Source organism: Schistocerca piceifrons, chromosome 1 (assembly GCF_021461385.2).
Source record: "Schistocerca piceifrons isolate TAMUIC-IGC-003096 chromosome 1, iqSchPice1.1, whole genome shotgun sequence".
Lineage (NCBI taxonomy): Eukaryota > Metazoa > Arthropoda > Insecta > Orthoptera > Acrididae > Schistocerca > Schistocerca piceifrons.
Genome location: NC_060138.1, coordinates 859330261 through 859402349, shown reverse-complemented (window position 1 = coordinate 859402349; position 72089 = coordinate 859330261). Strand labels below are relative to the sequence as shown.

Below are 72089 nucleotides of genomic sequence, written 5' to 3'. Positions count from 1 at the left end.
GATGTAAACTTTTGAGCATGAATGTCTGGTGATACCAGAAGTGGAAGAAAATTTCATTCTCAGCATGGATTGGGTGTAAAAGTTGATGCAAGTTTTAGCTGGGATGAAAATATATTAATAATTACTGAGACCAAGAAAAATATTACTTTGAAAGCCGATCTGCATATTCTGAATTGTGGCAATAACTGTACTCATATCAAAGGTGTAGTGAGCTACAGTGAAAATCAATTCTTCGTGAACACATCTTTTATTATTAGTATTATTATTACACAGATGAATAAGACTTTAGAAAACTGGTAAATTGGAAAGTAAGTGAAGCTGTAAATTTAAAAGTCAACTAAGGGAAGTGATATGGTAAAACCAAGACGTGTTTAGTGAAAATCCTGGCAAAGTTAAAAGCTGTCAGTGTAAACTTCACCTCAATGCTCATCTACCATTTTTTAAACCACACGATATTCCATTTTCAAAAAGAAAAGAAGTGGAGAGAGAGATACAGAAAATGGAGGCAAGATGACTAATAGAATAAAAGTGCTTACAACAACTCATTAGTTGTTGTCAAATAGATATGGAGATGTCAGACTTGTACTTGATTCCAGGCAACTTAACAAACTTTTACTTAGAGAAAATGATTCCCCTGAAAACATGGACAAGCTTCTGCAAAAATTTGATTGTGTGTAGTTTATGAGTATTCTGGACTTAATTTCTGGCTTTCATTGAATTCCTCTTGAACCTGACTCTTTGTTCCTCTTGGGCTGAATGTATCGGTATCAGAATTCATTGCAGCACTGGACTTTGTTTTGGGTGATGATGTTTTTTCAAAACTAATAGTGTATGTTAATGACATATTGAGTACTGGAATATGGGAGGAACATTTTGACCTTTTGAAGGAAAGTTGTTAAAAATTGATAGAGTGGTGAATTGTAAAAATGAAACTTTGGGGTACAGAGATTGAGGTTTCTGGGACATATTAGTTTTGAAAAGAGGATTTTACCTGATAAAAACGGCCAAACTGATGCCACAGCAAATTTTCCTGTGGCTAAGACAAAAGACATTGTAAGTTTATTGTACTGAATCTTTGACTGTCAATTGTTTATGTTATTTGTTAAGGGAGAATTCAGTTTGGGATTGGACCCAGGAGTGCCAGGTTATATTTAATGAAACAAAGAACAACTTGGCCAAAAATCAACTTTTGTAAAGACCAGATATATGTCTTTACTATTTTGTGCAATGAGCGATAGTAGTAATACAGGGTTAAGTGAACATTCATTCCAAGAAAAAGCAATTGAGGGAAAAGTAGAACATAATTCAGTTGCTTTTACAAGTCATGTATTACAGGAGTATGAATAATTTTACACTGTAACAGAAAAGAAACGTCTTGTTGTCCACTTGGCATTTAATAAATTTGAAAATTACCTTTTAGGACATAAAGTAGTTGTATGTTTAGATCAAAAAGTACTAATGTACATTCATAAATACAGATTATATCATGACTTAATAACCAGATGGGTTTTATTTCTACAGCAATTTGTTAATGAAATCAGATACGTTCAGGGAAAAAGACAATGTCAGAACTGACACTTTCTAGACTACCTGTTGGAGCAAATTTTAAAAATATTTGAGGAGAAGGGGAGGCTTCAAAATTATTTACTTGATAGGAGTAAAAGATGAGTTAGATATTTTGAAATTTGTAATGATGCTTACAGAAACCAAAACCATGATGAAAATTGGAGACTAGTTAAAAGTTATTTAGCAAAGAAGGTGGGAGGAAATATTGATCAATTCTACAAAGTACACAAAGGAATTTTGTTTAGGAGAGCAAGATTGATTTAAATGATTGGAAACTATGCTGGCCTGAACAATACATTGACACATTAATAAATTACATACATGAAGGTTTTGGACACTGTGAGTCAATAAAATGTGCACAAAATAACAGTAAAACATAAATTCTTATAATATTGATAGAAAATTCAAAAAGAAATTTGCTACCTGTTGATCAGTGTCAGAGAGCAAAGAAAAATTTAGATCAAACAGCTGTTGACATTTATGGCCTGTTGCCAAAAACAAGGGGAGGGTCCAGTTATATCTTTCTTATAGCTGGTGTTTCTCCCAAATTTGTTAAATTATATCCATTAAACAAGGCAACAAGCAAATCTATCATTTCCAGAATGACAAAGGATTTCATGAATGTTGGTATACTGCAAGCTATTCAGTCTGACACTGAGTCACAATTTACTTCTAAATCAAGGAAAACCTTGGTAGAAGATGCAAAAATAAAACAAAATTTGAATTCAATTTACCATCTTCCAAGTAACCCAGCTGCAAGATGTATGAGGGAAATAGGAAGGCTTTGCAGAACTTACTGTTATAACACTGTATATCATACATGGATATGCGCCACAACACCAGACCACTGGCGTGTTCCACTCAAATATTCCAACAATAGCATCCACATGGGTCAGCCACTAGAGGCTGCTTGCAACCTGTGCAGATGGCACAGCATCTGCACACTTCTACCAGAGCTCTCCTCTCTATAATGTCAGAGCAACAGGCACCCATCCTCAGATTGTTACTGCTTCTTGTTGCATTGTTTCTATGTTTGTTGTTTACTTGACTCTGGATGAATAAATTCTTGTGTTTTGTGTCTAGCATTATGACACGTAATGTGGCAAAAACCATGGTAACTGAAGTGTTGAAATCATGTTTAACAAAGAAACCCTGCTTATTTCATTTATGAAATTTTTAATACCCAGGCTGGCGATTCATGACACTTCAGGAAAAGGAAGTAGTTGTTAGAGACCATGAAATAGTAAGGTGAACTAAGGAAAAGGAAGCATGATGCAAAACATAAAATAGCTTAGTTTGAAATAGAGGATATGGATTTGGTTAAAACACAGGAAAGATCTAAGCTAATGATCTCAGAGTTAAATAATGTTTTTGACATTTACATAAGACCTTTTGAAGCTAGAAAATCTACATCCCAATGCATGGAAATTTTTTTGGCTTTGTAATTTTCTGGAATTAAAACATTACAAATGTGATCCTTAGAGCAAAAGTTTAATACTGTTTACAATGTCTTTCATTTCAAACTTTTCTAAGAATTTGAAAATCATACTGTCTGTAATTGAAAATTAGAAACCTTTTACTTATAACACATATACAAGGGATGTTCAATAAGTGATGCAACACATTTTTCTCACCACCAGTTTCAGTTGAAAAAGTGCAGCATTTGTTGTGGGACACAGTTGAATATTCTCACTTCAGCCCCTATAATTTCATGGTGTTCTGACAGCTGGTGGCACTGTACATAGCCTTAAAAATGGCTTCTGTAATGGAGGCGCATTCCAATCAGAAAGTCGTCATTGAGTGTCTTTTGGCACAAAACCAGAGTATCACAGATGTTCATAGGCGCTTGCAGAATGTCTAGGGAGACCTGGCAGTGAACAAAAGCAAGGTGAGTCATTAGGTGAGCTGTCTGTCATCATTGCAACAGTCATGTAAATCTGTCCAATCTCCTGTGTGCCGACAGCTGTGACTCCTGAAACGTTGGAACGTGCAGACACTCTTATTCAAGGTGACTGACAGATTGCAATCAGACACTTCACTACCCAACTGGACATCTCTATTGGTAGTACTCATCCACCAGTTGGGGCACTCAAGGATGTGTGTGCCCAGCTTGGCTCTTAACAGAAGACCATAAAGGATAACACAGGACCATCTGTGAGGAATTGCTTGTGCATTACAAGGCTGATTGTCACAATTTTTTGTTGAACGTCTTCACTTCAAACCACCCTGCAGCCCGAATCCTGCTCCTTCTGACTTCCATCTGTTTGACCCAATGAAAGTTGTACTCCAAATGATGGGTAGGTTATTGATGCAGCAAGATGCTGGCTACAACATTGACCAGTAGAATGGTACCATATGGGCATATAGGCCCTCCTAGTAAAGTGGCGTAAAGCTGTCACGTTGAATGGAGAGTATATTGAAAAATAGGGTTTTGTAGTCAAAAGAGTGAGAAATAATATGGAGTATTGGAATCCTAAATAAAATTAACTTGCTTTCAGAAAAAAAAGTGTTGCATTACTTATTGCATGCTCCTCCTATGTAGATGCTCCGTTGTATACCTATGTTATCATGTACTCTTACAATGAAAACAACATTCCGATCAGAACTATGGTATTGAAGCAAAATTACATCTGAACAAAACTAAAGCCAACATTTGACTGTGTGGGAACTAAATTTACCACTGCAAATCACAAATATTTTCTTATTTTTACTGTCATATGAAATCCTCAAGTCTCATTTGTTAAAATTCGTGGACATAAAAAATGTAATTCAGATGCATAGAGAAGCATTCAGAGGGAGAGATTTCTGCACATCATATTTTTTCTTACTGTATTAATATGTTCCAAAGTCTTATTTGTCTGAATTCTTGGGAACATATTTGCAAATAAGCCCTCAGTGATCACAATAACTTTTGAGACATGGGTATGACAAACCCTGGGCCTGATGCTCTTGAAGTTTTGCTTCAAAGATTTCAAACTCCATACTGCAAAATTTTCTCTGACTCATCTATTCATCTTTTACAAAATATCTTTTACTGTCAACCTATCTTCTTCTATGTTGTATAAAGAATTACGTGGTAGTTATGTTGATATCATAGGTTATAATGTTAATCTCTCAGTGGTATGCAAAAAGATTTTAACGTGCAAATGACAGAACTCAGAACAGCCAGGTATGTCTAGGGAGATAATATTTAATTACATTCATATTGAGACACTCTTGAAAGATGAAATCATATCTACTGTAATATAAAACTGTTTTGCTATATATGAAGTTACCAAAAGAATCTTTATGCTTTCTTCAAACATAATATCTTTATGATAAATTTTTTTAACATGGTTTTATTATGCTGTATGATTGCTGTCTTGAAATAACAGATGAACATCTATGAATTACTGATATACAATTGCAATGTAATGTACTTCTTGGTTAAAAGTAGATACTGTGTTGTCAGGTGTGGGGTATATTAATTGTGTGTAGAGTATCATTCACTTAAGGGTAATAATATGCTGTTTAGGGCAATATGGAGATATTTGATGTTGTGATGTATTTTGAGGTTTATGTCATGTTATATTGAGAGCTACAGTAAATATTCTGAGAAATATATAATGTGATGTCATAGAGATTATTTTACGCCAGGTTGAGGGTGTGTTTCTGACTTCCTGATGTTTATTGTAAAATATATATTAATCATATTTACTATTAAAAACAGTCTTGATCACAATTTATTTAGTATGGTGACTGGTTTCGACCACTACTGAGGTCATCTTCAGACCTACAAGTTGTATACAAAGCTTTAATTAGAGGGCTACATAAATTTAAGGAAATACATAAAGTTATAAAGCTATAAAACGATGAATTACCAATAAGCAAGAACCTCCTCCTGCTAGAGAATCACTACTGGAGAAACCAGTGCACTTCTTACTATATATAATGGAGGCTCTGCCCACTTTTTGACGGTATGATCTCATTACTAACCAATGAGTTATAAGTCGAATAACAATGTAAAATTTCTTAGTTAAAAGGACATTGTCAAGAAACAAAAATAAACACACACTAAATTTAGCTTATCTAACAGCTATTGTCAATTAAGAAGCGTTAAAAACATTTAAACATGTAGGATAAATGAACTTCATTTTGACAGAACATGAGTTGCCCTCTCAAGGCGTGTTAGTGAGCCATTTGGAACCACTGGTTGCCATGGTGAAGTTGGAAGCCGTTCCAAAGATGAGACAGCAATCTTCTTTCCACTGAAGTTATTGTAAAGTCGATAGGCAAACTAGTGGTTGCCATGATGAAGATAAACACCAGTGCAAAGATGTGGCAGCAGGCTTCTTTCTAATGAAGTTGTTGTGAAAGTGGAATGGCATAGACTGTCACGTCAAACGATGTACTATTGAGCAGCAACATGTCTTTATTGAAATGATTTTCAGTGTGTAGGCTGCAATAATCTTTAGCTGACATGCTGCACAGATACGATATGAAGTAGTTGTGCATATTTATGAAGTTCGTATGTTGATGGCTTTTTTTTTTTTTTAATTACATGTGACAATTTTTTTTTTTTAAATTACATGTGACCATTTTTAAAAAGGCATTGCTATTACTTAAGTTGCATGCCAGTCTTATAAACAAATAAAAATAATGAAAATGGAAGGAATTTAAAATTATAATACTATGAGCCGTGGTGTCAAAAATAAAAGGACGTGAATTAGCAATATGCAGTCTAAAACCATATAAGCAAACATTCTAAAACAGATAGTCATAAAATAACATTTGGTGAAATAAAATTACAAAGTAAAGATAAAATATTTCCTAAACGTCTTAATAATTTATAAAAGGTAGGACAGAAGAGTGAGCATTCTAAAGCAGATCATCGAAAAGCTCAAAGAAATGTTTGTCTTTGAATTGAAGTTGTTCGTTTAAAACAGATAACGGATTACTTTTGTGAAGTGAAAAGATTTCAATTTCTTCTAAAGTATTTAGCAGTAGTCCTTTTGGCACAGTATGTAATATTTTCAAATTGTTAGAGATGCAACCCTCAGAATGATTGTATCCATCATGATGTTGACCAACTATTGATGTGGTACGTGCAGTACCAGTAGTATGTTCTTTAAAACGTGTTAGAAAGTTACGGCCAGTTTGGCCAATATACTGTTTCTCAGTCATTACATAGTATTTTGTAAACGCCTGACTTTGCGCTGGCATTTATCTTCACCATGGCAACCATTAGTTTGCCTATCGACTTTACAATAACTTCAGTGGAAAGAAGACTGCTGCCTCATCTTTGGAACAGCATCCAACTTCACCATGGCAACCAGTGGTTCCAAATGGTTCACTAACATGCCTTGAGAGGGAAACTCATGTTCTGTCAAAACGAGTTCATTTATCCTACATGTTTAAATGTTTTTAACACTTCTTGATTGACAATAGCTGTTAGATAAGCTAAATTTAGTGTGTGTATTTTATTTCTTGACAATGTCCTTTTAACCAAGAAATGTTACATTGTTATTCAACTTATAACTCACTGTTTAGTAATGACATCATACCATCAAAAGTGGGCGGAGCTCCCATTATATACAGTAAGACATGCACTGGTTTCTCCAGTAGTGATTCCCTAGCAGGAGGAGATTCTTACTCATTGGTAATTCGTTTTATAGCTTTATAACTTTATGTATTTTCTTTAATGTGTGTAGCCCTCTAATTAAAGCTTTGTATACGACTTCTAGGTCTGAAGATGACCACAGTAGTGGTCAAAACTGGTCACCGTACTAAATAAATTGTGATCAAGACTGTTTTTAATAGTAAATATTTGTAACATATTGATCACTGTCACTCCCATAATGTATTCAAAAGTAATATATTATTCCATGTTCATAATTGTATGCTGAGAGAAATGCCTAAGGTGAGTTAGTGTTGTTGCTGAAGTAAAGTTTTGATTTAAGATTATGTTCATGTGTTACTGAAACATTTGGCAATAGTGTGACATATTTGTGGTATGTAGTTTGTGGTTGAACTGATGTTAGAGATGATTTAGTGATATAATGATTAAAATAACTAGAATGATAGAGATGAAACGATGATTATGGTAATTAACAGATTACAAATAATTAAGACAGAAGTATAAATTTTGGGGACTGTCTGACGCTGCAGTGTGTTGTTTAGAGGGGACATGTGGAGTTATTGTACTTAAGACAATTGTTATATCATTTCCTATCCATATAAGGAATGCAAAACAAGAAACAATGATACTGTTGTGTTGCGTTTCCAATGAGGTTGACATCCACACAATACTGCAAAAAGTTAGTAAGAAGGAATAAAAATTTCTTGCAAAAATAAGAAAGACTGTTGTTTTTATGCACCAGAACTAAGAACAATAAGTTTCTCATCTCTTTTTCAAACTGTACAAAAAATTAACAAGGTTATTTGTGAAGCCAAAAACCTGTATAACTGGCAATTTATATTTTACTCCAGGAATAAATATACAACCTTATGGGGAGTTACAATGATAAAACATGGTGTGCTGCCATCTATAATTTACCAAATAATGGCATTCTGTAAGTTTAAAATGTAAGCACCACAAATTAAGAAATAACTTCAAGCCTAGAGGAAGTACCAGACTAATGCTGAAACCTGTCTTGTGGGGGGGGGACACATTGTTTTTCACAGAAGATATATGTAAAATTCTGCTAAAGCTGTCAATATATTTGAAACAAAACATGTTATTCAATGCTACTGACCAATTTTGCCTGCTTATTTATCTTCAAGTGAACATTTTCATATTTTCATACAAATATAGCATTAAGAAATCTTACATAAATGCATAATTCAGCTTAAAGTGCACATTTATATACCAAGATTCACAATGAAGTAGGCCCGTACCTGGTATGAAGCTTTTCAGTGTGGTTTTTGGGATGCCAATTTTCTTGGCATGCCAGTTGTGTATAATCTCATGTTCGTTTCTTTATTATGGCATAATGCCATGTGTGCCAGAAGATGAAAAAGCGCACCTGAAACTCAGTGAACAGTTGAAACTAGCCAATAATGTGGAATGAAACACTCCATTTCAAATAAATTGGCTACCACTGTGGAAAAGATTAATAAGAGCCAAGCATTCTTTAGCAAACTGACAAAAATAACCCCATTGTTCTGCAAGATGATTAATGCTTGATGGTCAATAATGTGGAAATAAAAATCAGAAAACAAACTACGTTTTAACTCACTTGATAGATCCCAGCCACAAAAATCCATTTTGCTTTCATTTGACGTGAGAGCTGTACAAGGGGGTGGGGCAGGTCGAAAAGTTTCTAGTCTAACAAATAAAGAATGATAGAAATTTCATAATACCAATTTATTTTTCAGTACAATACCTGTGTACACTAATACACTTGTGGGCACGCTCAGATAACTGCTGCAAACCATTCAAATAAAAGGTCATCGATTTCAAGTCCAACCAAGCATTCACAGCACCAATCACTGTATCATCATGTGCTGTGAGGGCTTTGTGCGCCAGTGCATTGTCCTGATGCTAAAGATTTTTGCGCGCCAATTTTCTTTCCCTTTTTTCTTTATCTCTTCTCTGAAACAGTGCAGGAGGGTGCAATAGTATGATGCATCGATAGTTATGCCCTTTTACAAGTAATCCACCTAGATTATCCCTTCCGCATCCAAGAAGATTGATGCCATCACCTTATCGGCTGATTCTTGCACCAGGAATTTTTTTGGGGTAGGGAATGAGGGATGTTACCATTGTTGTGACTGTTGTTTTGACTCAGGATCAAAGTGGTGAACCCAAGTTTCGTCCATTGTCACATACCTTGCAAGAAAGCTGTCTTCATCCACCTCAAATTGGTGGACGATTTCTTCACACACTGCACACGCTCCTGTCTCTGATCTGCATTCAAGTCTTTTGGAACCCCCCCTCCCCCTCCTCCCTGAGACAAAACTTTCCACTTTCCCAAAATACTGACAACAATGTCATGAGCATGCCCACAGGAGATTCCAAATGTGGTTTTGGTGTGCTGCAATGTTATTCAACGATCCTGCAAAATCATATCATGAATTGCTACCACTGTTTCATCAGGGGCAACAGTGACAGGCCTTCTGCTGCTTGGCAAATCTTCCACACTCCTTCTTCCACATTTGAAGTTGGACACCCAGTTTTTCACTGTTTCATAAGATGGAGCAGTGTCCTTAAGTGTATTCTGCATGTCTCAACAATTTCCTCGGGTGTCATTCCCTTCAAATGAAGATATTCAGTCACAGCACAGTTCTCGATTCTCTTGATATTCACCATTTTGCTTCCACTATGGTGTATAACACATCCTAGCAGCAAAGCTAATGAAGCTGAAGATGCAAGATTTAACTTGCATACCCACAAAGGGTCACCAGAAAAGTAAGTGGTGGTGTTTGTGCGAGACTTTACAGTAACTATCTCGGGCAAGATACTTTTCGACCACCCTCTTAAATGATCAGAAAACAGCGAAACAGATAAACACAGGTCATGTTGTTGTAACCCTCCCCCCCCCCCCTTGCAAACCCACAACTGAGACTGCTCTGGTCATGCGCGAATCTGGCAGCTTGGGTGCAAGAAGACATTGCTCAAACGCAAATTAAGCTCCGCAGATGTGCATGAGCTCACTGGCAAGTGCTGGAATGAACCTAATTTAAAAGTTGTGATGTCACACTTATCGAAAGCAGTTTTTTGTTATGAAGTACTGAATCCTAAGGCCTTTGACACAATTTGCTGTTGGCAGACAACTGTGTGTGCACACACACTGCCTTTTTGTAAGTGATATATTGTCTTTGCAACTTAAGTTTTATTTTTGTGTTTTTCTCTCATTTATGTTTTATTGCTGCAGCATTATTATGTAGTAGCATGCTAAAGTGAAATCCTTTGTTAGAGGATCACTTCTTACCAGTCAAAATTACAAAAATGTAACTGAAAGGTAAAACAATGAAAAAAATCCCTGGAATTCCAAATAAATTTCAGGTTTTTCCCAGATGAAAAAATTCAGCAGATTTCCTGGCTGTCCTTGGGCACATAAACCCCACTCCCTTATGAGGGCTGTCAACATTATTGTGATAAGACACAAAAAGAGATCTCTGGTAACTCAATGTCCCTTCATCCTCCGTACAACAGTCTCTCCTCCATACGTCTCGTCATTCCTCCCAATTCACATCCTCATGCCACTGTCAGCCTGGGCTACTCCAACAGCTTTCACAGCCATGAATCGCATACCTAGCCCGTGCACCTGCCACCCCCTCCCTCCCACATTCCCAGCTGGCAAAAAGGCTGTCTCCATCCAAACCTCTACCACTAGCCACCCACCCCCAACTACTCCCCCCCCCCCTCTTCCTCTATCCACCCCACCTGTCGCAAACACCACACCATCCTGTCCACCTGCTGAAATGCAGCACTGGCATTGTACATTCAGCTAGTGCATGTAGGGGCACAGGTGTATGTATGTGTGCATTTATATGCATTTTCTGTGTATTTGTTTCTAGCTCGAAAAAGGATTACTCTGAAAGCTAGAAAGTTTTTGTGTACCTGTAAGCAAGTCATCACTTCTGCTCTTTAGTGTGTGGTTTCCTTTACTCCTAAAAGGTATTTACATTTTTAATGTTTCAGTGTTACAGAAACTCTTACAATTATTATCGTTATTATTATTACTTTTTATACCATCGCCCTTAACTCTCAAGTGGCTGCTCCTACGTAGAAAGTGTGTCAACCACAAATTGTTCTTTTCCAGTTGCTAGCCTGGCTCTATACACATTATTGCTTCAGCTAACACTTTGACAAGTTGTGTTTTCATACATCCAAGAGAGCAGCAGTAACATAAAATAAACAGCGATCTAGGTGAAAAAGAATTTATGATTCAAGCAAGAAAATAACCCAAATTCCGAGCTAGCAGCACAACTCCACGAAGAGGCAGTTGTCTACAAGATAATTAGCGATCGAATAAGCAGTTGGCTGGGATCTGATGCAACTGCGATGTTGGCTCATGACTGTGGGGTAACACACAGAAAGAGAGTGATATAGCAAAAGTTTATTTTGTTACTGTTTAATTAAATACAGATACTACTATTACATGTTTACCTTGGTAACAAAGTCAGCTGCACTTGACCTGTACAATACACTGCATGCCTGCTAGTGTTATAAAAAAAGACACGACCTGAGGAGTAAAGAATACACATTCAGTCACAGAGTTTTTTTTTATTGTTTAGATACCTCTTCATAGTTTTGTAGAAATAAATACTGTCCCTGAAAAAACTTAATTCATGTTGTCATCCAAACACCCACCACGTTCTTCAAATATTTTCTAATACCATTCCATTTGCATCATGAGTGAGGCCACTGAGCAAGGCGATGCGCTGGTGGAAGCACTTAAACCGCATTCAAAAGGAAGGTGGTTCAAATCCCTGTCCAGACAACCAAATTTAGATTTTCTTAAATTCTTCAAGGTAAAATCACTAACAATATCTTTGAGAAGAACATAGTCAATTTTCTTCCCCAATACAAGCTTGTGCTATGCCTCTAATCACCTTGTCACTGTTAAACTTGAATCCTCCTTTTGGCACTCCATTCTGGGTGAAACACCCAGTTTCCTATTCATTAAAGAATTTGCTTCTTCCATTATTTTTCTGCTCAAAGAAATGAAACTGCCCATGAAATTACATAATTTTAGTGTTTTCAAGAAGCAGCTTGAAGGAAATAATTATATTTAACACTCCTGCTAAAATGATGTTACCATTTACATTAGTTTATCTTTTCTACTGAGTCTATGACTTGGAATTGAGATAGATCATGTCTTTTATGCTGGCGAGCTATTTCTTACTTACTAAATGTCACACAAGACATTACTACATTAATTTAGTGTCAAGCCTGAAGAATGTAGTGTGGATAAGCTGTGTTTCCCCAAGGAAATATATGGAGGAAGGGTGGAATGTTATAGATATTGTCACATACGGGATACTATCTCATACTGAAGAAAGAGGCATATAGTGTACTATATCTTCTGGCTGGAGACACTTTGAATTTCATATTTGTTCTACTGCACATGGACAGTAATGGAGGGAGATTAGTTAAGCTTTACTTGCCTGGGGGTGGGAAACATTTTTTCATCTCAAGAGATTAACTACCTGAGGCAGTATAACGGCTATTAGTCTGCCTGCCTCCGTATCCTGGGCTGTGCTGAAATACTGTCTTGCACAACTGCTCTATTATGTTGAAATAATCTTAATTAAGGATCTAAAATTTGCTGGGTAAATGAATGGATACAGGAGCAATAAATTTCTCATCAGTCTTATATTTTTATATATATATATAATTATCAAATATTTAAAACACTAATAAAAAACATTTAATACACTGTATTAAAATACTTTTAACTTCACAACAAGAGCAACTGCGTAGGATGACCATATGTTTTATACAGTACAACTGTAATAACAGTTACTTATTCATCAAGGAAATTTTCTACCAGCTTGTTGAAATCTTCTGCATATCGCAAGTGCACATTATGTTTCCCATCCTTGAAAACATATTTCCTGAAACAATTACTTTAAATTATTGGTGATCCTACATTATAGGCACAAATTAAAGCAAACAAGAACTAAAGCAACTTTCAATACTAAAAGCACAATCCACTTGCCAAAGATGCCAAACCACACTAAGCAAGCAAATATTTTCATGTACATTTACATATTTAGGTCTCCCTCTACACACACTGAAACACAATGCAAAATGCCTATCATGTGAATACTGTTGGAATGTGGCAATAAGCTAGTTGCAGATTCCAAGAAATAAATCTTGCTCTCCCACTCCTTGTTTGCATATACAGTACATGTTGCAAGCCACTGTGCAATCCACAGCAGTGGGTACTTTGTGATAATACTAGTCACGGTACTTCTACTTCACATATGGAGGATGAGGAAAAATGAATATTTATATTCACTGGTATGGTACATGCCATAATCTCATTTTATTCTCATGGCCCCTGCCCAAAGACAGCTGGGGCAAGTGGCCTGCCACCCAAGCAGCAAACAGAAAGGCTCCGCTCTACATGCCATCAGGCAATAGTCTGGCCAAGGGCTTGCACCACAGACTTTACCTTTTACTTTACTATGCAGATACTAACACCTGATGCATCTGTTAACTAACTGCCTGCTGTTCAAGAACTGGTGTAGTATGCAGTAAAGTATATATACACCAAAACTAAAATCTCTGCCTGTGTCCAGCCATTACTGTATTCTCAAAAATCACCACTTGGGACCAAACACAAAATTTATTTTATTTTTGATCAGGATTTGCACTAGCAGAGAAAAAAGGAAGTATTTGGTAGATGCTCATCCTAGATGAACAACCCCGAGAACTTCCAGTAGAGTATCATAAAAATACTTTGAAAGTACAAACAGGAAGAAAAGGAGCAGGCTACTGCTCTATACACTCCATCATCATCATCATCATCAGCAGCAGCAGCAGCAGTAGTATGAGTTGTCACTGTAGAGAATTTGGCCATCAGCAGGCCAAGTATGAGCTCAACACAAGCTACCACACATCACTGACAATGAGAACTTTAGTAACCCTTGACACACATGGCTAAGTTGTGAAGCCAATTCCTTTCACATTAGACAAAACTGACAAGTTTGTACATCATTATGACCCAGCTATAACAATGACAATTGAGCCAGGAATAAACTAGGGACTCACAAGATGCCAATTACTAATAAAAGATGTCACCGAACTTCTTATGGGAAAAGGGGCAATCTGAGACCTATAAACAGCTAAATTAAACTATTTAATGCTCAGGGCAACAGAGCACCAAGGAACTCCCTCAGTGTACAGTCAGGATAAATCCCCTGCAATGGCAGTTCCAACAAGCAATGGACAGAATCATGGCTGCAGATGAATTTAACTTGTTCAGAAACTCAGCTCTGTTGCTTTCACACAAAACCTATCTTACAATGGTAAAAACAATGGTTGGATACTGGGATGAATATACTTCATACATGAGATTGAGTCAGATGACAGCGATATTTCAGCAAAGGAAAACCAAGAATAGAACCACAGTGCAGTGAAATACTAGATATGAATCTTCCATTACAGGAAGGCCCCGTATAAGAAATGCACTGTGGGAAGCAGAGACGGTGATGCAAATACCCAAGTGTTTATATTGGAAAATGAAAATCCAGCAGATAAATCGAAGCCCGAAACGATATTTTCAGGAAATTTCAAGAAAACAGATACACTAAGAATAGCCATATGTGGATGTTGTAGCATTTCAAGACACAAGAAACTTCATGTGAATGTAGGAACTATAACTTGCCAAATACGTAACAAAAAGGGGCTATATGGCTCATAAATATAGAGGGAAGTGCATTGATACCATGTAGGCAAACATTGAGGAACACAATCTCAAAGACAGAGAAACTGAAAACTACAATGAGCATTATGTTCATCCATTCCCAGGCCATCTTGACACTAGTACACACAGGAAAAGCATTATTATGTGGAAATGCAGTCTATATAGTAGGGCAGCAATACTAAAATGAATTATTATTAGACAGCAGATTACAAATCAGTTTACCAAAATTTGCCCATTTCACAGTTCTCATATGCACAAATAAAACTGATTGCAGGAGCAGTAAGAGAATAATGGAAGATGCCTCAAGCATGGCAAAACAATAAATACCAAAGAGAGCAGGTCAAACCTTGCTCATAGCCCACACCTTCCATGTAATCAGATATGAGATGATTTTAGCATCTGATGGGATAATGGGATGGAACTTCTTTATACAGTGTACAGGTGTTACAACTTGTTGATCAACAAACAGAACATTTTAGCAGAGACAGTAGTAGAATGCAGCTCACATGGGACCCAAGAAAAGGGAAAAGCAGAATGTCACCAGAATAAGATAAGATGGATACAAAGTCAGATAACAGAACATCTGAAGTCTTGCTCAAAATTGGAATTCCACCATAGAGCAAAATTCTGTAAACAAAAATGGCACTGATCTGTTAGAGGAGGGATTTGGGGGTGGGGGCAGGAAGTGGAGAGAGGGGAAGGGAGGGATGGGCGAGGGCGAGAGAGAGAGAGAGAGAGGGAGAGAGGGAGAGAGGGAGAGAGGGAGAGAGGGAGAGAGGGAGAGCGGGAGAGCGGGAGAGCGGGAGAGCGGGAGAGCGGGAGAGAGGGAGAGAGGGAGAGAGGGAGAGAGGGAGAGAGGGAGAGAGGGAGAGAGGGAGAGAGGGAGAGAGGGAGAGAGGGAGAGAGGGAGAGAGGGAGAGAGGGAGAGAGGGAGAGAGGGAGAGAGGGAGAGAGGGAGAGAGGGAGAGAGGGAGAGAGGGAGAGAGGAGGGGGGGGGGGGAGATCAGCACAACTACTCAAGATAACATCTACGATTAATACAACAATCTGCAAAACAGTATGTTGAGAGATACTACAATTCAACAGACTCTGAAGGTGGTCTAATTGCCAGATTATCCCTCCGCTTTAGTGCCAGGAAAGAGGAATTCTTCTCTGGTCAGGGAGTTGGAGTTGTTCCATCAGGGGAAGGGAATAGGAACTGCGGGAGAGGAGTAAAGGGAAGACGGACAGGATAGAGGGAGGAAGTGGAAGAGGAAGGGGGTGCAACTGAAGTAAATGCAGACATTAAAGATGCCGGGTGGAGACAGTTGAATTACTGTCTGGTCTCAAAGTAGAATAGATGGTTGAGAGTTTTGAATTTCTGACTCTTCCTTTCGTTTCTATAGATCAGGCAATCCTGTGAGCAGGGAGAATGTGGGCCAGAACAGTTCACACACTTGGGCAGTGGGGTGCAAGGACTTCACACACGGATAGGACAGCCACAGGCACCACAAATAGGATTCATTTCAAATTGCAAAAACTTGTGACCATAATGGAGACACTGGAAGCAGTGCATGGGAGGTGTGATATAAAGCTTCTTATCACAATGGTAAATAATGAATTTGACTTTTTCCAGAAGAGTACCCCATCAAAAGCAAGGATGAAAGCACTGGTATCAATACAATTGTCCTTGAGACCTCTCTGGACTCAATGGGCAAAATGAACGCCATGCCACGCCAGATTAATATCGAGTTGCTCATCAGATTGAAGGATGAGATCCCTGTGGAAAATAGTGCCTTGGGTCATATTTAAGGACTGGTGGGGAGTAATGCTCACCCACATGTCTCCTAAGTGCTTGCGAGCATAAAGGGAAGTCAATTGACTGGTAGAATAGGTTTTAATCTGTAGAGAACCTGACCGCATCTTCCTTAGTGAGGTAACTTCACCAAACTTATGTTCGATATGTTCTACAAAAAAAGAACTATTTGGTAGTGGCAAGTCTCTCCCCTGACTGTCCTGGAACAAAACTAACAACAGGGAAAGGGCTTCACTCCAAGATGGTGGGCCTGGCCCTCCTCCCAGGGAGTGGTAGTGGAGGGAAGGCTGAGGAAGCAAAAGTAAGAGCAGAGAGAGAACCATACCTGTCTGAAGACATAGCCATGCAAGAGCAGCCAGAAATATGGAGCTTAGCACGCTTCAGGCACAAAGCGCTTCATGCACAGAGCGTCTGCCCTGGTATCACCCAATTTGGTCAGGGGCTGTCCCTGTGGGTATCACACAGCCATGGCAAGGGCTGCCTGGCACGGCGGTTGTTGCTGGGAGTTCTAATGCCCCAAAAAGATGAGCAACCACTCCTAGGCATACATGAGGTGGTGACAGCTCAGGTACCATAAATATCATCCATGTGTTGTAAGGGGTTTCAGTCAGATGGGTACACAACAGCCCCAACACACAGGCTGGCTACATGTGCTGGTGACCTAGCAGTTACGGAAGGGGAGGAAGGAGGTAAGGGGAGGGAGAGGAACCCAGACCGGAGATGCTAGGGAGGAAGTTCTTCCCCAGATAGTTCACACTCAGAAAAAGAATTCAGAAAAAGAGGTGAAATCCCAAGGGGGACAAAATGAAAAACAAGAAGAAGAAGAAGAAGAATGGAAACTCAAGATAAGACAGAAAAGGAACAGCTGGGTCATTCAAGGAGAGCACCTACTAGGAAGAGGGGGAGCGGCAAGAAGAGGAGCAGCTAGGATGGGAAACAGTGGATACAAGGAAAGGGAATGAAGCCTGGGAGAGAACAGAAGCTGCATTGACTCGGGGCCCTGTGTGTGCCACACACATACCCACAAAAGCTCTGTGGGCCCCTCCGGCGCATTACTGTGAGCAGCTCAATAGTATAACTCAAAAGCTAGATGATTTTTGGAAAGTTTTGTTGACAAAATTATAGAGTTAAATATTAACACTTATGAACTGACAGATTACGCCAATGCCAACAAAGTCTTTCTTTAACAGGAAGAGCAGAATGCGCTAGAAGCATTTTCGCCAGGTTTGCCAAATGAAATTTTCTGTAAAGTACAAGCGGACTTTCCAGGATCTTTAAACGATGTTGTGGTAACTGTGACTGACAGCTTTAGCAGAAAAATTGTTGGTGTCCAGAACTAGGGAAAAGAAGGTAGTTCTCAATGCAGAGACTGTGCACAATCAATGTGGTCAGCCTGGTCACATTAAGCAAAATTGTTTGTGGGAGATGTAAGCAAATTAAGGACACTCAGAATGGGAACATCAGCACAGATTTCCATAGGCAAAGGGAAGGAGCTGGCAGTAAGAGCTTGCAACCTCAATGTTAACCAACATAGGGAACATATGAGGCTCCTGCACTGCATTCCCAGTAAATGTGAGTGGAGGATACCAGTGTGTAGATCAGTGGCAGATTATTGTTTGATGAGCTATGTAGTAGGAAAGGCGTATAAATCTCTACTGGATACAGGATTACAGGTATATGTAGCAAGTTATAATGTACCTTTGTACAGAGTTTGAACCAGCATCATAGTAGACTATGTAGCGCAGGAGGGTGTAGTACTCATTCGCTCAGTTTGGCATTTATGAACTCCTGAATCGGTGGGGGATGGGGGGAAGACTTTCGGGCTTGCAAAGCATGGAAGTATTTCCTCGAGTTGGTTACAATTATAATTTCATACTCAGATTGGATTTTCTGAGCAAACAGCATGCCAAAGTCAATTTGGAAAGGTGCATGGTAGAGCTGGGCAGGACATCACTCTGTTGGGTTTTACTGCCAGAAGAACAAAATGCTGCAAGGTATGTCCCAGATGTTGGGCAGCCACCTACACTGCTCGCACTGTCTCTTAGAAATTATTTGCAGGATAAAATATCAAAAAGTAAAGAGAAGCCAGACTGGGTAGATGTAGCAGAAGATTAGCCTCTTAATACTTTCAGCACAGGAATATAGTAAAAGAAGAATGGTTAGCTTTGAGAAATGAAATAGTGAAGGCAGCAGAGGATCCAGTAGGTAAAATGATGAGGGCTAGTAGAAATCCTTTGGGGAGATACTGAATTTAATTAATGAAAGGAGAAAATATAAATATGCTATAAATGAAGGAGGTGAAAGAGAATACAAAGTCTAGATTGATAGGAAGTCCAAAATGGCTAAGCAGGAATGGTGAGAGGACAAATGCAAGGATGTAGAAACATATGCCACTAGGGGTAAGATAAATGCTGGCAACAGAAAAATTAAAGAGACTTTTGGAGGAAAGAGAACCATCTGTATGAATATCAAGAGCTCAGATGGAAAACCAGTCCTAAGCGAAGAAGGGAAAGAAGAAATGTGGTAGGAGTATAAAGAGGGTCTGTACAAGGGAGATATACTTCAGGGCACTATTATGGAAATGGAAGAGGACGTAGGTGAAGATGAGAAGGGAGATATAATACTGCGAGAAGAATACGACAATGCGCTGAAAAGACATAAGTCAAAACAAGTTCCCCAGGAGTAGACAACATTCCGTTAGACATACTGATAGCCTTGGGAGAGCCAGCCGTGACAAAACTCTTCCATATGGTGAGCAAGATATATGAAACAGACACAATACCCTCAGACTTCAGGAAGAATATAATAATCCCAATTCAAAAGAAAGCAGCTGCTGACAGGTGTGAAAATTATCGAAATATAAGTTTAATAAGTCACAGCTGCAAAATACTAACATAAACCCATTACAGAAGAAGTGAAAAACTGGTAAATGCCAACCTCAGGGAAGATCAGTTTGGATTCCGGAGAAATGTACGAACATGCGAGGCAATACCGACGCAATGACTTCTCACAGAAGATACATTAAGGAAAGGCAAACCTACATTTATAGCATTTGTAGAATTATTTATTTATTCAACCTGATCAGATTAGGGCCACCAGGCCCTCTCTTACATCGGACCAGAGTTCCACACATGCAGCATTTCACACATCAGAGTTACATCATGACAATAGTTTAAATAAGAAAATTAGATTACTCTAGTGACAATATGAATAAAGAGTGATGACTAAGACCTAATAAAGTAAATGCTAGCAGTATTTTTACAACAGTTGCTATACATACAAATTATGATAAAAGCAATAATAATAACATAAAAAAAACCAAATAATAATGATAAACATGAGAAAAATTGGCAATAGTAATGAAGATTTGTGCAGATGTAACATTGGTGTGTTAAGTAGATGTTTACTAGTATAGCGAGCTTTGGGGAAGGGAGATTTAAGGAGGGGGAAAGAGCGAAGTAATGAGGTGAAGTGCATTCATGTACAGAGGAAGGCATTACTGTTGCTTAAGTAGATATGTCATTAACTGTTTTTTGAAGCTGGACATGTTTTTAAGTTTTTTAACCAAACGAGGGAGGTTATTCCAGAGTCGGGTCCCCCCCTACTGTAAAGGACTTGGAGAAGGTGACTGAGCGATGCAGTGGAACAGAGAGGATTTTATTATGATGGGAACATGTGTTTCTGTCATGTTGTTCTGACATAAGCATTAAAGACAAGGAGAGATATGAGGGACAGTGTACATTTATAAGGCAGTAGATGAGACAGAGTGTATGGAAATCTCTGCGTTTGTTTGCACGCAGCCAGGACAATTTCGCATATACTGGTGAAATGTGATCAAAAAGTCGAGCGTCACAGATATATCAGATGCAGGCATTCATGACCAGTTCCAGACGTCGCGAATTTTCCTGAGACAGGCCTTGTAGGATAATATCGCTGTAGTCAATGATTGGGAGTATAAGCGTTTGTACTAAAGCTTTTGACGATGTTGACTGGAAAACACTCTTTCAAAACTCTGAAGGTGGCAGGGGTAAAATACAGGGAGTGAAAGGCTATTTACAGTTTGTACAGAAACCAGATGGCAGTTATAAGAGTCGAGGAGCACGAAAGGGAAACAGTGATTGAGAAGCGAGTGATACAGGGTTGTGACCTGTCGCTGATGTTATATGTTATTCAGTCTGTACACTGAGAAAGCAGCAAAAGAAACAAAAGAAAAATTTGGAGTAGGAATTCACATCCAGGGTGAAGAAATAAAAACTTTGAGGTTTGCCGATGACTGTTCCAAATTATGTTCGATACGGCTGCAGGTGATGAACTGTGAAACAAAAGAACTCCATTAAATTACATAGAATCCAAGAAATCCACAGAATATGGTTAACAGGTTTATACAAAATTTTGTTTTTCTTTTGGTTACGTAAATACTGTCTTTAAACACACAAATTCAATAAAAAGCATTTTTTCTGTTTTGTAGAAGATAACAAAAAACCCACTGATGTGCTTCGCTCAAGGCAGACCCTCTCCGAAAACAAATCTATTTATAAGCAAACATGGGCAGAAGAGCTTCACCCTCAAATGAATTTATCAAATTTGCTTTGTTATTTGGGTGCCTACTCATTGTGTTTTGATTTCATTTTGTTTAGGAACAAAAATGCCCAGAAAAGGTTACACAATAGCAGCTACAGCACTGAGGACTGTGCAGTCTCAAGAATCCAATGAAGGTTGTAAGGTGAGACTTCCTGCAGCTCGAGAACATCAGGCTTTAATTCGTTCTTTTCAAACTCCTTCCAAAAATGAGGTGTGGCATATCTGATTGAGAACATCATGAATTATCTTGATCCTCAGATCCCTTTACTCACATGGGCTTAACAAGTTACTTCTCTGCAGCACAACATCACAGTAGCACAGGTGAGTGAGCTTTTATATTCTGAATCCCACTTATTCCTAAGAATTTACCATTTTGTTTTATACAAGAAAGGTTCCCAGTGGGATTATGTCATGCCTTAATCCTAAACAAAGCACAAGGCCATACAATATTTTACAGGAATGGAAATTAGTGTTAATTGCTTTTTGCACAGCCAGCTCTCCCATACATACTCTCCCCAAACATACTACTTCAAACATTATATTCAAAGAAGTTTCATAAGCTAAAAATTCATTCCATGTGTACGAAGACTTGGGCATCACTGCAAATGCAAATCTAAGACAAAAAAAATGATGCACCATGAAGGAATTATCCAAATGGGAAAGAAATTAGTAGATGTGTTGTACATGTACAGACAAACAAACAAAATCTTTCTGGAGACGCCCCAGACAGCAGTAGGATACCAACCTGACTGTCGCCAGCCATACAGCTCAACAACAAAGAGTGATGGATGGGGGTGTCATTTCTTTTCACAGCAGGACCCCTTTAGCTGTCATCCGCAGCATCCTTACAGCACAGTGGTATGTGGATGGTATTCTACATCCTGTTTTGTTGCCCTGGTATTCTACATCCTGCTTTTGTTGCCTTTCATGACAAACCATCTTGGGCTCATATTTCTGTAAGACAATGCCCTCATGCATATGGCGAGAGTTTCTACTCCTTGTCTTCATGCTTGCCAAACCCTACCCTGGCAAACAATGTCGCCAGGTCTCTCCCTAAATGAGGGAGACCCTCCAACCAACTTGGGATTATGACGATCTAATGTGCCAACTGGACAGAATTTGGTATGATAAACACGTTATTGACTTCTCAATTTGTGAAGCCTTTTCTCTCGGATAAATCATCCTATTCTTCTGAAATTGCAATTTTTTTCCACTACACGTAGATCACATCTACTAATTTTTGTTCCATTCTGATAATTCTACTATGGTGCATGGGGATTTTTTTTGTTCTAGAATGTAAGTACCCAGGAAATGCTGAGTTTGTCAGATAGTATTTAAAAATGACTAACAATCTTCAAAACCTTTGATTCTAACAAGTATGTAAATAAGTATTTTAAGTATTTTCATATAGTTTCCCTGCTTCAAAACTCAATTTATCATATTGCAAGAACCTAACTATTCAGATTAGGATATGCAAATAATTAATATTTCTGAACTGAAATTTTGACTTAATACTTGTATATATTGCATGTAAGAGCATTAAAATCAGAGTTTAACATTTCATTAGAAAACAAAAGCTTTATATTAATCTTATGAAAGCCACCTTTTTCTCATACTCACTTGGCACCAGGTATATTGGAGACTAGAAGTGCAGGATGAAATTCAGGTACCATTGGATCCTTTGCCCCATGGATCACAAGTGTTGGGCAGCGAATCAGTGGTAACAGCCAACGACAGATGTCCCCATTTACCTGCTCACGTTGCATGCGTACCATTGCATCCACCCATGCAGCCCATAAGTCTGCAAATCCTTTTACCCCATACAGATCTTCCATGGGTTTCCGATAGCGTTCTGACATTGCACTAACATCACGGATACCTACAAAGTATTAGACAAAAATAAACATGTTCTTTGTAGCTATATATGATGATTGACACTGGATATGGTAGAACATAAGTGAAGGAGAATATTGAACTAGAAAAGTAAGTAACAGGTGCAGATGGTGGTTGTGGTTTTACTAAAAGAAAATGCACACTACCTTTGTAAATTTCAGCATCTTCAGCACTGATGAAAGCATTTGCACCCCAAACAATTAATTTGTTGACATTTTGGGGATATTTGCCGGCCATTATTAGTGCTGTGATACCTCCATCACTCCATCCCAGAAGTGAGTATTTGTTGATATTCAGTACCTTACAAAACAACAAGAAATTCAGTAATCTTGGTTATAAGTCAAGAATTTGAGTCACATTATATCTGGCATTCTTCCACATTTTATCAAGTGTTGCTTCGCATGGTATCTCATTACTCATTGTATATAAACCATGAAATACAGCACTGAGATGCTATGCATGTCTCACAAATGATACTACCGAAAGTATCTCTAACAATTCTGGCAATGAAATTTTTTAAGCTGTTCTAGATTTTTGCAGCTAGCATGCGCACTGAAGTTGACATTTTTTAAATTCTAGATAGCAATCTTAAAATGTGTAGAAAATGAAAAAATGTCAAAGTACAGTAAGAACTGAAATACCCCTTACATTTCACACTCACTGGTAAATTACAACTAATAGCAAGCAAGAAACTGAACTTTTTCATAGCGATAAAACAGAGTGTAGTGGCACAGTAGTTAAGATGCTGGTACCTAGTTTGAAAGGATGTCAATTCAAATACCCACCTGTCCATCCAGATTTAAGTTTTCTGTAGTTTTCCTACATAGCTTAAGGTAAACACTTGATAAGGACATGGTCAATTGCTTTCTCTATCCTTCCCCAATCTGTCCTTGGGCTCTGTTTTGAATAGTCTTTTTGTCAACAGTTCATTAAGCCCTAATCATCTGTCTGCCTTCCTTTATGGTGAAGTCAATATTAAAACATGGAACTGATAATAGAGAAGAGAATTCTTTTAATCCTTAGTGATAGGAAATGGCAATATGAATGCAAAGGGAAGAAGCTTGACAGTGAAGGCAGACTACCTTATGCAGAATTGAACAAAACTTATTCGTCATTATTCATTTTCACAAATGAAAGCTGTCATTTGTGAATATAATGAATAAAAGAGCAATTGCAAAGCCAAAACCAGTGTGTTGTCATTTATATAACTAATGTACTTTCTGTTGCATTTAGTTTTCAGATCAATTGTTTTTTTGATCATCATCTGACAAGGTACATTTGATTCTGGAAGATCTGCCATTGTAAATGAAACATATTCCATAGATGCATAACAATCTAAGACCTTCAAATCATGACTTGTCACTACTTCTTGAAATCTTTTGGCCACTATCCAGTGTGTTTCATAATTACACCACAAAGAGTTTTGAATCCTTTCAAATATGCCCAGATCATTTCAAAATTCTTGAGAAACACTGACAAGTCTCTGCTCCAATCCATCAATCATGTTAACTGGAGTGGCATACAATACACCTGTAACGTAGGCCCAGACACAGAAATCAATGAGGTCAGATTAGTTGATCTTAGGAGGCCACGATACAGGTCCTACTCATCAATTGATCTGTGGCCATATCAGTGTGGTAGATATCATCTTACCATAGCAGCAAAATGTGCCAATGCTCCATCATGCATGCACCACATCCTCTGGCATTGTTCCAAGGAACATCCTTGAGCAATCCTGCAAGATGATGCCACAGAAATTGAAAGTCATTCATCCATCAAGTTTGTTTGTAACACGTACGGCCCTATAAGATGATCACCTAGTACTCCTAATCACATATTCAATGAGAAATGTTGCTTGTGTACAGCAGGTTGATTGGAGTCTAAATGACTCCAATGTGATATTGTGATAACTAAAACACCCCATCAATTGAACTTTGCTTCACCTTTATAAAACTTTATCATCAAATGTAGAGTTGCCTACAGCTTGTTGTTACATCCACTGGCAGAACTTTAGTATAGGACAAAGGTCTGCTACACCAAGACACTAAATTCTGGAATGGTACGGGTACATTGCACTGTGATGAATTATTCTTCAATTACTAGTGTGGCTCATTCCATGACTTTGTGTGGCAAATTTACTTGTTGAGATTCTTGGGTAGCGTTTGACCGTTTTAAGCACCATATTTTCAAGCAAGGTGTAATTCATGAAGGCCTACCTGTTCCAGCAGGTGCAAAATTCCCAGTTTTTTGGAGACACTGATGCACCCTTGTAAATATTCAACTCTTGAAGTGCCTTCAGGCAGGGTATGCTTCTTGGTACAAGTGGGTAGGCTCCTGTGCATTGCTATTCTTGGCACATACGTAATACATATCTGCATATTCCTTGTTACTCTAATGTTCCACGTTGCCACCAACTCTCACAAGGCAACTGACACTCTGCAGACAATTGACATAAGTGGCACTCTGTGTAGAGTACCATTGTATCCAATCTGTTTACAAATCCACATTTTGAAAATGTAAACAAAGACAATACTTTGGAACAGCATGGAGAGTTTACACAGAATCCCATCGGTAATGTCTGCTAACCACAAAGTCACAATTATCTTTTAACTGGTTCAATGGCAGGCCTATGTTTACTGAGCCTTTTTTGCTTCTAGTATTGTGTACTTTCAAATATGTGCATTCACACCATTAATTATGATATATCCTATATATCATAAATTCATTGTAAACCTCCCTCAATCACACCACAACAATACAGATGAACCATTTATGGCTATACTTCACCTTTGGTGTAGAAAGGTGAAAAAAATCTTCAAATTGTATCTTGATACTCTGCCAATAAACTGCCATATTTAAGTGGACTGCCCTCCAGTTTTTACACACTTATTTAGTGCCATCAAGTGTAGTACTAAAAGTCTGTAATGCATATTTATTTCACCTTGCATTTTAACCAGAATGCACACTCAAAGCTCTTTGTAATTGAATCTGAGAATGAATAAATTTGTTTCATTACATGAAACAAACAATTCCATCTTGTAATGGCAGGCGCACATCGAGAGTCTACTGAAGTGGTTTTAAATATTTCAGATGATGCTGTAGATCCAGGAGCATTCAAAAAAGCATTACATTATGATATAATTTTGCAATGCACTTCAAGTAAAGCTACGTATTCATTTCCATCCAAGTTTTTAAGGACATCATTAATGTCACTTATAGCACAAAAATTTTGTACACGTGCAGTGCATTCAAAAGTGTGATTGTAACTGGATATTTTCTTGCATCTATGTTGTAACCGATTGCAAAATTCTCTAACACCTCAACAATTTGTCTCTATATCATTTTCACTAGATACGTCTTCAGCCTCTGACTACAGAACTTCTAGTAAAGACACAAAATTCTTTAAACGCTTTCACAAAATTGCCTCAATTATCAGTTACAATTGCACAGACTCTCTTCAGTCCCAACTGAATCCTTTGTGATTTTCATCTAGCTTAGCAGCTACACAACTGCAGACATGAGTTCCAGAAAATTTCAGACTTGTTAATATTTTGGATTGTCTATTGAGATAATCCTCAAAATAGTGGGCCAGTGGAAAAATGTTTTCTAATAAACAGGGCACCCATAGTTAAAGTTCATTTCAAAATGCTGTAGAAAGAGAGCCATTGCTCAGAATGACATCAAATTTGAACAGTATGTCACTGACATGGGAAGAAATGCCAGGGAATAAAAGGGATTAACAAAAATTTTACCAACAGATGCAGTGTAAGCATCTTAATATAAATCGGGCCAGCTAAAAGTGACAGATGAATACAATATGATGACTATGGTATGAGTTGCATATTACACCATCTGTACTGTTCAATCAGCACAACTGCACAAGATCAGCAGTTTAACAGTTGTGGCACTATTATGTAAGTCCACCTATGATGGCAAGGTCATACCACACTGGATGGGAAAAATCAGTTTTTAATTGTCCTGAGGCCAAAAACCATCTAAAAAGCACAATGACTTCAGTTTCTAACTGTTGTGAGACTGGCACAAGACAAGTTCAATACGCTGTCCACAGTCTTCTGACAAGTTGAAATCGAGAAATCGCATCTTCTGGACAGATCGGAGTGTGTCAGGGTCATGATCAGAATGCACTGTGCAATGCTTGCCTTCAATTCAGCTACATTCATAATTGGAGCACTGAAAATGTCATTTTTCAGATAACCCCACAGCCAGAAGTCACATGGATTATGATAAGATAATATGGATGGCGAGGCTATAGAGAAATGATGGCTGATAATTTTAGCACTTCTGAAATGCCTCTGCAGCAGCTGCTATACTGACTGTGCAATGTGCAGAGGAGCACCATCCTGCATAAAAGTGATCTAGCACACACATCCAGGCTGTTTACCAGTAACAGTATAGTAATAGTACCTGGAGGGCTCATCTCTTCGAAAAAATATGGCTCTACAATACCTTCAACCCGTACCACACAGTCACCTTTGCAGAGTGAAGTAGTGCCGGTTGATGTGTGTGCGTATTTTCCATAGACCATATTCTGCAATTCATGTCCTTTGAGATGGAAATGGCTTCCTCCATCCACAGAATGTTCCATGGCCACACAGTCCATTTCCGTGTGAGCAAGAAAGTCCATAGCAAATTTCTGTTTTGCTGGCAGGTCAGCAGGAAGAAACATCTAAATATGGATGATTTTGTGTGGATAGCAATGCAGGATGTTTTGCAGGGTTTTATACACTGTGCTAGCAGGTTGGTTGGTTGGTTTAACGGTGGGAGAAGGGTCCAAACTACGAGGTCATCGGTTCCTTGTTCCTAATAAAACAATGCCACAAGTGTGAGAATAAAACAGACGAAACATATAACACAAAACGGAAAGAAAGGAAAAGCCACAAGAACAAACAGAAAGCAACAAACACTAAAAGCAACAAAAGAGGACAAGAAAACAACAGAGAGACATTAGAAACAGAAGAGAGTAAAACATGAAAGCAGATTACAGTGGCTGCCCAACCACGAGAATAAAAAGGGAAAGCCAGCCACTCTGCACCACATTAAAACCTCCACCCTAAAAGCACTAGTGGAGGACACAGAGTGACAAAGGACATGCACTAAACCTACATAGACATATGAAACCCGCTCTCACGGATAAAACGTAAAACTAAAGCTGCTGTGGAGGCATTGTCGTCAAACACCGAAGAGAGGGTGCTGGGAAAGTTAAAAGCCTGCCGCAGAGCAGCTAAAAGTGGGCAGTCCAGCAAGAGGTGGACGACTGTCATTTGGGAGCCACAGCGACACTGAGGTGGGTCCTCACGACGGAGTAGGTAACCATGCGTTAGCCACATACGGACAAGGCGGAGCCAGCAGAGGACAACCGATTCCCTGAGAGAGGACTGCATGGAAGACTTCCACACATTCACAGTATCCTTAATGATACACAGTTTGTTGTGCATGCTGTTATGCCATTCTGTCTCCCAAAGCCGGAAAACCCTGAGGTGTAAGACAGAACGCAGATCAGCTTCAGAGATGCCTATCTCCAGAAGCGGTTTCCACGTCGCCTGTTTGGCCACCCTGTTGGCAAGTTTGTTGCCGGGGATTCCGACGTGTCCTGGGATCCACACAAACACCACGGAAAGGCGGGACTGTTCCAGGGCATAGATGGACTCCTGAATAGATGCTACCAGAGGGTGGCGAGGGTAGCACTGGTCAATAGCTTGTAGGCTGCTCAGTGAGTTAGTACACAGGAGAAATGACTCTCCAGGGCATGAGCTGATGTACTCAAGAGCATGAGATATGGCCACCAGCTCTGCAGTAAAAACACTTGCAGCCAACTGGCAAGGAGTGCTGCTCAATATGTCCTCCATGAACATATGCAAAGCCTGCGTGACCATCAGCTATTGAGCTGTCAGTGTAAACCACTTCAGAGTCCCGGAACACGTAAAAAATCGAGAGGAAGTGACAGCGGAGAGCGGTGCTCGCAGGCATGATCAACATTTGGGCAATTCCCCGTGCACTGCATGTTTTCACACCACCACTTGTACCCTCCTGCAATGCTGTGGTCACATCTTCGCCAGATACCATATCAACTGCTTTCCTCCCTCTGCCACATAGCACTTCAAAAGAAAATTTCATTTCGAATTTTGTAATCATTTTCTCCAGGCCATTAGCAAACAAATGAAAATGGATTTTTGTTTTTACACCCTGGAGATACTAAAAGGTATCAGATAGATTATATAATGATAAGACAGAGATTTAGGAACCAGGTTTTAAATTGTAGGACATTTCCAGGGGCAGATGTGGACTCTGACCACAATTTATTGGTTATGAACTGTAGATTAAAACTGAAGAAATTGCAAAAAGATGGGAATTTAAGGAGATGGGACCTGGATAAACTGACTAAACCAGAGGTTGTACAGAGTTTCAGGGAGAGCATAAGGGAACAATTGACAGGAATAGGGGAAAGAAATACAGTAGAAGATGAATGGGTAGCTCTGAGGGATGAAGTAGTGAGGGCAGCAGAGGATCAAATAGGTAAAAAGACGAGGGCTAGTAGAAATCCTTGGGCAACAGAAGAAATATTGAATTTAATTGATGAAAGGAGAAAATATAAAAATGCAGTAAATGAAGCAGGCAAAAAGGAATACAAACGTCTCAAAAATGAGATCGACAGGAAGTGCAAAATGGCTAAGCAGGCATGGCTAGAGGACAAATGTAAGGATGTAGAGGCTTATTTCACTAGGGGTAAGATAGATACAGCCTACAGGAAAATTAAAGAGACCTTTGGAGGAAAGAGAGTCACTTGTATGAATATCAAGAGCTCAGATGGAAACCTAGTTCTAAGCAAAGAGGGGAAAGCAGAAAGGTGGAAGCAGTATATAGAGGGTCTATACAAGGGCGATGTACTCGAGGACAATATCATGGAAATGGAAGAGGATGTAGATGAAGATGAAATGGGAGATACGATACTGTGTGAAGAGTTCGACAGAGCACTGAAAGACCTGAGTTGAAACAAGGCCCCGGGAGTAGACAACATTCCATTAGAACAACTGACGGCCTTGGGAGAGCCAGTCCTGACAAAACTCTACCATCTGGTGAGCACGATGTACGAGACAGGCGAAATACCCTCAGACTTCAAGAAGAATATAATAATTCCAATCCCAAAGAAAGCAGGTGTTGACAGATGTGAAAATTAGCAGACTATCAGTTTAATAAGTCACAGCTGCATAATACTAATGTGAATTCTTTACAGACGAATGGAAAAACTGGTAGAAGCCAACCTCGGGAAAGATCAGTTTGGATTCCGTAGAAATGTTGGAACACGTGACCCTACAACTTATCTTAGAAAATAGATTAAAAAAAGGCAAGCCTACGTTTCTAGCATTTGTAGACTTAGAGAAAGCTTTTGACAATGTTGACTGGAATACTCTCTTTCAAATTCTGAAGATGGCAGGGGTAAAATACAGGGAGCGAAAGGCTATTTACAATTTGTACAGAAACCAGATGGCAGTTATAAGAGTTGAGGGGCATGAAAGGGAAGCAGTGGTTGGGAAGGGAGTGAGACAGGGTTGTAGCCTCTCCCCGATGTTATTCAATCTGTATTTTGAGCAAGCAATAAAGGAAACAAAAGAAAAATTTGGAGTAGGTATTAAAATCCAGGGAGAAGAAATAAAAACTTTGAGGTTTGCCGATAACATTGTAATTCTGTCAGAGACAGCAATGGACTTGGAAGATCAGTTGAACGGAATGGACAGTGTCTTGAAAGGAGGATATAAGATGAACATCAACAAAAGCAAAACGAGGATAATGGAATGTAGTCGAATTAAGTCGGGTGATGCTGAGGGAATTAGATTAGGAAATGAGACACTTAAAGTAGTAAAGGAGTTTTGCTATTTGGTGAGCAAAATAACTGATGATGGTCGAAGTAGAGAGGATATAAAATGTAGACTGGCAATGGCAAGGAAAGCGTTTCTGAAGAAGAAAAATTTGTTAACATCGAGTATAGATTTAAGTGTCAGGAAGTCAACGATAAATAGTTTAGACAAAAAGAGAATAGAAGCTTTTGAAATGTGGTGCTACAGAAGAATGCTGAAGATTAGATGGGTAGATGACATAACTAATGAGGAGGTATTGAATAGGATTGGGAGAAGAGGAGCTTGTGGCACAACTTGACTAGAAGAAGGGATCGGTTGGCAGGACATGTTCTAAGGCATCGAGGGATCACCAATTTAGTATTGCAGGGCAGCGTGGAGGGTAAAAATCGTAGAGGGAGACCAAGAGATGAATACACTAAGCAGATTCAGAAGGATGTAGGCTGCAGTAGGTACTGGGAGATGAAGAAGCTTGCACAGGAGAGAGTAGCATGGAGAGCTGGATCAAACCAGTCTCAGGACTGAAGACCACAACAACAACAACAAGAAATATGTTGCACTTATCATTAGCATTTGGCTCATTATATACATCTCCCCAATTAACATTTCTTAAGCTTTCTCTGAAGTACTTTATAGATACCGGGTTGAGTGACCTCACACTTTTACTTAATGGTTTCCGAACTGTACCCTGTTAGGTTTTGTAAGTTAATCAGTTGTGCATCATGGTCTGACAATCCATTTACCATAGGGAAAGCATGTGTTTGTTTTACATCCTCTTTCTGTACATATACATTATCTGTTAGTGTGCTACAGTCTTGAGCTATACGTGTAGGGAAATTGATTATTGAATCTAAGTTATTAACATCATATAACACTTCTAGTTCACATTTCCTATCAGAATTACTTAGAAAGTTTACACTGAAATCACCATAGATTAATAACTTCTTCTTTTTGTCTGACAGACAGCATAATAGGGAGTCAAACTTTTTTACGAACAGCTCCCAGTCTCCTAATAGGGACCTGTACACTGTTGCTAATCTCAATACTACATTATCTAGCTGAAGTTCACATGCACAAACCTCAAAGTGCTGATCAACGCAAAATTTGCTTACTTCTACAGTTTTGTATTTACATCCTTGTTTTATGAAAATGGCAACTCCTCCTTTATCCATCCTAGATCTACAGGTGTAAGATGCTAAATTATACCCACTTATACTGACACTATCCATGCCCACAGTTACATGGTGTTCAGACAGAGTATATCAATCTCATTCTTATTCTTATTTTTGAGATCATCTAAAGACACTAATAGCTCATCTACTTTATTTTTTATTTCTCTGATATTTTGATGAAGTATATTGATATTGCCCTTCTATGAACTGTACGTGAAGTTTCTTTTATTCTATTTGATTGTCATCTGTCTGGACTTTGGCTTTAACCTAAAAAACTTGTCTGCCTGGACCCATTAACCACAGGGATCACCCCTTGTGTGACTGTGGACCCCCTTACAGTTGCTGCTAATAGAGAAGCTAATTTACTTTTCCCCATCCTATTCAGGTGCAGATCATGTGTAGTGTATCCCCACCTACCAACACATTTACTGGAACAACACTTATGTGAGTATTTGCCGGTGTCTGGAGAATCCTGTTAAACTCAGTGTTACCATGCCTTACAGCAGTGTTTACCCAGGGCTGATCATGGTGCTGAAAGACCTCCACAAACCCCACATTTGTGTGCTCAGTTTCTGCTCCTATTTTATCCAGGTCACTCCTAATACTGTATCTTGGATTCATAGCCAGGCTGTTTCCTGCTCCACCAACTATAATTACCTGATATCCCTTCTCAAATTCCCTGCATAACTGACCCAAGTTTTCTGTCACCTGGCTAAGGCTAGCGCTTGGTTTCACAAAACTTGTGACCTGGTACCCTGCACCTAATTTCTCCTGAAGCTGCTGGCCCACACCCCTCCCATGACTGCTGCCTATAAGCAGAATTCTTCTTTTCCTATTCTGGTTTGATCCCGATCTGTCTTTTTTCTTTAAGCTAATATTCTGCTTCAACCTACTTTCAACTACATCTGGATGAGGCTCTTCCTCCACTTCAGATAGCAAGCCAAACTGATTTACTAATTGAATTTCTGGAGTTTTTTTCAACTGTTTCCCTTTTTTGCCCTTTGCTTGCTACCTTTTCCCAGTTCCCAGCCTCTTTTTCCTCCCTTCACCTATATAATTCCAAGTTCGCATTTTCTAATTCAGCCTTAAGGCCACAAATTTTTGCCTCCTGTTCTGCGATTTTTCTGTCCTTTCTACATAACCTACACTGCCATGGAAGAGCCTCATTTTCTACCCTTGTTTCCTCGTCGCTACATACACCCCAATGAAACCATAACTTACAGTCTACACAGAACACCCCCTCTTTCAAAATTCTATGGCAACCACCACATTTGTCACACATGGTTTGATAGACAAACTTAACACAAAAGCAGAGAATAAGTTGGCACAAGACCACAGTAGTTTTGTAACCTGTAGCCTACTAATCCATAAATAAACACTAATGTAAACAAACTTTTAAACTTACTTCCAAAAGGTTTAACCACATAAATTCTGTATGACTGGCACGAATTAATTTGACTTCGAAGCGATAACTCTAGTCAAGAAGGAAAATCTACACTCACGTGAAATTTACACCTAGAAAATGTAAACAAAACTAGCGACTACCGGCCTTTTACGAAATACTTCCTTTTCAATCTAAATACGGTCAGAAAAGCGAAACCTTCAATAGATAGCGTAGAGAAGAAGTATATACACTAGTCTAAAATGTAATATTAACTAAATTAGCTCTTATTTCAATATTAATCACTTAACTTAGCGAGAGCTTTATATACACGCGTCTGCCTAGCTTCAGAGGTGATATCCACTTCCATGTGACTGTCTCATATGGTGGTGCATTGTTACTGTACACTTGCACCATTCAACATGGGTTACTGAGTTTTTCTCTTTCAGATGCAGAAAAACAATTATCATACAATATCCTACTTTAAAAATGGCTACACCATTTATTTTTGTTCCTCTAGGTTCTGCTACTGACATGCTACAGTACTGTGGCACAAGGTTTTCAGTGCATACAAGACATTTGCCTGCAAAAAAATTACATAATTTTATTTTTTCAAGTTAATTGAAACTGTACAACAACCCCCATACTTTCCACACTACAAGTGAGTGCTTCAATATCTGTAATACTAAGAAGATTAATGCAGTCAGATGTGTCCAGTTACACTTTGCACACATACACAGAGGTGCTGTGCATTAGGATGTGATTTCTTGTGATTATATATTTTCTCTAATTGTTCACAGAAGCTAATGCTGCTATATCCATGCCATTGCAATCAAATACCATCATTTGGCATGTGGCTCCTTCTGGTATGTAGCCTTACCTTGGTTCTTGTATATTTCATTCAATGTCAGTCTTTCACCACACTCTTCTTTGTGCATGCTGATAGGACTGTACATTTGCTTCACATGTGCAACACAATGCATTGTGAGATAACTAGTACATAAAATATTTGCATTCTCACTACAGTAATTTTAGACATCATCAAAAGCCTATGACCAGATGTTCTCATTGAAAGTAATTCATTATCCTAGCTGTGCCAGTCAGGTAAACTTCCTTATGCCATTTGCCAATGAAATAAGTAAACTATGTTTTGCATATATCCTTGTTTAATAATTGGTGTGTCATGCACCTGTAGTGTCAAAAAAACTAAACTACAATGCCAGGAAATCTGAAGTGGGCAGGTAAATTAAACGAAATGTCATCTCTTGTAAAAATCAGATGCCCATCTGAACTGAACTAAAGACGCACACAGTGATTGTATGAGTGTGAATTATCTCAACCAATGAGTAAATGATCTTCAAGCATACATATCTCACATTGAAACTGAGTGAAGGACAGGCACAACCAACAATTCTTTTCTAAAAAGAGGTTAATGAACTTCCTCTTGTCTTTAGGTACAGCCCTAGTGGTTACAGCCTCTGTGTCACTTATCATCACCAAAAGCATTTCCTTTGCCAGAAAACACTCCTATATATTACCTACAAACCTTTTGTTTGAGTACGTGATGGACATACGCTAATATGATCATAAATTTATCTTTTCCCTTTACCAGTTTGCTGAGGTTGCAATTTTGAGAAGTATAGGGCTCCAAACCCCTCCTCCTCACTTTCCATGTCAGTATTTACTTATGCAGAAAAGAATGCCAATGTAAATTGGATATGAAGAGAAACCTCTTTCAGAGACACAACACAATGAAAATTTTGAAATAAATACTTAGTAAACATTGTATGATGGGAATTGGCAAGTAACGAATATTTAACCGAAACAATTTCTATGATAGAAAACAATGACATACTTCCATGAGCTTGGCTGCACAAGTTGCATCCCTGAAGAAGAAATCTGGTGGGAAGTCACGTGGAGGAGGTTGGCTGTGCCCATAGCCTGGAGGATCCCATGCTATAATAGTGTATTTTGACTGGCTTAAGCCACCTTCTACTTGCGGCTTAAAATCAGTCCAAATGGAACCTGCAATGTTTTTAAGACTAATCACATTGTTACACATATAAACATCATTATACCTTAGATAAGCTCTTAGACTAGCCTCTGCCCCCTCCTTACTTATGACGTGTAGCAATCTGGTTGTAGTGTGACAATTCAATGTTAACCACTGACCACTTACAGTGGAATAAGTTTAATCACTAAATACAAGATTGATGACAAACACATTGTTACATTCTTACAATTTAATGATACCTCTTTCCCTAAAAACTTATCAATGCTGTTTATTTCATCACTGTTACTTGTTGAATGATTTTTCAACAACTGATCATCAATTGTAACTTTAAAAAGTATTTTGAGGCATAGACCAAGCAGATTTTGGAACATATTAAAAAAGTTTAAATATTTTATTTATGTGGGTCTTTGGGCCCCCACAACCTGTTACGTAGGACATCAATTTGCCTCTAGTGTTGTGATGGTGTATGTTATATCAGGTGTCAAACTCATTTCAGTTGCAAGTGACGTTTCCAGATAAGACAGACCACTTGAGCTATTCTCTTAAACATGTGGGTAATACATTACTCCAATTTTAAACAATGGAAACTCCAGGTTGGAATATCAAAAATGCACAAAAAGATAGATTTCTACTTACAGTACAAATGACACATTAAGTTGGAGAGACAGACACTATTAAAAGACATTTATACATATGCTTTTGCTAACAACCTTCATGAGAACAAGAACCCACTATTCATTCACAGAAACATGCACACCTTATGCACACAAAACTACCAACTCTGGCAGCTCAGATTCTGGTCAGAGCTGCCACAGTTGGTGCTCATGTGTGCATGAGATGTGCTTGCTTGTGCGAATGAGTGGTGTGTGTTCCTCTTTCTAGCTCTCACAAAGACTGTGGCCAAAAGATTATGTGTAAGTATCTTTTAATTGTATCTGTCTGCAACTTAACTTGTCACTTTTATGGTAAATAGCAATGCATCTTTTCCTACATTGTTTCTCCTATTTTAATTTGAAGTCAACGTGCAAGCCTAACAGTTTTACTGATTTACTTTGTACAGCATCTAGTTACTACTAGATTTAATTCCTGTGTTTCATCAGAATTAGACAGATAATCAATTCATTGCTACTTGAATTTTTCCACTGTTGCCTGATTGTACTCTATGGTGTTATCGCATGTGTTATGCAATGTCGTGTTGCCTGCATAACATACTACAGAATTAGCTTCTAAATGCAATAGTAAATAATTAATTGCAAATATCAAAACTTCCTTCAGGAAAGAGCATCTACTTTTAACAGTGATGAACTGTCTCCAGTTGTCTGAGTAATAATTTATTACAGCTGAAGATAGGTTGTGTATGCCATAAAATTTGTTTTGCAAGTAGAATGTTAGCAGGTATACAGTCACTTCACTGAATTCACAAAATACAATAGGTGCCAAATCCTTATTTCCAAATGCATTTAGGACCTGACTAGCAACTTCTGTAACAGAAACAGTTTTACTTTTACTGGTTTAGAACCCAAACTGTTTGCTGGAGAGGAGATCATGCTTTTCAAAACAGTAGATTGGCTGGTTGTACATAATAGACTAAGACTAAGGAAACTGGAACAGTAGAAACTGGTTGCATGTAAATGCTTACGCCTACCCGCACTTTGAAGATTGAGATAACTTCAGAAGTTTTGAGTGCATTAGGGAAACCCAGGAGTCAAGACATTTATGAAAAATATTAAGCAGTTGACATAAAAAGTGTTTAAGTAAATAATCTGAAAATCAATAACAGTCTACTCTTGGAGAATAGCTTTGTCATTTAGTGCAGTAGCTGGCACTGCTGCCAAAGGATATTCCAGCCATGGACATTCTTCGCACAAATGTACATAAATATCAGAGAAGATGAAAATATTCAACAGACATTATACATCCAGATACTCTGGTCAACAAGCAATAAAGATACGTGAAATATCAAGAAAACAGAAGCTGTGTATTTCAGCTGGAGAGATGGAAAATGACACAAGTTCAATGTAGACAGTACTTCAACAGACATCATAACAAACGTAAAATTTCTGCAAATGAATATTGTCAACTGAAGTCATGTGAACACATGGAGGTACTTGCAAATCAAATGTCATCAGCACATTTTGTCCTTTGATTTCTGACATCAATGTACAACTGCCAGAGACGTTTGGTTACGTACTATTCATATGCATGCAATTTTTAGCTATGGAATTATTTTGTGATGAACAGCAGCATAAAATGTCAGTTTCCAAATGCAGAAAGGAACTATCAGAATACTAACCAAAACAGTAATTGTACTCAGTATATGGATCTGCTTAAAACATTGGGACTACCAAGTACATCATGTTACCGCATTTACCAACTGTTCCCGCACTCGAAAACTAACCTTGATTATTACTGTATGATCACTTCTGTTCATAAAAATGGGACGAAATCTAAACTGGACTTACATTTATCAAGAAAGAATAAACATAAGAAACAAAATGTTCAACCAAAGAATAAAATTACACAACAAACTGCATAAAGAGGTAAAACAAGTAAATAATAACAAAACATGTCATTTCACTACGCATTTTCACATTATAATATATTGTCTTTTGGAAAACATAGCACAAAAGCTTTTTAATGGGTGATACTAACATCTTATCCTCTTTCTGACCTCAATATCTTTCTAATTATGGAGGGTTGCCGACTCAGTTTTTCAGACAATCAACTGGGCCATTACATTACACAAATTGGAATTTAATCATCATCGTCAGGTTTCTGATATCGGATTGTATGGTTTTGACAAATGAATCAACAGTGTAGCATGTAAAAGGCAACTGCAAACTATCTGTTCTATCTTCATCATACTAGACCTATAAGTATGTAAATACCCACATACCTACATAAATTACAGTCCCATTAGTAGTAGTAGTAGTAGTAGTAGTAGAAACTGCTGCTGGAATAAACCCAAATAAATCTGAAACATCTATGCAGAAAAAGTGTTTTGCACAAGTATTTGTGATGGTATTAAACTAAATGCTTGTATGCATCAACAACCACTACAAATCTAATGACTGTCTATGGAGAAAACTAACATGAAAAAAGGGAATCTCCTGGCAGAGTAAAACTGTGTGCTGGATCGGTATTCGAACATGCGATCTTTGTCTTCACAGGCAAGTCCTCAATTGACTGAGCTATCCAAGCACGACTAAGAACCCACCCTAATAGCTTTACTTCTGCTAGTATCTAACCTGAAACCTATCAGTGATGAAGGACCCAGTTTTGAAAGTGAACTTCATTCTGAAAATAAAACAATTATGTCAGCAGAAGGGGAGGGGGGGGGGGGTGTAGTATATTGTGAAAGACAACATTGACTTTGATGTGATTCTCGCATATGAATGCTGGGGGATAGTAAATGTAATGATAATGGTTTCAGTGCCGTCTGCCAAAAGATAGTTTAGTGGCATAGCTACCAGAGTGCCGCCTGTGACTACCTTTTATTAGGGAATGCTCACAGCCAGGAGGCTCACTGTAGTGCAAATATGTGGAGCAAGCAGGCAACAATAGTATGGAGACACATTTGTGCTTCCTACAGCGAAATGAGCGAGTTTGAAAGGGGTCGAACTGTGGCTTACCGAGTGGCTGGATGGTCCTTTCCGAGAATTGCCACACAAGTTGGACATTCTGCATCAGTCATGCAATGATGCTGGTATCAGTGGTCAAGTTAGCATTCTCACATCTGAAGACAAGAATATGGGCAACTATGTGGTCCAGATACCCACAAGGATCGTCGTAAGGTCAGGGGTGGAAGATTGTACAGATCCGACGGCACAGATATTAGGGTTTGCGAGATGAGATGTGTCAACACAAACTGTTGTGATTATTAGGAGTGGGACTATGGGCTCACACACACTTAGAGCCTGTCTTCCACTCATGTCACAGCTTGGACATGCATGGCTCAACTGGTGCCAGCAGAGAATCATTTGGAAGATGGAATGGCACACTGCGACCTTCAGTGACGAAAGCACATTCCGCCTGTATGCAAGTGATGCTCGTTTGCATTTACAATGTAGACCGGTAAGCGATGTCTCGCAGAATGCGTTCTTCCAAGACACACTGCCCCCACCCTAGGCCTTATGATCTGGGGTGCAATAAGGTACAACTCTCATTAACCATTGGTGTTTCTGGAAAGAATGCGAACAAGCACTTATTATGTGCAGAATGTCATTGGATCCATTCTTTTGCCGTTCATGTAACAGGAAAGTGATGTGTTGTTCCAATAGAAAAAAGCTCACCCACATACTGCCCGTGAAACTCTATGTGCTCTGTGACCTTCGGACTTGTCTCCAATCAAGAACATGTGGGATATGATTGGACAAGAAGTGACTCGTGCAACCAATCATCCAACAACTGTAACAGAACTATGTGAAGAGGTCGCACAGCATAATTTATCTTAGGACAGTATATGCTCTCTGTGCAATTGAATGGATGCCAGAGTAAGCATTTGCACTGCCACCTGTGGAGGCTACACCACGTACTAATATGGGTGTTTCAGGACGGATCAACACCTGGTACCTCAGAAGCAGTCGTTCTACTTATCTGTAAATGTAATCATTTCTCGTACTTCACATATACTGTTGCAACAATAAACCATGAGTGAATGGAAACCTCTGAAAGGATGTACTAATTTTTTTCCGGCAGGGTATAAACAACATGAAAGTAATGTCATACGACAATCCAATATCAATAGGCTCAGTTGAAAGCAACTGCCCAGTAGAGATAGAACTAGACAGCAGGTCAACAAGGTGCTTCATTTCTCTGTTTCTGTGTTTTGTAGATCAACTATCTGACACACACAGATAGTAACAGTATCAAAAACATATGAAGAGAATTACCCTCAAACTAAAGACACAAACTAAATGGAAAGAGGAGCAATTAAAAATCAAATGCATTTAGTAATATGTGTAATACCTCTATGTCACTCTCCGGTCTAGTGTAGCAGGGGATACAACCCGTCGGCTTTGTACAATGACGTCACAAGTCGCCAGAGAGCAGTTTACCATTTTCGCTTTTGCTGTTATGTTTCAGTTTCGTTTTTTGACGTCACAAGTCGCCAGAGAGCAGTTTAGCATTTTCGCTTTTGCTGTTATGTTTCAGTTTCGTTTTTATACTGATTGCTTAATAAAGTGGATCTGTCTATTCTATCTCGTGAGATTTTTTTTAAAAAAGCCAAAAAACACTTATCAGCTTCTCGCTTCTCGATTGGCGACTTGTGACGTCATTGTCCAAAGCCGACGGGTTGTATCCCCTGCTACACTAGTCCCTCACTCTCTTACAAACAAATCAAAAGTGAGAACTCACTTAACTCGAATTTTGCTTCTGATGGGTTACAGCTCAAATAGACATGAAAAATGCTGAAAGTTCTCTTGTACCACTCAACAAAAGCAATGTTCAGGTAATTGAGAAACTTAACATTATGTCATGTAAGGAAATTCTTTGTCAGTGGTAAGAAACTAGATTCATTACACAAACATTTGGCAAAGTTGCCTTTGGGAAACGCTTGAGAGGAAACAGCCACTAACAATTCACACAGAATGAGACAAGAAACTGACAAATGTAATCTCTCCTCTTTACACTGTACCAGTCATTTACAAATATCCCAGAAGAAAAAGTTTAAGGATGGAAGTGTAACAGCTTTCAACATTATAACTGTCCTCTAATGCAATGACAACTACTTAAACAAATAGTCGTTTCAATAAAAAACATACCGCAGGCCATTCGCAAAGTTGCCTCTTAAATGTGATGTCATTGTACCAATGACCAATGAAGGGTACACTAACACAATTCTGTTTCAATACGTTTTCCTTTAATTATATTCTGGTGTTGGTAAACTTTGCTGTTGTACGACACGATAATCTCATCATTTGTAAAATTCTTTGATACATTTGAGTAAATTATTTGTAAATCATTGTTTTTACAGCCGCACAAACAATCAGTTACGTGGAAAATTTAGGTTGTGTTTGTAAGAGTTTGGTAATTTCAGGGAGATGGGCGACATAATGCTAACGTGATTTAATCATCAATTTCAGACTAAATTTTTATGATGGCGTTAATAAAGCCAGCTTGAACTTTCATTGACAAATATAAGTTGATAAAACACAAGAACAACTATTTGTTAAATTAACAGAAATAAGTTTTATTATTCCATGCACAAGGGAAAACTACCGTAAATTTCTTCTATTGATAACTTACCTAGGGCCCCCGGTAGAAGCAATAAATGATGCTGTCCCGTACCGACTTTCAAATAGTTAATAACTTGTTCTCCAACATTAACTTTTTGCTCCTGTAAATTACAAAACGGATTGCTCAGGCACACATAACCTTTGATTTACTATACACTGAAGGTAGAATCAATACTTACCTTCGTAACCGTGCTATAGCAGTTTAAGATAAATTTATTACTGTTACGATACTTTCGTGTCAGTCCTGTGTAACAACCGCAAAGTGCTTTTGTCAATATGTGTGTAAAGAACATGTTGACCGTTGTTTTATTTACTATTTGCCAAGTAACAGGCGATTTTTCACAACCCGCGGAGACTCAGACAATTACTACGACCTACTGTTAAAAGCTGTTCATATCAGGCTGTGATAATCAAGCCCTACGAAAGTTCATTCTGTTTGTTTGGAATGTGCCGCCCTTAACTGCACTCGAGAGAAGAGCACAAATAACGTGTTGAGAACACTGTTCTCGGGAACCAATTAAATTTCAGAGCACCTTGTTTTCGCAAACTGCGTAAGGTACTAAGGGTCGGAAGCCGCTGAAAGACTGCCATGTATTATGTATTATGAATGAAAACACACATAACACTTGTTTAATATTCTACCACACTGTAGAGTATTACATCAATGTGTGTGTTTTCATTCCTACTGTATAAAATATTTTACCAAGAACCTAACGTCCTGTCGACATCGAGGTCATTAGTAACCGAGCACAAGCTCGGATTACGGAAGGACAGAGAAGGAAAGCGGCCGTGCCCTTTCGCAGGAATCATCCAGGCAATTACCTTAAGCGATTTAGGGAAATCACGGAAAACCTAAATCACGATGGCCGGACGTAGGTTTGAACCGGCGTCCTTCCGAATGCGATAAGAGATTAGAAATGAGTGTTTAACGTAGCCACACCTACGAAAACACGCACACGTTTACGTGCTCCGAAAGAAAGCAAGTTTACTGTACATTTTTATTCCATAAACAAATTACGTAATCACCCTTTTTACGCCAACCCATGATTGCTACCTATCAACCTTCAAGGAATCGTTACAGACTTACTTCCTCTACACTGCAGCCGGTACTTACATTTCCTTCCAGACGCTTTGCTTTCTTTTCTATTGTTTGTTAAAAAATTGGTATCTTCTTTTACCCCATACATCTCTGCTAGAACAGTAGATGATCATCTTGGGTTTCGCGATTTCTAACAAGGGAACCTCCCCATCGCACCCCCCTCACATTTAGTTATAAGTTGCCACAGTGGATAGGCCTTGAAAAACTGAACACAGATCAATCGAGAAAACAGGAAGAAGTTGTGTGCAACTATGAAAAAATAAGCAAAATATACAAACTGAGTAGTCCATGTGCAACATAACCAACATCAAGGAAAGCGTGAGATCAGGAGCGCCGTGATTCCGTGGTTAGCGTGAGCAGCTGCGGAACGAGAGGTCCTGGGTTCAAGTCATCCCTCGAGTGAAAAGTTTAATTTTTTTATTTTCAGTTTATGTGACAAACTCTTATGTTTTCATCACTTTTTTGGGAGTGATTATCACATCCACAAGAAAACCTAAATCGGGCAAGGTAGAAGAATCTTTTTACACATTCGCCAAGTGTACAAGTTAGGTGGGTCGACGACATATTCCTGTCATGTGACGCACATGCCGTCACCAGCGTTGTATAGAATATATCAGACGTGTTTTCCTGTGGAGGAATCGGTTAACCTATGACCCTGCGATCACATGTTTTTGGTCCCATTGGAGAGGCACGTCCTTTCGTCTACTAATCGCACGGTTTTGCGGTGCGGTCACAAAACACAGACACTAAACTTATTACAGTGAACAGAGACGTCAATGAACGAACGGACAGATCATAACTTTATGAAAATAAAGAAAGTCAACTTTTCACCCGAGGGAAGACGTGAACCAAGGAGCTCTCGCTCCGCAGCTGCTGACGCTTACCACGGGACCACGGCGCTCCTGAGCTCACATTATCCTTATTGTTGCCTATCCTGCGCATGGACTACTCAGTTTGTATATTTTGCTTATTTTTTCATAGTTCCACAAAACTTCTTCCTGTTTTCTCGATTGATCTGTGTTCAGTTTTTGAAGGCCTATCCACTGTGCCAACTTATAACCAAATCTGAGGGGGGTGCGATGGGGAGGTTCCCTTGTAAGTACCTCTCCCCCCTCCACTTCTCTGTCCCTCATGAGGTCTCTACTTTACAGTATTTCATTCTTTTTAGTCCCAGACCATTCAAACCATCATGCAACCGTTCAGGATATTTACCCCATAATGAAATTTGCTGCAAGTAATATGTCTGTTGCCAACCGATAGCTCAATAATAGTATCCACACTAGGAATAAGAACAATCTACATAAAGACCTAAAATCACTTACCTTGGTCCAAAAAGGCGCCGAATATTCATGTACACACATTTTTCATAAATTCCCAGCAACCATTAAAAGCTTCGTTTCAAATAAAGCACAGTTTAGGGAAAGACATTTTGATAGGCAACTCCTATTTTGTAGTTGAATATCTTAACAGGGACTGTTAGACCAGCTTAAATAAAAATCTCTTAGATTTCAGTTTCGACAGCACTTCGTCACAGCAGCCTAGATTAGTCATTTTGTGTATGATAAATTTATTAAGAGTGGAGAACTATGTTTCATTCTGACAGGGTATTAACTCTGTAAATATCAGCAGTTCTCTTCACTGTAACGTATTCACATATTTTGACAATGCCCTGACAAACGACCAGGGTAACGATATTATATTCAGATGTTTCATAGGGTAACGATATTATATTCAGATGTTTTATGTATTTTATTTACATTTTCTGACTTGCTCTATACCACAAGAATCCTCTCAACCTGTATCTACGGAACGAAGAAAACAAAATTATGATGGTTTGCATTGGTATCCAAGGTGGGTTGTTACTGTATTTCCTCTGAAGCTGCAGATTTAATACTTCCGAGCGCGTAAGGAAACATCCTCACTTCAGCAGTATCTACCGGTATACGTACTGTTTTTGCCACGCTGTCCACTGGAAATTATGACAAATACTTGGTGTAACGGCGGTATCGGCACTGTTCTGCAATCAAAATAGGTAAACAGCAGTGCCGAAATAGAGTCCTCAATCTTTTTCGATTCTTCGCTCAGCTCTTATCTATTAGCAAAAATGCACCAGTCCAACATAGGCATACTGGCGAGCGAATATCAGCTCAACACAAACAGGACAGCAGTTTATGTAACCATCATTCACGCCTTTCGAAGAGCCTGACAGTGCTTGCTGCACAAAAAAAAAAAAAAAACACAACTATAATTTATCGTGTCTCAGGTCAGTGAAAACCTGTGATAGCTTGCCGATTCTGTAGGGCCTATGCAGTTTAAACGGCAGATCTATGGTGTTATACTAAATCTATGAACCCAAATGCATGAATCGAAAAAAGAAAAGCTCATTTTGTGCACTGCAGTATAGGAGAAAAAAATTGAGAAATTTCAGGATCACAAAGATTCACTCTAGAATTGGTATGGCTGCACAAAAACGTCACCAACTACAGAGGCTAGGGTCTCAGTAATAGGATCTTCTGGCCAATATGAGTGTGATTTATAGGTTTTTCACTGTCTTCCAGTGGGCTATGCCTTAAATAAAAACCCATAAAAATATAAAACACATTTCGTTCAATTTTAGTGATGCCACTCGACATGAAAGTAATGCAATTCCCGGGGCCCTGTACACATACCAACTTATCGGCTGTCCAATGTCCAGTAAATTGTGTCATGTGTAGCGCTTTCCGACCAACTTCCGACTGGTGATAGTCTGCTAGCTATGTGCACGAAAACACATGCTGTTTTAAATGAATAATGTGGCAGATAGCAATGCAGATAGAAGCGTTATGTCAGAGTTTCTATTTCTGTTCCTTTCATTACTATTACTTATTACAACTATTTATACTACAAATGTACGATGATTAAGTTTACTTGAATATTATTTGTTTTACTTTTTTATTTGTTTTGCATTGCCGTGATATATTTCCTCAGACGACTATAAATCAAGTGGTAGATTTCAGGAGTCATTTTTCGATAACAGTTGTGGGCATACAAAGGTAATGAATTTGAGATCTTCTTACTTCAACGGGCTAAAAACACTAACTTAATTACGTAAAAGCGTCTCCTAGCTCAGCCTCCGCAAGACTGTACTCCTTTTCGTTAAGAATGGTTTCATTGCGTCGAGCAGCCCCTAAAAGCGCGTTTCGTCCATTCTTGATGCAGTAATGTTTATAGTGTATGTAAATGACATGCCAGCATTGACGGCTGCTCTGAAAGAGCACAAGAGTAAATGAACACCCTAGCTTTTGACACTTTGCTGATTTATTGGTTATTTCTCTTTGAATGCTATTAAACGTAATTTAGATGCGGTAATCTGAAATACACGGCACTAAATCTACCACGCTGTGCTACATATTGCTCCACTAGCCTGGTGAAACTTGGCATCAGGGTCGTGAGCACACCGACACTTATGAAAGTTTTAAGGAGTTTCTGTGCATGCGAAAAAGGCGTGACGTAGTAGCCTTACGTGCCATATGCATACGGATTTGATTATCAATATGCACCGTTCACGGCTTGTACTGCTAGCCCTTACCACTCAACTACTAGTTTACGTCAGTGCCACCAGGCAAACTGCAGCAAACTATTATCTATGTTCGCCATAAATCGCACTACTTGGTACCACACTCCACAGATATGCGAATTCACACTCCATATACTAAAATTAGATCAGACATCAGTATGTGTTGTAGTTTTGTGGGATCTGATTGAGATGTGGTACATAAAGTTTTAACATAGAGTAATCAATTTAAGGCGCTGAAAACCATAAAGCACGTCATCGTTGATTGTAAGACTAGTATTTATTCTTGCTTCTGACATCTGTTGATATTATAGTTTAGCCTTACTGTAGGTCCACATTATACACATATTTGAACATTCACGAAAAGCTGTCTCACTGGTTTCTCTGATATTCACTTAAAACAGGCGGGTCGAAGGCGTTGTGCTTTGGGCCCCTATGGCTCTCAGCGTCTCATTCGTATACTAGTCAAGTGACCTTGTTCATAGCTAGTACTACATGAATTTAATCATTTCTGCAAACAGCAGTTTGTATTTAGAGTTGGTTGCCTACTGTGCAGGAATTGGATTTTCTGTAAATGTCAGCATGAACTCTGTTGAAACTGTAATAAATACTAACTGAAAATTACCAGGAAAAGTTAGCTGCAAAGAAACTAGGGCATTCCAAACCAGATTCGTTGTCTGAGAAAGTGACGAAATCAAATGAGTTTGACTGCAAGCGAACATCTAACAAAGAAGTACATAATAAGTGTAAGTCGTTAGGTGTGTGAATCGTAAGAATGCCTGATTTTCAGCCCAGAAGTTAATTCGTTAACTAGTACTTGAGTTAGGGATCTTGTGCATTTGTCCGAAAAAATTAAAAAAAAAGCACGAAAACTCCCACTTACACAAAAATGCGAAACGGAGATAGCGAAAGCTTAAACATTACTTCGTTCGTGCTGTAAACTGTACTTAATTATAAATAAAACAATAAAATTCCACAAACACAATTCGTCCTTTTTTGGGACAAGCTATGCATATTATTATCATTGACGGCGGCTAGAGTTATATAGGCTAAATATGTTGATAAGCATGACTATTATAGAGCAGACGCTATTAATTTCATATTTACATGATTTTAAAAATTTATGAACACTCATAATCTGTATTTACCAGCTGCCATTGTATACCAGCATCAGTAAAAGAAAATGTAATCATGTTTGCAGACGATACATCCATCTTGCAACTAGTATCTCAATAAATGATTCAGAAACAAGCATTGACATGGACTTAAAGAAAGCAAATTAATATTTAACTGATAAAAATCTATTTTTAAATGAAAAGAGAAACTCGTACATACATGGAAATACTTGCAAAGAGAACAACAAACAAAGAGAAACTAAATATAAGACTTAGGGGAACACTGCTAATAGAAGTTGACAGTGGCAAAGTGCTGGAATTGGCAATAGACAGTCTTACCACCTGGTAAAATCATATAGAAAAGATCAGCCTAAAAATAAGTAGCAGTATTTTTTAATAAACAAAATGTCCAACACAGTTGTAGATACGATGTTAACAGTAGCGTATTTTTAATGAAGAAACATCCAACACATTGGATGCAGGTACGCTGTTAAAGATGTATAATAGATTAATTCATCCACGTTTATCTTACTGTGAAAACAACCGCTATCAGTTTAATAGGTCACGGCTGCAAAATACTAACATGGTTTATCTACGGAAGAACGGAAAAACTGGTAGAAGCTGACCTTGGTTAAGATCAATTTGGATTTGGAGAAATGTAGGAACATAGGGCAGTAATGACCCTACGAGTTACCTTGGAAAATAGATTAAGGAAGGACAAACATACGTTTATAGCATTTGTAGACTTAAAGAAAGCTTTTGACAATGTTGACTGGAATACTCTCTTTGAAATCCTGATGGTAGCAGGAGTAAAATACATGGAGCGAAAGGCTATTTACATCTTGTGCAGCAACCAGACTGCAAATATAACAATTGAGGGGCGTGAAAGGGAAACAGTGGTTGAGAAGGGAAGAAGTCATGATTGTACCCTATCCCTGATGTTACTCAATCTGTCTATTGAGCAAGCAGTACAGGAAACCAAAGAAAAGTTTGGAGTAGAAACTAAAGACTAAGGAGATATAATAACAACTTTGATGTTTGTCGATGACACTGTAATTCTGTCAGAGGCAGTAAAGGGCTTGGAAGAGCTGCTGAATGGAATGGATGGTGTCATGAAAGGAGGGAATAAGATAAACATCAACAAAAGCAAAACATGGATAATGGAATGTAGTTGACTTAAATGAAGTGATAGTGAGGAAAGTAGATTAGGAAATGAGACATTTAAAGTAGTAGATGAGCTTTGCTATTTGGGAAACAAAGTAACAGATGATGGCCAGAGTAGAGAGAATATAAAATGCAGACTTGCAATAGCAAGAGAAGCGTTTCTGAATAAAGGATATTTAATTAACATCAAATATAGACTTAAGTGTTAGACATTCTTTTGATGAGGTATTTGTCTGGAATGTAGCCATTTACAGTAGTGAAACATGGGCGATAAACAGTTTAGACAAGAAGAGAGTAGAACGCTTTGAAATGTGGCGCTATGGAAGAATATTGAAAATTAGAAGGGTACATCACCTAACTAATGAGAATACATTGAACAGAATTGGGGAGAAAAGAAATTGACTAAAAGAAGGGATCGGCTGATAGGACACATTCTGAGACATCAAGGGATCTAAACTAAACTAAACTCTGTCCGAACAGGCCATGAAGGTCCAACAGTACTGACCGGCTGCCGTTCATCCTCAGCCTACAGGCGTCACTGGATACAGATATGGAGTGGCATGTGGTCAACACACTACTCTCCTGACCATATGTCAGTTTACGAGACTGGAGCGATTACTTCTCAATCAAGTAGCTCCTCAGTTTGCCTTACAAGGGCTGAATGCATCTCACTTGCCAATACCGCTCGGCAGACCAGATCGTCACCCATCCAAGTGCTAACCCAGCTCAATGGCGCTTAACTTGGGCGATCTGAAGGGAACGGATGTTACCACTGCGGGAAGGCTGTTGGCTATCAAGGGATCACCAATTTAGTATTGAAGTTAAATGTGGGGGGTAAAAATCGTACAGAGAGAGAGAGCAAGAGATGAATATAGTAAGCAGATTCAGAAGGTTGTGGGTTGCAATAATTATTCACAGATGAAGAGGATTGCATGGGATAGAGTAGCATGGAGGGCTGCATCAAACCGGTCTTCAAACTGAGGACTACAACAACACAACATAATAATATGGGGTAGGACATCAAATGTTCATAAGAACAGACTGCTGAATCTACAAAAGAAGACAAACCGATGTTTTGGAAGGCTATTACCAAGAGAGTGTTGTAATATCTAATTCAAAGAATATAAAATTATGATCATACCCAAGGATGCAAGGATGGATTGGGGGTGGGGTGGAGGGCATAGGGCACGTGTCCTCCTAGACAATCGAAGAGAGAGAGGGAGGGGGAAAGAGAGAGACAGACAGAGAGAGAGAATCTCAGCATAACCACAATTCTTTACTTACAGGCAGGATGTAAGTGTGAGTTTCAAAAATGCAGAAAACCTGAAATTAACTGAATGGAAGTGTGACTTGTGTTATACCTTCATTTCACTGCTTCTTACCTCTTTTCTGACAGTGCCAAGCAAGGTTAAATCTTTTGGATTGTAAAAAATTTGTAAATTTCTAGGGCTGCATTCAGGCTCACACATTCAGATATTTTTGGTAAATATTTAACCTCTCGGGATCGTTTTCCTAGTTAGTAAGATATAGTACTGCACCATTTACCATAAATAGCTTTATTTGAGGCTACATGTTTTGATTTTTCATCATTGTCAGGTTTCTTAGAGTCAGAACATTTGTTGTTTTACGCGCCCTGATGTTTCACAAAGTCCTTTAATTGGCAAATAGTACCTTGTCTCCTGTTTGGCGTTTTTGTCAGGAACCGTTGTATTTCGATCATGATGTAGCACTTCACGTCTTGTTGGAAGGAACAGTGAGTAATCCAGAACCAATATTATAAATGTTAAAGTAACTCTGTCTCTCCATCACCTTTTCGTAGCTGAACCACTGAATCGAATGTGATGAAATGTGGTATGGAGACAGCTTGGACCCTGAGAAAGAACACAGGCTACTTAAAAAATTAAATCAGTAGGCAAACATGATAATTGTCGATAATAACGAATGAAGGCAGCAAAACATTTGTTGGCAAACATTGTTACAAAACGCTATGCAGGCGATAGGAGCTACACCAATCTGGAGAGTATGAAGCTGTTGATCTTAAAAAGATATACAGGAAAGTCCATGAGAACATATGTTTACCACCCTTTTTGTACTTTGATTGCACCTGGCGCAGTGAATTCGAAAGGCATTGTGTGTGAACCATATAAGGTAACCATGTATTCTTTTGGAATTTTTTGTAGATATTTTTGAGATCTATATTTTATTATGATATGAAATTATGTACCACATACTCATTAGGCAGCGTGTTACTCCTGGCAAAGTCTTTACTGAATATACCGTATTACCTTTAAATGGCTGAACAAACTTTCATCAAACATAAATCACGACAATTCCGATTAAACTAGCCTTCAAATAGCTGAAAATGTCTGCACTGTAATCGATGCTTTCGTGTTGGGGCAATGATGCCATAGACATATAAATTCGTTAAACTTGTAACACCTGACGTCTTGTGAGGGGGCTGCAGAGGGGATGGTACACATTGCGAGTATCGCTTCTCTGATGCTTCCTCATCACAACAAAAGTACTGATATGCAAATGAAACCACAGGTGAAAGCTAACTGAATATATTAATAAATAGATGTACTAGCCAACAGACCCAATTTTCAGATGCAGTATGAAGAAGTATTTTACCATCTGTCAGTATTCATACCTTTTCTCGATTATTTGTTAAATGAAATGCCATTAAGACTCCCTTCAACTCAACTACAAAAGATCCGACATTCACAAAAACTATTGCCACAAAACTTTAGTGATAAAGATATAGAGCACGTAATGCGAAGTGCTGAACCATACAGAGACGAGCTCCTCTGCTTTTCAGCTTTGAAGGAGAGTTATATATTTCACAACTGGATGATAATATGAAAAAGTCTCCAATAGGGGTATATGAACGAGAAACGGCGCTGTTGCACTCTAAGTTCATTAAGAGTTGAATTTAACTTTGATTTTTCCAGATATTTCGTTTTATTATCACACCCACAACGAAACATGAATTGCAGTAACTGTGGGGTAATAACCTACTTCTTTGTTAAATCCCAAAGGATTTTAATGATACTATCTCAACGTGCTCATGGCAGACACATACAAATACAAAAATAATTTGACATGTTCCCACAACACCCTCTTCTAAGTAGCATAGTCAGTTTAGGACTTCAACTAATCTTGCTGAAAACCAAACTTCACGACCAGATCTTGTTTCCATCTTAGTTTACGTCCTCTTTAGTGTCTGCTTGAGTCCTGGGTTGACAGTTCACCAGGAGTATCTTCAGGTTGGTTGTTATTATCATTCATCAGGTAAGCTGGTTTTAATTGATTAGTGGATATGTTTTTTTATCTAAACTTTTGCTTTAAGTCCAAAAAGATGTTGGTGTCTTATCAGTTACTTCGTATGGGCCTTAATAAGGTGGCTCTAATGTCTTCTTCACTGGGTCAACCCATTTAAACAGATGAGTTGAATTGGTGAGGTCCTTATGTATGAATGGCGTTTCTTTTGCTTTGTGGGGATATTGTACAGATTTCAGACGATTCACGTACCGTTTCAATGACGACACAAACTGAGGTAAGTCTGGATCCCTTTTTGTGCCATAGTCACTTAATATACTGTTGGGCGAGCTGTAAATCATTGCCGGCCAGGGTGGCCGAGCGGTTCTAGGCGCTACAGTTTGGAACCGCGCGACCGCTACCGTCGCAGGTTCGAATCCTGCCTCGGGTATGGATGTGTGTGATGTCCTTAGGTTAGTTAGGTTTAAGTAGTTCTAAGTTCTAGCGGACTGATGACCTTAGAAGTTAAGTCCCATAGTGCTCAGAGCCATTTGAACCATTTTTTTGTAAATCATTTCTGCATCATTGTTTTCTCTAATGGAGAATCGCACACCAAGAAGAATTACAGGTATCATTTGAGTCCAGTTACCAGTCACATGGGCACAGATGGATGCTTTAAGTGTCTGATAAAATCTTTCAATTTTTCCGTTTGAATGAGGATGATATGCAGCAGTTTGGGTTTGGTTACAACCACATACTTTTGACAGTGCCTGGAATAGCTCGTAGTTAAATTATCTTCCAGAGTTGGTCACTATTTAGTAAGGTGTTCCAAATCTAGTGATCCAACAATAGGAAAAGGCTTATACCACTGGTTCCACCTCTGTCCAGTTTGTAACTCTATCAATGCATGGTAAACAATAAGTATATTTATCAGAAGGAGACATTAATCGAATCAAGTCGAAGTGAATCATTTTGGGGCGTTCATCGTTACTAGGAAATTGCCCTAACTGCACCTGAACATCTCACGATGCTTTATTTTTCTAACAACCAGCACACGTTTTCGCCCGATTTCGGACATACTTTTTTATATTGCTCCAGACAAGCTTTGTTTACATGATGTGGGGACATGATAACATACTATTTGTATTTGTATACGTTTGTAAGGTGTTTGCCATGATCATGTTTACAGTAGTCTTAATGCCTGGATGAGCCAAATTGCGATAGTGTTGAAAAATAGGATATCTAAATGCTACAGGAATATAAGGACGAATAATTTGTGTTGACACATCACACCACTATTGTTTCCTCAATGTGTCAAACGGTATTTTAATTTAAGTGATAGATGACAGCTGGACTATGGTTGATGAAGCTCTTTATCATCTTCTTGTGACTGAAACTATATCTTCATAGTTTGGAACTAATTCTTCAAGACTTGGTAAGCAATTAGCAAGAGCATTTCCTCTTCCAGACATATGACGCAGAGCTATAGTAAACTGCGAAATATGCTGGAGATAATGTAATTGGTTTGGCTTTGCTTTCTCATTCTTTTGCTTGAATGTATATGTTAGAGGAGCATGATCAGTATAAATAATGAAGTTTCTTCCTTTTAACATATATTTCAAATATTTGAAAGCCATGTATATACTAAGCAGATGTCTGTCATATATGGAATACTCCTTCTGTGCCATTGTGAACTTTTTTGAAAAAAGAAAATAATCCATCAATTTCCACTGTCTTTCTTGCCACTGTTGCAGTGCAACAGCTGCCACAAAATCTGATACATCCACACAACATGTGAGTTGACTGTGCAAACCAGGAAATGTCAAAAGCATAGCACTTTGCATTTTTAGACCTGAGAAATTGCTTCTTCTATCCAGTCAATACTCTTCAGTCATTTTTAGTTGTACCTTTTAAGTGAGTACTTAAAAGTAAATCTTGGTTGTCAGCAGTATGTTCCAAACGCAGAAGATAGTAACTCATGATCACTAAGAATGCTGTGAGTCACGAACTGATTTGGTTCGTTTGTAGTTATTGTCACAACCATTTCTGTACCTGCATTAAAAAAAAATGTTCAAATGTGTTTGAAATTTTATGGAACTTAACTGCTAAGGTCATCAGTTCCTAAGCTTACACATTACTTACCCTAAATTATTCTAAGGACAAACTCACACACTCATGCCTGAGGGAGGACTCTAACCTCCACTGGGACCAGCCGCACAGTCTATGACTGCAGCGCCCTATGCCGCTCGGCTGTCCCGCGCGGCGGCATTTTTTCCTGCAGGTGTAACAGGTGTAATTAAATATCCTAAGAATGTTAGCTAGTGCACACCAAATACTGATTTTCCTGTATTAATTACAAGACCACACTCTTTCAGCTGTTTAAAGAGTGAACTTAGATGCTCGACATATTGCTCTGAAGATTCTATTTCTATTAAAATATCATCCAAATACAGGAAACAGATACCTAGTTCACTTTCAACTTTTACAATGTTCTAGGTGCCTTTCGAAATCGGAAGGTCATGTAATCAAATTCATGAAGACCAAATGGCGTAGTAACTGCTGATCTTGGTTTAGCTTATTTGGCTAATGGAATCTGGTAACATGATTTCAGTATGTCAGTCTTTGAGAACATCTTTTTATTTTGAAGCATACAATTTACATCACCAGCTTGTAGAATTGGATGACAGTCTGAGACAGTCCTGTCATTCAGACAGCAATAATCTCCTCAAATTTGACACTGATCATTTGGCTTCATAAAAAGATGCTGTGGAGTAACCTATTTTGATTGCGACACATATATGATACCATTATTTCACAGAAATTGAAATTCTTATTTAGCAATTTGCAATTTACATGGGTCCAATCTACAAGCCTTAATGTATACTGATGGACCACTAGACATAGTGATGTAATGCTGCACTTTGTGTTTCAACACCTTTGCTACTATGGATGGTTTTGTTAGTTTAGGAAGTTTTTCCAATAAGTTCGGAAAATTGGCATCTTGCATAGAGTGAGCTTACGGCGACTTTAGCATTCAAGCAGTTACCTCTGCTGAAATGTTTAACCTGGTGACGTTTCCTATCAACTTGTTATTTTTGAGATCAATGAGTAAACCGTAATGATGAAGGAAATCAGCCCCAAATGTGCCTCTTGAGAGGTCTGCTACACTGAATGGCCATTCAGAATTACATTTGAGCCCTCACTGAATGGTTAACAGCTTTGAAAGGTAAGTTTTTGTCTCTGACAAATCTGCATCACTATATACCAGAAAATACCTTTCACCATTTCGACCTTTAAAAAATAGGCGCTATTGGTGGCTTGGTGGGGGTAGTGCTGTAGAACACATAGCCACTGTTGCGTCTACTCTTTCTAGTTTTCCTTATTTGACAACTGACAAGCTGAATACATTTTTCAGGCTTATATGGTGCGCCAGTTTAAAATGATCATAGTAATATTTACCGTCTTTATCAAATTTTGTTCAGCTTCTATTTCTGCTTCTTCAGTGTTTTCTTTGTCTGCCTGGCTTTCGAAGCATCTTAGTCGCATTTTACAATTCTACAGTTCTTAAGAGAAGATCTTGGACTGACATGGACAACAACTTTGACAGAATGGACTGAACTGGTGCAATTCGATCCTTATCAACAGAGTGTATTTCAACCATATGATCTACCATTTGAGCAATCTTATCCACTGTTTCGTCAGATAGAATTAAAATATTTCGAATGCTACTAGGACGATTGTAAAGCCAAAGTGTTTTCAAGATCTTCTCAGACACATTAGTACTGGCATTGCCCCACATTTTTTAAAAAAATAGTTGGTTAGGCTTCATATCATCCAGTTATAAACCACTCAAGAGGCTTTTTAATTTGACCCTCTTCACTTTTTTTTACTCAAGGTCAAAACTCGTTCTTTCACAAGAGAATGTTTTCACCTGTAACTAGAGCCCATATATTTGCAGCAAATTTTACTGCAGCTGAGCGAGTAAATAGTTAAATTCAGTCGCCTCCATAGCTGAACCAGCGATCATAAATTGCACTTCAGCTTGATAAAACCAGATGGCTTCTCTATCCAAACGGCGGTACCTTAGTGCTTACCTTATCAGTTCCTAGCTTATATTTGGGATTATTCCCTTCATGTTCATATGCTGTTGACATTTTGCGTATTTTTCGAACACAGTATGAGACAAATTGAAGTTTAAAAAATTACAATGAAAATTTCGCAGCAAATGACGTTGCAGGTGTCATTGTCTCATCGATCACGTCGGAGTCATCAATTTCTTGCATTCTACATTAGTTAAGAACTCACTTTAATTTAGATTTTTGCCTTTTATTTTCTCATCTTACACACACTGAAATGTGAATTACAATAACCGTAGTGTAACAACATTCTGTTTTGTTAAATTCGAAATAATAATAATAATATTATGTCAACATGATCACGACAAACACTTTACAAACACACACAAATACAAGTAGTAATTTGTCATGTTCCCACAGTGCTGCAAATATTACAATCTTGTGTCAATTGTTGTGCACATATCCTGTAACAGGATCTCTCCACTGTGGAGAGATCTTTCTTAACCTATCGCCATCTTCGCAGCAGGATGAAAATATCGTTTAAATGGAGCGACGCTGATGCATAGCTGTCAAGACAATGCATCAACGATGAATGCTGAGGAAATGTTGGATATATTCTGTATGAAAAACAAGAGGAAACTTCCATTTCATCATAGGTAATAACATTCTTTTGTAAATGAAAACCGCCTTTTCTTGCTGCAATGTATTTTATTTCTTCCAGCCACATTCCATCTTTTACTTTACAGCATCGTCAGTGGAATCTAGAATGATACAGTTTTGTTTTGATATGTTTATAATTTGTAATTTTATTTATTCTGTAGATCATACATTGTGTGCAGAGAAGCTCATGATGATATAGGACTAGTCAAACTAGTCAAACACATTATGACAGTGATATAGCAGCCGCTCGACCACGAAATCCAAAGTTTTCTCATCTCCCGCCTAACTGTCATAGTGCTTCCAGTGGATCCTGATGCAGTTTTAAATTCCTGTGCGATGGGCTGGATAGATGTCTGCCTATTACATATTACAACCCTCTTCTACTGTCGGCAGTCTCTGTCAGTCAACAGACGAGGTCGACCCGTACGCTTTTGTGCTGTACGTGTCCTTTCACGTTTCCACTCCGCTATCACATAGGAAACAATGGACCTATGGATGTTTAGAAGTGTGGAAATCTCACGTGCAGATATGGCACAAATGACACCCAATCACCTGACCACTGTCGAAGTACGTGAGCTCCGCGGAGCGCCCCATTCTGCTCTCTCACGACGTCAAATGACTACAGAGGTCGCTGAAAAGGAATACCTGGCAATAGGTGGCAGCACAATGCACATAATATGAAAAATGTACGGTTCTGGCTGTGTCCGGATACGTTTGATCAGGGTGGGTCAGGAGGAAACGTACACGCTTTGAGGGATAATAGTATTAGTGATTCTGAACAAAAAACTTCAGATGGATGTATACCCTATTCCGAACGCTTTCCGAGATAGAACACATTTAATATCACTTTTATACTTTTTTTTAAATAACTCGAAAACCACACCCTCGAACGAAAACGTGTCGCAGTACAAAATTAAACTATATTAAATTTCCTACAAAAAAGGTCCTATTCATTTTTGTCTCTAAAACTAATGGTTTGTGCGGAGAGAGCGCGAGAATGTTGAAAACTTGCTCAACGCGCATGCGCTGTAGCTTACGTAGGTTTTGTAGGCCAATTTGAGGTAGCATATTGAGGTAACAAGTTGAGACGAACAGTTTGATACGGGACACTTGTGGTCTGTCAAGTCGGGAAACTACCACAATTTGGCCTACAAAAACTACATAAGCTACAGCGCATGCGCGTCGAGCGAGTTTTTCAACATTCTCGCGCTCTCTTCACACAAACTCTTTAGTTCAAGAGAAAAAAATTATTATGACTTTTTAGGAAATTTAATATAGTTTAATATTTTACTGGGGTACGTTTTCGCTGGAGGGTGCGGTTTTCAAGTTATTCAAGAAAAACGTACATATACGACTAAGTTGCATACAAGTTCACATGTACTGTGCTGTTTATTTACATGTACATTCTTGATTCCCTGCAAGGAAACGAGGAGGACGGGCCTGATTACTGGGAAGTATTTCTGGGTTGCCGGATTGGAAGGGGAGGTCCTATTGCATGGCCTGCAACGTCCCCTAACCTAAACTGCCTTGATTATTTCCTATGGGGATATCTAAAATCACTTGTGTGTAAGACCCCTTTGGATACAGAGGTGGTATTAGTTGCCAGAATTGTAGCTGCCTGTGATGTGATTCGAAATACGACAGGGATTTTTCAGGGTGCATCAGAACTTGATTTGCCGATGTCATGCTTGCACTGAGGTTGATAGCCGTCAATTTCAGCACATTTTGTAAGAGACAGCACAAATGGCACGTTGATTGTGTCAGTGATGGTATTTGCAGTTAACTGTAACTAATGTAAATAAGAAATTACACAGTACTGTGATTTTACTGCTGTTGTCCTATTATCTCCTTAAACTGGCTTCTCTGACCCCAGGTTTCTTACCTCAAGTTGTTCAGTGGGAGTATCCTGTATGTCCTGTTAAACGTTTGCACGCTCTTATGGAAACACCATATATATATCGACATCTCATTGGATGTAATCTCAATTAATGTACTATAAACAGTTCCCATCCAGCTACAGAAGCACCGTGGCGCCACAATTGCTGAGTTCAGTTGGTCAGAACATATGTAGAATGCCACGAAATTAGATGATTGATTGCTTGGATGATAAATTAGTATGTGTGTAAGGCCCTTTATGTCGCTCTGTACTTCAGTGAAAATGTACAATTAAAACCCAAAACTTGAAAATGAGAAGTGAAGGTAAAATAATAAAAGAGGTTCAACAGATAGCCAATACACTCAGTGAGTATTATATGAAAATAGCTCCAAACTTAATTAAAAGTAAGTGCAATTCAAACCGTATGAACATAAATATATCAGCTCGTGAAAATACTATTTTCTGTACCTGGCAACAGAATCCATGGGGAGAAATACTATTAATAAATTAAAAAATAAAATTTCTAGTGATACTGACAGAAATCCAGACAAAGTGATCAAACCACCACTATGGATAATCAGTTAACCAACAGTATTAAGGGTGTAGAATTTTTTTGAGTCCAGTTCTTTTAGTGTCTTAAAATATCCCTTAAAGAGTCTATTTTGAAGATTCGTTCATATAATGTGTGCTATAAAGGTTAAAATATGTTAAAAGCGTCATTTACTGCAAGGGAATCTGGTGCATCCAAGTGCTCAAGTGTAACCAATGTAATATTGTTACAGCTACAACGGAGTAGGTTCCTGTTAGTTTTGGATAGTATAACAGAGGGCATTAGTCTCAACTAAAATACTATTCTCAAGAAGATTTCTCTTCATAATATGATTCGTTTATGGTAAACAGTGTAAAAAGAAGTGGTCGCCTTGGCTCTGTGTAATTTGTCATTTTGCTTGTTTTTTATACAAAGTAGAACGTGAGTGTTTGACAAAGGCAAACAAACGTATTTATACAGAAAGGAAAGGTTCGAAAAGTAATCTCAATCGAACAAAACACGCTTCGAAGCCATTTAATAGACGTAATTGCGTCAAAATGAAAGTATTTCGACGTTGGCGAAGAAAAGGTCAATTATACGGTACTGGCATTGCCGATTCAAGTTTTTCTTTCAAAGTCAATACAAATATACACAACCTGAAACTTTAAACGCTTGTTTTTTCAAAAGAATATTTTTCACATTGCTGGGAGCTATAAAACAAGAAATATACATGTAGTAACACTATACCTTTTTCTAACTTGCAAGGTGGCGTTTTTTCTACTATAGTATGTAAGATATTTGCGATATATTTTAATTTCTACTTTTGGTGCACATTTTTACGACTTTTTCGTCATAAAAATGATTTTATTTCAGAGTGTCATTTTGTTTAAATCAATTTCTTAGTACTGTAGTAGAAAATATCATCAGTTTCGAAGCAGTTTTATAATCATTGTTAGAGGTTTAAATTGTGGCGTTCAGAGCTCCCACCTACTGCTCTCACACTCTATGAATGCCTTTTTTTGAAATCATGTCATGGCTTCTGAGGGTAAGTTGTTTGCTTTAAAAAATACATGATACAATCGTAAGGGTGTACAATAAGAATCTAGTGCAGTTTTATAATTTGTTCATTACTTTTATTGAAAAAATATCAAGAATATTGGTTCCAAAATCGAACACCACACTGTTTTACCCCATTAACACTCCTTTCAGGGCAGAGAGGCTTCCATCAAAGGTACATTTATCCATGATATAGCCACTCTACAAAAAGACTGGTACAGCTGATATAAATAATCATAGACAACTATCAATACTGAAAGGTTTCACAAAAGTAATTGAAAGAATAATGTATCAAAGACTAGCTGGCTATCTAAATAAAAGTGAAATACTGACTAATGCTCAAAATGGGTTTAGGAAGAAAAGATCAACACAAGCCTTGGATAGGACTGAACTAAACTGTGGAATAATCTTAGGTTTATCCAAAGCATTTGATCTAATCAGCTATGATTTACTATTTATGAAAGCAGATTTTTATGGGATCTACAGACAGGCCTTTAAATGGTTCAAATCTTACATCTCTGGTAGACAATAGGGAATACAAAAATGTAATGAAGGTAACGAATATCTCTCAGATTACAAAAAAAGAGAGAGAACCCTAGCTACGACTGTCACAGGGTTCAATATTAGACCATCTGTTGTTCCTGGTGTATGTGAATGATTTGCTAAACCATTTGAGTGCTGCAGACATAATGATGTTTGCTGATGACACAAGTATTTTATATAAAGGTGCACAGAAGGTAATCTACAGCAGAATGTCTCTAAGAGAATAAATGAGGCTGGGAAAAGGTTTAGGGATAACGCTTTGGTCATAAATTAGGAAAAAAAATGTATGGACGAATTTCAGAAATATTAGAAGTAAAGCTAGAAGCAGTATAAAAGTTGAGATAGGCAAGTATACAATTGCAAAAGCTCCATCCACAAAATTTCTAGGTATGTAGGTGGATGAACACTTGAGAAGGGAAAAGCATCTTTGAACAAGAAACTAAGCTAATGCTGTGATGTTCTAAGAATGCTTCAGGACTATTGCAGCATTGAATCAGTGTTATGTGCTTATTATGTTTACATCAACAGTTTACTTGTATATATAGGGGAAATGCAAGTATTGCAAAACAAACTTTCAAGCTTCAAAAAAGGGCTGTCAGCATAATGAAAAGAGCTCCCTGTACAGAGCCATGCAGTGAAATATTTAAGGAATTTAAAATAATAACACTTCCTGGCTTATAAATTTATGAATAAGTGTGCCTTCTGAAAACTTACCAGGAATTTTCTACATTGAAAAGTCAGGTTCGTAACTACAAAACAAGAAACACAGATGATTTCACAGAGGCACCCACAAAAGCCCTTTACCATTAACAACCCAAAATACCCTTTATGGCATTGCCTGCTACAATAAAGAAAATTAAAGAATTTGATAAATTCGAAGTAGATATAAAATAGTTTTTAATAATGCATAATTTAATAACATTGAAGAATGTGTGAATATGAAAAAGTAAAATTATTTACATATACTGATGTAAGATGATTGTACTTTCATGTAATATTGTAAAGAACTTAGATAAAAGAACTTCTATTGCAACTAGCCCTGGCTGTGAACTGACTAGATCCATACAATATATATACTGTCAATGGGCGATAAACTGAACTGAATTGAATGCATCCTTAAAAAATGAAACACTCACACCACTAGTGGCACACTGCAGTTCCACTCATGAACAACCAGATTTCAGTGGCGTCACTCAAGTGAAGCAACTTCTGTTCCACAAAAAATCCAACTCAGTTGTACTTTGTGATTTAATTAGCATTCCCCCATCACTAAATAGCATCATGCGACTAATCCATGGTGGCTGTATTTCGAAACATGGGCAGTCTGTTGCAGTCATTGAAGAGTAATTGTTGCTGTACTCCATTCGATTTCAATGTGTTTTCATTTTATTACCGAATAAAAAAGTCAAAAAAATGCTCGGCAGTACACTTTCGTAGTGTCAGGAACTAAAAGAACAACAACATTCAAATATTACTCTTAAATTTCCTGTAGCAGTGCGTGTGTGTGTGTGTGTGTGTGTGTGTGCGTGTGTGTGCATGTGTGTGGGTGCACAATACCTGCAAACGAATGACATATCCCACAGTCTTGAAAGATTTTTGGATGAATTAATAAATAAACATAATATGTCGTCGTACAAACCTCATGGTTTTTGAGACCAAGAACAGAATAGATTGTGGATTATGCGGAGAGATCCCTCGAGTATGATGTCGCAGCTGTTAAAGTAAAAATTAGAGTTATTCGAAACTACGTATAAACGAGCACATTAATGGTCTGCCTGAAGATATTTACATACCAGCTGTTGGTTCGAGTGTTATTTAGTTTGTAGATGTGTTTGTGGCCCCTGTACTACTACTGGGCGAAATCTATTTTCGGGTGCAACAGTTGGGTTATGTCTTCCTTGTATTTAACTCTAGCAACATTCATACGTGCCCTGATGATTTCAATTGGCGTCATATTGAACGCTGTGTAACTACAAAGAATTTGTGGCATCCTGTGTGAAAAGTACCTCATGGTACCACTGCAGAATGCCACAGGGTGTGGCATCACATTAGCTGTCTGTGTGAACCTGTTGAAAGATACTTGTTGCACGGGCACATTTGGGTGTTCAGTCTGATGAGCCATATACTCATATGACAGATGAGTTGTCTTGCAAGTTACCTTTGACATGGACACTTCAGTGCATTATTTACAATTATGCTGAGTGGAGTGGATTTATGTGACCCAAGCTATCATTTTTCTCTAGTACTGTTAGCTTGTTTATCATCTTGCAGTGTAGAGATATTTTTTTATCATAACTTACAGGTACACCTGAAGATGAGGCTTAGTCCATGAAACCTGGTAGTTTAAAGACTTTAATCAGTAAATAACAGTATTATTGTAGCTGATGTTTTTAATCATTGACAAAAACAGGACAGGTACCAGAACTAATCCATCAGGACTTTATTTCTGTTTTTTTTGTGTTACTGTAAAAACTACAAATTCAATGTTTTCCTGTCTCTGAAATTTTTGTATAATCTTTTGATGATTATTGAGGCCTCATTAAATCCACCTTCTAGACTGGAATCTAACTCTGTGATTACTTGTTGTAAGCAAGAAAATGTTGTGATCAATAACACTGAAATCTTTGCTAATTAATGTACAAGATAAATGTTGTTCATCAATGAGCTGCTGTTAATACTTCATTTAAAAAGGCAATAATTCCTGATTGGATTGACTTTCCAGCTCAGAACACATGTTGGGTGTCATTTATCACCATCTCCTTAATGAACCTTGTTGGTTGGTTGATTTGAGGGCGTGGAGTAAGTAGCGAGGTCATCTGTTCCATCATGTTAGGGAAGGATGGGGAAGGAAGTCTGCTGTGCCCTTCCAAAGGAACCATCCTGCCATTTGCCTGAAGTGATTGAGGGAAATCACAGAAAACCTAAATGAGGATGGCTGGGTTTTGAACTGTCGTCCTCCCGAATGCGAGTCCAGTGTGCCAACCACTGCGTCACCTCACTTGTTATGAAGGTTGTTAGTTTTCTAAGGAACATTTTCGTCATAATTTTGCTGATGACTGATAAAACCGATACTGGCCTATAATTCAAGATTTCGCATTATGCATCTTCCTTATGCAATTTATTACCTTTGCAGTTTTCCATCTATTTTCCATGTACTAGTGATTTTGAAGTAAAGTCTGCACTTGCTTTGTTGATAACATATTTTACCTCACCAGCGCCCACAACTTATCAACTAGTGTGCTATGCTTGAGAAATAACAGTTGAAGATAAGCTCACTGGGCAAAAAATTAGTCACCCCTAGAGTAATCATTACAAGCATCGTTTAATATTATGTAATTCCGCCACTGGACTTCAAAATCGCCTGGTACTGGTTAGAAAGTAAGTCTGCAAGGTTGTGCAAGTACGCTGCATCCAGGTTAAACCACTCAGTGAGGATTTTATCGTGCAATTCCACCAGATCGAGGTTGCTGATTTTGGCGTTTTACCCTCTGTTTCAACGTATCCCACAGATTTTGTATGGGGTTCAAATCAGATGATTTTAGAGGCCAAACGAAATGTAATAGGTTGGGCGGTGTTCAGAATACCAGTCACATATTCTTCTAACATGATGAACTCTGCCTGTTGTCATCTCGAAGAATACATATATCAATAGCGTACTCATAATACAGATGTTGACTGAAAGGCAACACTTGATCATCCTGAATGTTTAAATAAAAATTCTGTTTCATGATAGAGGTAGTAATGAGCAGGGCAAATCCATGTAATAAGGACAGCCCCGAAACATCACAGACCCGCCTCTGGCTTGAGCCTGAGTTCGCACAAATTCAGGATGAAATGTTTTGTTTGGTCTTGGGTGCACTCATTTGAATATTGGTAATAACTTAATTTCTCAGACCATATTACACTCAGGCACTCAGCTACTGTCCATGTTCGATGATTTCTAGCCCATTGAACACCCGTTGATTTATGTGACTGTGTGAGTAATGGCCTCTTACAAGGCGACCAGCTCTGAATGTTCATTGCTCGCGGTTTCCATGGCAATCTTCTCTCGCTAACAGCAATTCCTGTTGGGTTTGGAAGCGATTTAGATTCACAAGCCGTGAAACGTTGTCTCCACTTCCTCTCAATCAGCATCTTTTTCCAACTGCAATTCTGACGTCATTTTTCTTGGCCATATGTGTTGTACCACTGCATATAGACACTTTGAACAGTGCGCTGTTAAACAGCAACAAATCTTGCAACTCCGCACACTGTATGGCCATGTGCATGGCCAAACATAATATCCCCTCTTTGCCACTGTGTCACATCCATTTTTATCCCCACAGTTCGCTTGAAACATAAATATCTCACTGGTGGCTACTTACTTATGCTCACATAGAGGCAGTTCAAGCATGATTGAGCACGTCACTTGATTGCTGCACCTTGTGTAAAGGCTTAATGAGTCATCTGTGCATGTGCATGGGGGTACTAATATTTTAGTCTGCTAACCTTATTAGTCCTCGTGTGGGACCACTTATTTTTAATTAATTTGTTATTGTGATTAACTACTTATGTTTTTACACCTAGCTGGGTTGCATTAGGATTATTCACACAATTACATATTGGAGTGCAATTTTCTAATTCTTTTGCTTTGGAAATAACCATTTGTAAATCGTGAAATCCACGTTAACAAAATGCTTTACAAATCGAAAGCTGAATGTAGCCGTGAATGGCATCACCCTTAAACACTAACAAGGGAAACTCCAGATAGCATCCCACTCAGATTTAGTGGTAAGATGTCCCAGCGGATAGCCCGTCAAAAACTGAACACAGATCAAGTACGAAAACAGGAAGAAGGTGTAATGAACCGTGAAAAAAGAAACAAAGTAGAAGCAGTGAACCGTCCAATCTCAAGATGTACAACTTCGGGGTAGTTCTGTACCTGCAACGTCGTGGTTTTGTGTTCACGATGTTGGACGGTGAAGGGGAAGATCAGTGTTCAAATCTCGATCGTGCTCCAAACGTTTTTCACAAAACTGTGAACTTAATGTGCCGTCATTGGCGTTTCTTTTCTCATTCTGTAGTCTTTGCTATTATCATACTATACACTGGTTATGAAATATGTCATATGGTAAGAATATATTATAGTCGCAACTAAACGTGACGAATAGTGACGGCAGGCGTGATACTACAACGACCTTTCACAGAAATGAAAACAAAAACAAAAATGGTGTGAATAATGTTACAATAAAGGAATTCAAAAGTTAAAACTTCTAAAATGGAACGCAAGAGTCATAACATGTGGCACTCGTCTAGAACATATAGACGGTACTTACATCTGGAGCTCCCTTCCTTACACCACTCTCTTGCTAACGGACGTTGCACCACGACAAAGACACAAATCTGAATATATCGAACAGACACATCAATAGCCAGACGGAAAGTTTACAATTTTACGAATAAAACTACATAACCACGACGCCATTGCTTCGTAAGTATGCTCGATGCTGCACATCCTGAGCTTGGGCCGTTCACTGTTTCTATTTTGCTTCCTTTTCACAGTTCAGTGCACCTTCTTCCTGTTTTCATGCTTGATCGGTGTTCAGTTTTTAATTATCTATCCGTTGCGTCATATTACGACTATATCTGAAGGGGACCGATGGGGAGTTTTACACGTGAGATAAACCTATGGAACTGGGAGCTACACGAAAGGTGCCCAGGATCCTGCTTTACCACGGCAGTATATGCTTGTCTGGTGTTGTCCAGATCTGTATGTACACGTCAAACAGGCCAACGTAAGCCTAAATTAAACTTTCTGACTAATAACCAGTTTCATGAACCAATGCTGCTTGATTGTTGTGGTCATCAGTCCTGAGACTGGTTTGATGCAACTCTCCATGCTACTCTATCCTGTGCAAGCTTCTTCATCTCCCAGTAACTACTGCAACCTACATCCTTCTGAATCTGCTTAGTGTATTCATCTCTTGGTCTCCCTCTACGATTTTTACCCTCCACGCTGCCCTCCAGTACTAAATTTATGATCCCTTGATGCCTCAGAACATGTGCTACCAACCGGTCCCTTTTTCTAGTCAAGTTGTGCCACAAACTTCTCTTCTCCCCAATCCTATTCAGTACCTTCTCATTAGTTATGTGATCTACCCATCTAATCTTCAGTATTCTTCTGTAGCACCACATCTCAAAAGCCTCTACCCTCTTCTTGTCCAAACTATTTATCGTCCATGTTTCACTTCCATACATGGCTACACTCCATACAAATACTTTCAGAAACGACTTTCTGACACTTAAATCTATACTCGATGTTAAAAATTTCTCTTCTTCAGAAATGCCTTCCTTCCCATTGCCAGTCTACATTTTATATCCTCTCTACTTCGACAATCATCAGTTATTTTGCTCCCCAAATAGCAAAACTCCTTTACTACTTTAAGTGTCTCATTTCCTAATCTAATTCCCTGAGCATCACCCGAATTAATTGGACTACATTCCATTATCCTTGTTTTGCTTTTGTTGATGTTCATTTTATGTCCTCCTTTCAAGACACTATCCATACCGTTCAACTGCTCTTCCAAGTCCTTTGCTGTCTCTGACAGAATTACAATGTCATCGGTGAACCTTAAAGTTTTTATTTCTTCTCCAGGGATTTTAATACCTACTCCAAACTTTTCTTTTGTTTCCTTCACTGCTTGCTCAATATACAGATTGAATAACATCGGGGAGAGGCTACAACCCCGTCTCCCTCCCTTGCCAACCACTGCTTCCCTTTCATGCCCCTCGACTCTTATAACTGCCATCTGGTTTCTGTACAAATTGTAAATAGCCTTTCGCTCCCTGTATTTCACCCCAGCCACCTTCAGAATATGAAGGAGAGTATTCCAGTCAACATTGTCAAAAGCTTTCTGTAAGTCTACAAATGCTAGAAACGTAGGTTTGCCTTTCCTTAATCTAGGGACAGCATTGCCCCACGTGTTCCAATATTTCTACGGAATCGAAACTGATCTTCCCCGAAGTCGGTTTGTACTAGTTTTTCCATTCGTCTGTAAAGAATTCGCGTTAGTATTTTGCAGCCGTGACTTATTAAACTGATAGTTCGATAATTTTCGCATCTGTCAACACCTGCTTTCTTTGGGATTGGAATTATTTTATTCTTCTTGAATTCTGAGGGAATTTCGCCTGTCTCATATATCTTGCTCACCAGATGGTAGAGTTTTGTCAGGACTGGCTCTCCCAAGGCCGTCAGTAGTTCTAATGGAATGTTGTCTACGCCCAGGGCCTTGTTTCGACTCAGGTCTTTCAGTGCTCTGTCAAACTCTTCACGCAGTATCATATCTCCCATTTCATCTTCATATTTCTATAACATTGCCCTCAAGTACATCGCCCTTGTATAGACCCTCTATATACTCCTTCCACCTTTCTTCTATCCCTTCTTTGCTTAGAACCGGGTTTCCATCTGAGCTATTGATATTCATACAAGTCGTTCTCTTTTCTCCAAAGGTCTCTTTAATTTTCCTGTAGGCAATATCTATGTTACCCCTAGTGAGATAAGCCTCTACATCCTTACACTTGTCCTCTAGCCATCCCTGCTTAGCCATTTTGCGCTTCATGTCAATCTCATTTTTGAGACGTTTGTATTCCTTTTTGCCAGCTTCATTTACTGCATTTTTATATTTTCTCCTTCCATCAATTAAGTTCAATATTTCTTCTGTTACCCAAGAATTTCTACTAGCCCTCGTCTTTTTACCTATTTGATCCGCTGCTGCCTTCACTACTTCATCCCTCAAAGCTACCCATTCTTCTTCTACTGTATTTCTTTCCCCCATTCCTGTCAATTGTTCCCTTATGCTGTCCCTGAAACTCTGTACAACCTCTGGTTCTTTCTGTTTATCCGGGTCCCATCTCCTTAAATTTCCACCTTTTTGCAGTTTCTTCAGTTTTAATCTACAGATCATAACCAATAGATTGTGGTCAGAGTCCACATCTGCCCCTGGAAATGTCTTACAATAACCATACAGTAAAGCTGCATGCCCTCGGGAAAAATTACGGCTGTAGTTTCCCCTTGCTTTCAGATGTTCACAGTACCTGCACAGCAAGACCGTTGCTTGATAAACTGTACAAAGGTACTCGATTTACGAACACCAGCTCCTGAAGAGGTGGTCATGAACACATGCAGAGGTTATGAACTAAGCTTCCGGAATGTTTTTCACAGCTACCGCTTTCCTCTCTATAATGTTACCCATTTAAAAACCACTTTTAATTCTTGCTTGTTCCGATTCAGACCAAAATTCACTCAAGAAAACCGTTCTCTAAATCTCTATAAGTGAATTCTGGCCTTGCATTTTTGATTTGCCCAAAATAATGGTTCCCATGAAAAACACTTTTACAAACTTTATCTCAAAAGTATCAGTGTTTTTAGGAACCAAATTATCACAACAATGTTGTATGCAGTCTGTAAGATGCAGTTTATCTTCCCCTGAAAAACTGCTTATAGGAGTATTTGCCCACATGACACCAGAGTTGCTCATAAAACGTTTTGTTGTTAAATCTTGTTTTAATTCTACATGTTTCTTATGCAAGTTTTAACTACATTTGCTTAATAGAGATACATTACTTTGGCAGTCATCTGCATTATACGCCACATTCAATCTACTTCAGCCACTTTCACGTTAATTATGGAAATGTTACCGTCAGTATCACATTTTAACTTTTCTAAGCTCTGTTTTAACATAAGAAATTTCTCATTGTACTTATCATTAACAATTTCAAAATTCATTGAAATTTTTTTTATTTCCTGGGATAAGTTTCCAAGTTTTACCCAATATTTTCAATTCTGTTGTGAACTACTTCCACCTGAGTTATTAACTCTTTTTTCCTTGACTCGACAGCAAATTTTAATTTGTTAATTTTAGGTCTGACTTTAATGACCTGTACACCATTATTCTGAAGCTCATTATTTTAATTTACTGCCTGCTTGTGCAGTTGTGTCATTCGTTGCCTCTACCTGATTACTCTTTCAGTTTTTTGATTCATCTGTTTCATTTGTTTCAGGTATTTAATAACTTCTCATTTCTCGCTTCAGTACTGACACTTAGCTGCTTGCTTAATTTGTTGTTCATATCATTATTTATTCTTTGTTCTCTCGTTAGGTGTTTTACTACATCACATTCTCTTAAACATGCAAACTTCTTTTAACAATCCAAATGGTATCCCTCCCCTACTGTTTCTATCTTGTTCACTTTTAATTTCTGCATTCTTCATACTGTCATGATGAAACAACAACCAGGTCCAAATGCGAAATCAGAGTTGTCAGTGAAGTACAATACTTGGGACTGAATGCATATTCGTAGCACACACCAATGGGCAGACATAACAAAACTAAACTCCTATTTGAAACATTGTCGTTTTTGGTCTCTCAGACATACAGCAGGGAGTATGGTGTGAACCCTGTAATGACTTTCTTTGCTGTGTTATATGTAAATGTTACAATGGACAGTGTTGTATCATGATCTCTCTGTTTGAAATCGGTATACATTGTGCCCTATTTAAGCATTCTGTGAGGCCATCCATCCGTGGGTGGTCGGAAATTTCAACCTGTGGGTAATGTTGCAACGTGAAATTAACTCTGTTCCTAGTCTTTTCCGTGATCTGAGATCATCACACAGAGTGCTCTATGCTTCAAAATGATGTATTCTAAAATTTCTGGACCTTCAACAGCTGGCACAGTTTTGCCAACTGTGTAATAGGTGAGGTGGTCAGTGCATCTATTATCCATAGATTGCCGTTTGTCAGCTTAGGGAACCTCCCCATGAGGTCGATTCCAATTCAGCGTAATGGCGCTGCTACAGGCAGGATTGGTAGTTGATATCCCATAGACAATAATTGTGGCACATCCTTCTGTCACTGGCGCTCCTTACATTGGCTAAAATTGGTAAACACCTGGCCAGTGATATGTGTGTCTACAGTCCTCACGGATCCAAGCAATCAGATGTTGGAGCATGGTGGAAATACTTCAGGATAGCTGGCTGTAGGTGAGCTGGCATTGTTCGTGTTATACAGTGTCCCATTTAATAATTTGTTTTCCCATCCTTCAGAGCTTGAATGGTTGTCATCAGTGCCAGAACACTTCCTGTTCAGCAGAAACGTCATTTAATGCAGCGATGACTGAGACTTCGTCTGTGCTACCATGTTCCATCAAAAGATTTCATGAAAGACAGTAACCATCCTTGTGCTTGCTACTGTTTTTGTATACAACTGTGACATTGTATTAGTGAAGCCTCAGTTCCCACCTCACCAATCGACCTGATGAGTCATTCAGGCTAATCAGCTTGCATAAAAAATTGTGGTGCATCACAAGGCTGAATGGTTTATCAAATAAATAAGGCGGCAACTTGTTGATGGCCCAAACAACTCCAAGGTACTTTTGCTTGGTTGAAAAGTAGTTCATCTCGGACTTGGGGATTACTCTGGAAGAATAAGTTATCACCTTTCCAAATCAGAACTGCACTTATCCCACAACTGCTAGCGTCTATGTGAAGTTCTGTCTCCATATTCTCATCATACAGTGCTAGGACAAGAGAAGATGGTAATTCCTCCTTAAGGGCAAGGAAAAGATCTTCCTTGCACCTCATTCCCAGAAAATTTGGCGTCTCCTTGCAGTAGTTCTTGCAAGCAATGTGCCTTGGTGCAGAAGTCTGTTATGAATCGTCAGTACTACGAGCACATTCTGAGAAAATATGTCATATCACGAATGTGATGCCAAGTTAGAAAATTTGTGACTTCTCTTTTTTTTCTTTGGATCACGGCAGATTCCATCGTCATTAACTATATATCCTAAACTTTCATTTCTTGGGTTATGAAGAGATACTGTTTCAGATCCAGGAGAAGTCCTGCAGTCTGTATCACCTTCAACATAAATGACAACTAGCTTAGATGTTCTTCATACTTTTTCGATAAAACGATAATATAATCTATATACCAAAGACACTGTGTCCATTTAATACATTGAACCAGGTTGTTCACCATAGCTTTCAAGTGGCTGAAGCATTGTTGTTGTTATGGTCTTCAGTCCAGAAACTGGTTTGATGCAGCTCTCCATGTCACTCTATCCTGTGCAAGCCTCTTGATCTCCAAATAACTACTGCGGCCTACATCCTTCTGAATCTGCTTGGTGTATTTGTCTCTAGGTCTCCCTCTGCGGTTTTTGCCCTCCACACTTCCCTCCATCACTAAACTGGAGATCATTTGATGCCTCAGAATGTGTCCCACCAAACAATAGTAGGGGGACAAAATATGTTGT

General features: G+C 38.5%; 2 protein-coding genes across 2 annotated transcripts; one reads left to right on the top strand and one right to left on the bottom strand.

Annotated features, from left to right (window-relative positions):
• Positions 1 to 12850: 12850 nt before the first annotated feature.
• LOC124715815 (valacyclovir hydrolase) lies at positions 12851 to 42619 on the bottom strand. The gene is made up of 6 exons (XM_047243124.1): positions 42053 to 42619; positions 41884 to 41974; positions 35476 to 35645; positions 23343 to 23496; positions 22924 to 23182; positions 12851 to 13110 (listed from the first exon to the last, which is right to left on the bottom strand). Exons 1-6 carry the CDS (start codon positions 42164 to 42166, stop codon positions 13020 to 13022), a joined length of 879 nt encoding a protein of 292 aa, XP_047099080.1. The 5' UTR covers positions 42167 to 42619; the 3' UTR covers positions 12851 to 13019.
• A 15576-nt stretch (positions 42620 to 58195) lies between these two features.
• On the top strand, positions 58196 to 60791 carry LOC124776027. Its single transcript, XM_047250870.1, has 2 exons — positions 58196 to 58252; positions 60456 to 60791. The coding sequence occupies exons 1-2, from the start codon at positions 58196 to 58198 to the stop codon at positions 60789 to 60791; spliced, it is 393 nt and encodes a 130-aa protein (XP_047106826.1).
• Positions 60792 to 72089: the final 11298 nt, after the last annotated feature.

What these genes read in the sequence shown, in the direction of transcription:
- LOC124715815 (XM_047243124.1), bottom strand. Translation starts at nt 42,166, where the DNA reads ATGTTCTTTACACACATATTGACAAAAGCACTTTGCGGTTGTTACACA. An exon ending in GCTATAGCACGGTTACGAAG is followed by an intron (nt 41,975 to 42,052) that starts GTAAGTATTGAT and finishes TGTAATTTACAG; the next exon opens with GAGCAAAAAGTTAATGTTGG. An exon ending in GCTTCTACCGGGGGCCCTAG is followed by an intron (nt 35,646 to 41,883) that starts GTAAGTTATCAA and finishes AAAACATTGCAG; the next exon opens with GTTCCATTTGGACTGATTTT.
- LOC124776027 (XM_047250870.1), top strand. Translation starts at nt 58,196, where the DNA reads ATGTACATTCTTGATTCCCTGCAAGGAAACGAGGAGGACGGGCCTGAT. An exon ending in ACGGGCCTGATTACTGGGAA is followed by an intron (nt 58,253 to 60,455) that starts GTATTTCTGGGT and finishes TCCATGATATAG; the next exon opens with CCACTCTACAAAAAGACTGG.